This window comes from Vitis riparia, chromosome 6 (genome assembly GCF_004353265.1).
Source record: "Vitis riparia cultivar Riparia Gloire de Montpellier isolate 1030 chromosome 6, EGFV_Vit.rip_1.0, whole genome shotgun sequence".
Lineage (NCBI taxonomy): Eukaryota > Viridiplantae > Streptophyta > Magnoliopsida > Vitales > Vitaceae > Vitis > Vitis riparia.
The window spans coordinates 8702047-8774135 of record NC_048436.1 but is presented as its reverse complement, the minus strand read 5'-3'; the positions used below and the strand labels follow the sequence as shown (position 1 = coordinate 8774135).

Sequence of the window (72089 nt, the reverse complement as noted above, 5' to 3'; positions counted from 1 at the left end):
GGCTTAAAATATACTTGATGGTAACTTAAAAGAGTTGTAATTATTAATTTCATTGAGGAAATGGATAGTGTAAATTTCTAATTCTAATGATTGCCGTATTCAATTATAAAGATCCCACTTACATAAATATCCTCCAAATATAATTCTAATTTAATGCTCAATCCTTTTTAACATCAAGGTAACATTTACAAGTTGGTTTTGGGGTTCAAGTTTCAACACCATCCAATTTTGCAAACCAACAATAACTGATTTGGAGAGAAGGGTAAAAAGGTAGATTTACAAAAGACAATTTTCAGAATACCTGCAGACGAGTGTCATATTTACATCCAACATTGGAACAAATGCACTGCAGCAGAGGATTGATGAGATGCTGGTGATAATTTTGATATCTAATCCAAAATTAAAACGAAAACTAAAACCCAATGCGAACGCCATTCCTCTACTTCTAGATTCAACACAACACCACAGGAGCATAGCCTGCTACCCACCATGCGCCCATAACTTCCAGTTTTTGCCGATAACAAAGTAGTTCATTTACAAATGACGATAACAACACTTCCTTCCTATACCATTAACTTAAACAAGAACCCAAGACTTGATAAAGACTTTGAAATCATAATACCAGCCAAATTGGGCCCAAAATAAGATGAACTTAAAACTTCAGGGCTGGCTTTTCAGGCAAAATTAAAAAAATAAAAAATAAAATAAAAATTAACAGCTTCCTAGAACAGAGAGAAAAGTTAAATACCAACAAGGGCGCTCCCCATTGACTGATCTCGATGACTTCTCAAAGTCCAACTGCAAATTTCAAAGGTATTCACTTGCCTACAAATGAACTATAATTTCAACCTCGGGATGCATAGGGGGTTCAACCAAGCATAAGGACCAGCTTCTTACCTTGTAGGCCAAGAGAGATTGCCTGGCATATTAGTAGCTATGCATGCAGATCACCGAAGCTACAACCTCATCCTAGCATCAAATTCTTGCCTTATGAGAGCCAACCCTCCTACCAAATGATGGAGGTATCTTTGCTACATGCTACTTCACAAACACTACTATACAGACATGAGGATCAAAGTCTTGAGTAGTGGGTGTTGGAAAAAGGGTAATAAATCACTTGGAAATCTCATTGAGTTGGAAACTGATATTGATGGGGCCAAACACTCAATTGGAGATATAAAGTAGACATTCCATTTGGAAAGTTTGTTAAATGCTGCTCCTGTAAAAATTGTTTGAACAGACCCAGGTTTAAGGAATTTTTGCAAACTCAAGACAATAAACACCTATTAAAACCGTGTGCATATTTTGAGGAACAACTCTGCTCCACTCTTCAAAAAAGTTTTATTACTTTGTATACAAATAAAAGTATAAAAGACAGACACAGCTGCCATGCCTTTTGCTCTACATCAAAAAAATACCCTGCAGTAACAATTATGGTTAGAAATGTCCAATAACATGAGTTGACAGCATAAACAAATGTGGCAGCAAGCGACTTTACAATTCTATATCTCAAAAGAGCAGTGAAAGAATCAAGAAGCAACCATATTCAGTATTAGAGATGATAATATATGAAGAAAGCCATGGTAGATTATTAACACACATATTAAGCAAATCAAATATAAATCAGTAAGAAAACCATAGTCCACATAGAATCAATCTATCATAAACAGAGAGTGTACCCAGCAAATAAATGCATTAGTCAGAGCAAGGAACAGGAATATAAGAAAAACATTGTTGATTAAACCACTTAAAATTCTGGCAAGATATAGTGTTCTCTGCCTGAAAACTCTTGCTGCTCCCCATCGCATTTGAAGAAACAAAAGATCGGAACCAAAATACTACATTGTTTTGAAAACTTGCGAAGGGGGAAAAGTACTTAAATGAAAAAAAAATACAGGTTTAAGATTCTGGTCTTTATAGTAGGGGAAACAGTAACTTTTCGTCACATAAAAGACGTCATTTGCAAGAGTGCCTGGAACTTGAGAAGAATCACCAGAGTCCAAAACTAAAAGATTGATGCATCTATGGAGGAATCTGCACAATGAATAGGTAAAAAATATAAAAATCTAATTTCCAAAACAAAAAATTTCGAGTAGAAAAGCAAATATAACAAGTAAAAGTGGAAATGTCATACCTTGGGTAATTTAGGAGTAAGAAGTTTAAAAAGCATAATTAACTCGTTTTATCATGCTATAATGCAAGCAAGGGAATGGTTTTGAAGAGAATGACATGAGTGTGGAAATTTAAAAAAGGCCCACAAATGATAGAACTGCACTTTAATATGAACTCAAACACTAATCAAATTTGACCTGATTGAACCAAACATCAAGCATAAAATACTAGAACTTCATCCAACATAAAAAGGAACAAGTAGTGCAGCCATGCATAAGATAAATCAAATATGCTCACCAACTAGACAACCATAATCAGCCATAGAGGTTTCATCAGGAAGGCCACTAGATTTATACACCAAAGACAAGATATAATCACTAAAATACTTGTGCAAATGTCTGACCCATGGAAAAATGTCTACTTCACATACAAATGAGCACATAAATCCAAGAGATAAATTTGAACCATACCACCTTTGCACACTTTTTTATCTGCAAGATGACAAAATGACATCAATTTGAGCACGTTGATACTGAGTTTTCTTTAATTATAAAATGATCGTTCTAACACATACTGGCAGCAATATCTAAAACATTGAAAGTCATTTAGTGAAGCCATTTTCATTTGAAAAAAGAAATCACATAAAATTCTAGATTGTAAAATTAGAAATTTTGTTTCAATTCCATATCTTCAGTACAAATTTGGCAGCAATTCCTAAAATAATAATAATCCAAAGAACTTATAATATTACCATCAAAACTTCTACTCTCAAAGCCCTAGTAAGGGGGTAAAATAAGACACATTTAAAAACCTCCCCAAATCTAACTTTTCCTATGGTACAGCCTTGAAGATCCATCTTTTTGTTAAAAGGAACTACAAATAAAAACAACTAAAATCTCCACCAAACTAGTGACACGAAAAGGAGTGAAAGGGCATCCTTCACTAATAAGCAACAACTGCCCTATATCCATAAATTGTTGCCAATTCATCTTTGCAATACTTTAAGCTAGCTCTGATTCATAAATTGTCAATCTAATAGAAGTTTTGTCCAAATTGTCTATGAAACTTCATGTAACACCCTCATACACAAAAAGTAAGCAAGAGTGCTTGAAACTATAGGATAGTCATTCAAACAACCATGATAGAGGGGGACGCGTAAATACAATAACCCGAAGCTTCTATAATTTTCATAAAGAATAAGGATCGCTTTCTCCCAATGAATAAATCAGTCAGAATATGTTGTAATAATGTCAAAAAATTCTTGAATCAAATCACTTAAAATTCAAAAAGCAGATTATATAATTGTTTTTCATGATCAAATCATTAGATCCAACTTACTCAATTTTGCTAAGGAAGAAGAGTTTTCTGGTAACAGGTAATCCTATCAAAAAGCCTCTGGCTGACCAACAAGAATGGTTTATGCTTATATGAATTAATGGGCCAAAAAACTATAATTTATATGCTGAGAAAACAAGAAATGCATCAGTAACCAAGGAATTCTGCCTTCATGCTATTAATTAGCCAAAATGAATGACAATATTGCTAGAATATGCAAAATGGTAATAGGAACGAGGCATACTATCAGCATTTGAGTTTGGTAAGATCAGAAACATGCTGACAACCATGACTTATTAGCGCTTAGAAAGGTAAATTAACTACCAAGTGTTTATGGGTAGTTTTCAAAGAGGATGCGTCATTCATGCTCAAAGGCCTTTTTCTACAAGGCCCAGTTCAACACCTAAAGAAAAATAAGCAGATTTGTAACGTATAAACAGTTTCTTCACTCAACGGTGTATTAAACAAATCTAAGAAATTTAATTAGTTTAATCAAAATCAATTAGCTCAAGTAAAAATTAATGATGTCAAAGCATATAAATTATATCTAATATGCCTGACACTCACCTAGTGACCCATATACGGTGCCCCACCCTGCTGAGGCCTGCCTCCACTGGCCTGCCCCATTTGTGGGTTTTGGTACCCGCCCTGCATTCCCGGCTGACTTCCGTAGCTGCCAGCACCCTGATTTCCATACCCACCCTGCATTCCCTGCATTCCATGTGCCGCAGGCGGCATAGCCTGGTTCACTGGTGCACCACCAAGACCTCCAAGCAGATTGGTGAGCCCCAGTCCTGCCCCTTGTGAAGCAAGCAATGCAGTCAATGCTTGCCCAAGAGCCGGGTTCAAAGCTGGTGCAACACCTGGGTTCAAAGTCATTGATGGCCCTGATGGTGCCATCAGGTGCCCTGGGCCAGCGGCGTTGGCTGAGTATTTTGATTTGTCCTTCCTTGAAGGGTAATGTGGTTGGTGTTGGTGGTGGTGATGGTGGAAAGGCTTATTTGGCTTCGGCCCATCAATTGCCTTCTGGCAATGCAGTGTGTGACCCTCAAAAATTTTGTGTGGCTCCTCCAATGCCCTCCTCGAGCTCTCAATCGACTTGTAAACGAACAAAGCGAAACCCTTGGGCTTCCCAGTCGACTTATCTAAGCCTAATGGACCCTCCTCGATTTCCCCAAACTTCGCAAAGAACTCTAGTAGCTTCTGCGGATCGATCTCCGAAGAAACATTGCTCACAAAAATCTTTCTTTGAGTATACTCAGACACCGGAGGTACCACCGGTGGCGGCGCTGGAACGGGGCCGGCAGAGGCTAGCTGGCACGAGGTCATCCGATTTCCAATCTTCTTCTGCGGCTGCTTCAGCGCCTTGCGAGCGCCGCTCCGGTGCTTGAACAGAATAAAGGCGTATCCCTTGGATTTTCCGGAGATCTTGTCCGATACGGCCTTGCAGTCTTCAATCTCACCATACTTGCCAAACACAGAGGTTAGGGTTTCTGCGGTCGTGTCCCATCCCAGGCCGTGGACGAAGATTTTTCGGTGAGCCGGGTCGGCGTCGGCGAGTCTTCGGACGCTATCAACGAAGTCCGGGTACTTTTCCACTGCCTCCCGAAGCAAAGCCAGCAGCTGCTCTTTCGAGAAGGGCTCCAGAAGCTTCTCAATCTCCTCATCCTCCACATCCCCTTCATCCTCCTCAACCCCATCGCCGTTCGCATCCGCTGGCACCTCATCCGCAACGGCTTCATTCGACGCGTCCACATCTCCTTCCTGGTCACCTTCTTCTTCCTCTTCCTCTTCCCCTTCCCCCTCCTCCTCCTCTTCTTCTTCTCCTTGGGCTTCGTGTTTGGGTTCGTCTTCAGCCATGTGTTGTGGCTGATCTTCGTCTTCCTGGATGGGTTCAAATTTGGTCTGATCATCTTCTTCCTGCGTGGGCTGTGGCTGCTCCTCTTGCTCAGGGGCTTTGGAGGATTCGGGCTCGGAAGAACGGAGCTTTCGCTTCTTAGCCATGGAGAAATTAGGGTTAGGGTTTCTTTTGGAGCTAGGGTTTGAGAAGCGGCTAAATCGCTTCGATGATAGTGCGTGACGAAAGAGGCAGTAGATACGAATGCACTTCAGGGTCATTATATTTTAGGAGATCTCGGACAACCATCACACGTGACTTTAATCAACGGCCAGCATTTTCCATCACCGCGGTCGAACTTATAATACCATAAATATATAATTTATATTTTTATTAAAATTTAAAATAATTTTTAAAATTTTAAAATATATATAAAATTAAAATTCAATAATATTCATTCCTTCATCTTTTACACAAATGTGCTGACATTTTAAATTTTATTAAAAAAATATAAATATATAATATTTAAATATAAAAATATATATTTTTAAATTATAAATATATATTATTTTTTGAAATAACATATATAATTTATTTGTTTTTATATAGTTTTAACACCAAAGGAAGTGTGGCCAATCTCTCTTGCAATTGTAAGTGTAATTTTCGCACGTAAAAATGACTTAATCCCACGTAGAAAACACAAGGAGATGAGAAAGGCTTTAAAATATCCATTGGAAGACAAGCTTATCTACAATACAATGTGGACCACCTTTTGCCCAAAAAAAAGGTGGGGAGGGGGTGGGCTTTGAACCGGACACTTCTTCAAGAACAAACAATTCATCCGGGCTGATTCAACTCACGACCGAGTCAAAAGAGATAATTGGACTGAAAAGGTGGTCAGTTGACGAACGGATTCATTTTTCAAAACATTGAAATTTTGTTCAAAGAATCAAACTAGTTCTAATTTTAAAAAAACATGTTTTATAAATTATTTATAAATAAAAATATATATATATTAAGAGTTATGCACTTAGCTTTTGTGTTCCAAAAATATCTTTTTACTAAATATGAATTTTTTTTTAAACTATTTAAAAATTTTGGATATTAAAAAAAATTCTATCTCAAATTTAAAATTTTTAAATATAAAATAACTATATATATTTTTTAGGGGATATTATATTTTTTTATAAAAAAAAATGATTTTACAAATAAAAAAACAAAAAATATGTCCAAACAAATGTCAAGTTTTTTTCCTTTTTTTTTTCACATAAAATTCATATTCAAGGTCCTACCCTTGATGCTCCATGGGTCTCTCTCTCATTAGTTTACTTTTTGAATTGGAATTCTTTCAATCTTCTTTGCACATGAGTGATTTCTTTGCTCAATTTTGAATGTTTGATTTAGTGGTCATTTGCAAATGAAGTGTCTCTATCTCAATATTGAGCAAAATTTCTCACTAGTTTTATTTGATTTGTGTATGCTATCAAAAATAAAGGAGAAACATGAGGTGGAAAATGAAATAAAATAAAAGAATATTTAGGTATTTTAAAAATATATTCAAAAATATTAAAAATAGTTTTAAAACATTTTAAGTTCTCAAACAAACTTTTATTTTATAAAACATAAGAATGATTTTCAAAAACCGTTTTTTAGAAGTGTTTTCAATACAGTTATGAAACATGAAGGATAGTTTTAAAAAACTGTTTTCAAGGGATATTTAGTTAAAAGGGTTAAACTAAGAAATTTCAAGTAATCTACCTTGCTCATTCTTTAGAGAAATGACTCATTTTGTACATTTGTATCCTTCTCTATTCCCTCTAAAAACATCATTTCTTCTCTCCCCCTCTCCTTAAGCTTTTATTGCTTTTTTTTTTTTTATATATATATATATTTTAAATATCATTTTTTTTTTCAATTTCATCAACTCCTACAATGTCAAATATGAGACCGAATCATAAGTCATCGTTGGCTAAATCTTCGATCCAAGCGATTTGGTAGAACTACCATGCAAACTCTACTAGGTGGGATTTGAATGATTTTTTTTTAATCTAGTTTCTTAGGTTTCCATTAATGTTGTTGACTTTTTTTTTTTTTTTTCCTAGAGAAGTCTAAACCATAGAACAAAGATCAATAAATAAAGAAAGATCATATCCTTACCTATTTCAAAAATTACAAACTGAAGTTCTCTTTTTTTTTTCTCTCTCTAAGATTCTTTACATTCTTTAGCTTTCTCTTTGTTTTCAGTTGAAGGTTTTTTTTAGTTGCATCTCAACTCATACAATGCAAAGATGAGACTGAATCAAAAGTCATCGTTTGCTAAATTTTTTATCCAAGCAAAATCTTCAATTTGAGCGATTAAGTACAACCATCATGTAAATTATACTAGGTGAGATTTGAATATTTTTCTAGTCTAAGTCCTTCGGTTTTAGTTAGTGTTGTTAGATTTTTTTTTTTTAATTTCTTAATTTTTGACAATTTTTTTAACAAAAGTGTCCATAGTTAAGTTTTCTAATAAAAAAATGTAACCTTAATAAAGTTCTTTATAGTTAAAATGAGAACTTAACGCCAATTAAATTCTTATTAAATAAAACTTAGTCATAGTATAGTTTAAGTAACTATTATGATTGAGAGCTTAACCTCTTAAGTTCTTTGTAAATAAAACTTAACCATAATAATTTACGTCAAATTTCATTCATAAGGATCTTAGCACCCATTAAATTATTAGTCAATGATTACTACCCAAAAAGTGCTATTTTACACCTTTAAGTCATTATGTTTTAAGCACTTTTGTATAGTAATTCTTCATCTTGATTCCAATTGGCATGTTAAGGACCTAGCAATGACTTCTAATCATATTTGTGGCTAGTTTTAGTGTTTTGACATCTCTTTGGATCATTAAGACAAGCCAACCAAAGAAGAAAAGCAAAGAAAAGCAAAGAGAAGCAAAGAGAAGCAAGGAGGAAATCAGAGGACAGCAGTTGCAGTCTTCTTTGGCACTTTTGGAGCACTTCCCGAAGTCCATTTTCTACATGCTATATACCATTTCAAAGCTCAAGAAGTCAAGAATCCAACGCTTCAAATTGTGTACGATTTGGAGCTGAAACGAGGAAGATATGGCCTTCGGAAGACAACTGCTCCAGGTGTGCGAAATTCGCACACCCCCTCAGCCGTGCGAAAGGTGTGCGAAAGGTGTGCGAGTTTCGCACACCCCCTTCAGGTGTGCGAAAATTTCGCACACCCCATGCGTGGTGCGAATTCTCCTCTGTTTTTGCCGACTCCACTTTAGATATTTTCTTAAGTATTTTTTGATGTAATTTCCTTTCTTCTCCTTGTAACAAGCCAATCACAAGCTTTGCTTTTGTAAAAACTATATAAGGGGTGGAAATCACCTCTTGAAGGAGTATCACGCGTGTTATGCTTAACACTTAGAAATATACAGAGCTCTCTCGTTTTCTATTTTCTCTTTACTATTTTCTTTTTCTTGGAAGCCAAACAACCTCTGAGGATGTTTTCTCAGAGGATGAGAGGCTAAACTCTTGGTTTCTTGGAGTGAAGGAAGCTAGGTGAAAAGTCCAGATGAAAAGGTGGAAAACGCTCGTGCTTTAAATACAGGTAGTTGAAGTTCATAAATGGCTTTTAAATCCAAAGTTCTGCTTTAAATCCCTTAGAATCACTTTGAATGGCCAATACATGGTAAGCTTCAGATCTCTGTGGATGCTTATTGCTAGATCCATATTAGTCCATTAGTTATCATGTACGAGCCATTGGAAAGTGGTTCAAGGTGAAGACCCATAGTGTCTAAAGCCATTAATGGACCTTGACTACCATTTCTATTAACCTTTTATGGATTAAATCTTCATTGTTAAACCTATACCGGTTCGGGAAATAACTATAGGTTAAATCCCCAATGCGAGGAGAAAAATCCGGAATTTTCCACTTTGCATTCTAAACTTGATCCTAGCAATCCTTAGCTCCGAGAAACTTTCTTTCTTCCATTTTTAATTAGTTTATGTTAATTTAGTTTCAAACACTTTCAAAACAAATTTTATTTTCTTTTAAACTTTAAGTTTTTGATAAAGGAAATCATTAAATTCAATTTCTAATCTCGAGTATATCACTGGTAGAATGAAAACCCATCCCAGAGTTCGACCCTAGAGCCACTATACTATAGTAGCTTTGCTACACTAGTATGAGGTCATAGGTTTTATAAATGTTTTTGATTAAATGACCCGATTGGATCATCTTGCGCGAATCAGTCAACATGTTTAGTTATACTTAACCATCACAAATTTCGTTCATAAAAAACTTAATACCTATTACATCTAGTTTTAAAATTTTTTACATGTATGCTTACTTCATATGACTTTTTTTTCACCAATAAATTCACCTAGATTTAATCCAAAATTCCAACATTTTCTATACAAAAGAAAATTTTCACAACTAAAACTATTATGATTTTCAATAAATGGGTTATGTTGCTTAACTTTGATTGACCTTGTCATATGCTAAAGTAAAAGATAAAGTTATTGAAATGAGAAAGAATGATGAGGTTGTGGTGGTGCGAGAGATTAACGAAGTCATGGTGGGAGACAGACCAAGGAAGTTATGGTAGTGAGAAAGATATTAACAAAGTCAAAATGGTGAAAGGAAAACCAAATTGGAGAAGAAGCAAAGGGCTTCTTGAAATAGATGTAGGTGAGAAAGATAGACTTATCATAGGAAGAGAACGAGCAACATGAACTTAGAGGGAGAGAGCTTTGCCTGAAAAATGAGAGAAAAATATATAAAAAAACGAAATAGAAATAAGATTTTTAGAGGAAAATAAAAGGGACAAAAATGACTAAAAAAATGTCATGTCTCCAAAGAATGAATAAGAGAGTTATTCTTCTAATTTCAAAGCTATTTTGGCCTTCTTTCCAAATATCCATTTTTGTTTCTTTTTATTCTACTATCAAGCCTTTTCCATTTTTTTTTTTTTAGTATTTTGGATTATTTTCCACTTTGTTAGAATTGATAGCAAGAGATACTAGATTAGATAAGAAATCTTTCTTTGATCATAATCTCCAAACAATTGTTAATTGAACGAAGCTTTTGCTCAACCCAAGTTATTCCATATCTATTGTGTTTGATGTTTTTATTCATGATTATCCTAAAAAAAAGCAAGTTATTATTATTATTTAAACAAAAATGGAAAATATTTGAAGTAAAGAATCACCAAATATCCTTCTAAAAAGCACATAGGAAACCAAGATTATAGAATAATTAGATAGGCATTCCAAATTGATGCAAACTTCATTGTAAGATTTGTAGGATAGTAATTGGATACTAAAATAAGAATCAAGGAAAATTTTGTATTTTTAGTAGGGATGGCCAAAATATCCATTAGGTCGAACACCCATGGGATTCACCCCTAATTGGGGTGTTTGGTACACGAGAATGGGGAGCGAAAATAAACATTCTATGTCTTTTCTTCATCATTCCCATGTTTGAATAAATTTTATGAAAGTAGGAAATGAATCAACAATGATTCCAATAGAAATTAAATCTCACTTATATGTGGAATTTGAATTCATCACAAATAAGTATTTTACCATTGGATTTTATTCACAACAATGATTCCAGTATTAATTCATTCATTCTAGAAGATAATATAAATAATCTAAAATTATCATTTTACCATTGGATTTTATTCAAATATTATAATAAATATTTGATAGCTTTGAGAATTTAAATATTATAATAAATATATTTTTCTCTTTTATTTGGTAAAATATAATTTTACAATTGCTCAAGCATGACAAATTATTCAAATTTTTTATAAAATGAATAATTAAATATTTGTATATTAGGGTTGTAAGATTTTTTTATATATTACGATTGTACGGTTTTTTATGATTAATTTTTTATTTATTGAGTATATATATATAGTCTTATTATTTCTCAAAATTTATTTAAAATAGACCCCCTTTAGGGAGCAAGGACATTTAGTTTTTTTTAAGGGATTTTTTGATGGCATGGGGGGGGGGGGGTGGGGGGCGTCTTTTTCTACTGGAGGGAAGCCGGATTAGACGTGCAAGCATGAATGGCTTGCCAAGGAAGATAGGAACAGGGGATGAGATAGAAAATGAGAAAAAGGAAAAAAGCCAAAAGAAGAGGGGACCTTCTGCTGGGGAAGGGGATTAGAGAGAAATGAAGGAAAAACTACATTGAGGAGGGATATTCTGGCAGAGAGAGGGGCGGAAACTGGAGCTGGAGGGGAGTCCCGACTATTGGTTTTTTTTTGGATTTCGATCTGTCAATCGGTGAGTTTTTTTTTTTATCACGCTCATTACAAGGTATTTAGAGATTATTGAATGCTTTGCTTCTTCTGTTGTCATTTGTTGTTATTCGGAGATTATGGAATGCTTTCATTTTTTTTTTTTGTTGCTTGTTCTTGTTTGTAACCGATTTACAGCCTCTCCATGCACCCAAACCCGTCGCGATACTCACCGTCTCTCATATATCTCCATGTCGTATCCATTTTGCGCTACCCATACCCATTCTTTGCTAACATTTATGAGAGTTGTGTACCCATGGTCAGTTTCTATGCCTTCATGCATGTCGTCACCTTCCTCTCCCTACACCACATATTCGTCATGCATACCATTTTCTTGCCAACCTATACCACCCAACCTTACCCATCTCATGCACATGAATACCACCTTTCATTACACACCCCACATGACGTTCACTCGCACCCGCTACCTTCATCAAACCCATTTTTTTCTTCCCATCACCGATACCCACGTCGGTGACATTGTTCTTGGTGATGATGGCGCTAGCGGCGGCGACGGTGGTTCGGCGTCGTCTCCTTTAGACCATTCATAGCAGCTGCGAGGCGAAAGGAAGCGGAGGCGACCCCCACCAGTGACGTTGAACTGGTGCTCTTCACTGGCAGCAAAGAGGAGGAGGGTAGGTGGCAGTGCTACATGGGAAGTGCCTGTGATTGCTAATGGGCTTGGGGGTTTAGTTGATTTAGCTAGTGGTTTTGGGTTTGTGATGAAGCCCAAGCCCAAACGTGAAGATAAAACAGGGGAAGGAAAGAAAAGCCTCATTTTAAAGCTGGCCCATTTGGTTGAAACTTTCTAACTCCCAATGTTCAAAGCCCTTTTAATTCCTTTTATTATTATTATTATTATTATTATTAATTCAACTTTTAAAATATTATTATTATTATTATTATTATTAATTCAACTTTCAAAACCTTATTATTATTATTATTTCAAAAATCTTATTGTTATTATTATTATTATTATGATGATTATTATTATTATTATTATTATTATTAATTCAACTCTCAAAATCTTGTTATCATTATTATTATTATTATTATTTCAAAACCTCATTGTTATTATTATTATTATTATTATTATTATTATTATTATTATCATTATTATTATCACCCTAGGCCCTTCTAATTCCAAAGCCCAATTCGTTTCTAATGTCTCAAGCCCATTTCCAAAAGTCTTCTTACCCTAAGCCCTTCTAATTCCAAAGCCTAATTCGTTTCTAATGTCCCAAGCCCATTTCCAAGGCCCTTCTCACCTTAAGCCCTTCTAATTCCAAAGCCCTTTTAATCCTTTTTGTTTATCCATATTATTATGATCATTTATTGTTATTATTATTATTATTATTATTATTATTATTATTATTATTATCATCATTATTATTAGTATTATTATTAAAAATCTATACTCCCTCTCAGTTCAATTTCCTAATATTATTATTATCATTATTATTATTGTTATTATTAAAAATTTGTATCCTCGCAATTTAATTTTCTAAAGTTCATTTCTTATTATTATTAAAAATCTATATTCTAGCAATTCAATTTCCTGAAGTTCATTTATTATTATTATTATTATTATTATTATTATTAAAAATCTATATCATCGCAATTTAATTTCCTAAAGTTCATTTCTTATTATTATTATTATTATTATTAAAAATCTATACGCTAACCGTTCAATTTCCTGTGGTTCATTTCTTATTATTATTATCATTATTATTATTATTATTATTATTATTATTATATTATTATTATTATTATTATTATTATTATTATTATTATTATTATTATTATTATTATTATTATTATCGTTATTATTATTATTATTATTATTATTATTATTATTATTATTATTATTATCATTATTATTATTATTATTATTATTATTATTATTATTAATAAAAATTTATACTCTCGCAGTTTAATTTCCTAAAGTTCATTTCTCATCTTCCTTGGCAAATTTCATTTTAATATCCGAAGCTCTAATCTTTTAAATTTAATTCCAAATACTCCAATTTTCAAATAAACTCCAATAATCCAGTTTTCACTCGAATAGTTTTAATCCCATTTCAGTTCCTAAATAATCTTCTGGTCTTCTTGATTTTACATAAGCAATAATGATTCCTTCATAATTCTAAAACATGGGATTTGTGAGATTAGTTCGTGGACAATAAATCGGGCTTTGGTGGGGGGGGGGGGGGGGGGTAGGGGGCTATGTTTGATCCCTATTGACTGCCAACTGTTGTGCTTAATATATTTTGCTTGATCTTCATTTTGCACTCCGATATGCATGAGCTATAATTTGTATTCGTTAATTGTGTACTAATCTCGTTTCTTGATAGCGCATTGTGACTCGTGGCCCAGGTATGCATACATTTTCGTTTTGATCATTCTCTATGCATGTTCCGATTTTCATATGTGCATGATTTGACTTAGGCATCCATTGACTTTCTTATTGATTGCCACAACGGCTTCATTCTAACAGTAGAGACCCGACTTTAGGGACTTAGAGGGGTGCTACGGTCCGTACCGTACCTTCCCGATAAGTAACCTGACCCCCAAACCCGATCAGGTTTTTCACATACCACCTTTTCCAAAACAAGGAGTCACACTTAGGGTTTTCTTTCTTATTTTGTTTACCCTTTAAAATATAAAACAAAAATAAGTGGCGACTCCAAGTCATTTTTAATCAACAAATCAATTTTTCAAATAAAAATCGAGCTCGCCATCGAGTAGGAAACGCATGAGCCGAAATGCGGGATCCACACATGTGTAAAGGTATTATTGTCAATTTATTTGTTTTTTTATTCTCATTCCTATTATTATCAAATATTAAAATGAAAACAAATAATCATTCCAATATAGAATTCCTAAGTTCATCCGAATACTAGAAATGAAATCACTGAATTCATTTCCATTCAACAAAAATAGGAATAAAAGCAAAATATTTAGTCTCATTTTTTATTCTCTTGTAACAAACACACCCAAAGTGTTAGGGATTTTGGAAAGCAAAATTTTGCTAATAATTAAAATAACATTCAACTTTTGACAAAGTGGAAGATGTTGGATGAGTGGCTAGAAAGCTCAACACACTAAATATATTGTTTTTCAAAACTTCATTTTATTGTTATGGTGCATTATTATTCACATGCACACAAATCAATCTACAATAACAATGATTTTATCAATTTAATTATTCTATTATCCTTATTTGTTATATATATATTTGGAGAAAGCACCAAAGGCTTCATAAGAAAGTAAAAACGTTTTATTTGTTAATTACATGGGTGTTTGGTAAAACTTAATACTTATTACTTAATGACCTAAGTTGATTTTAAGTTAAATTATACTTAAGTTGTTGATTTAAAATTTATTATTTAATTCTTACTTTAAGTATTAAGGTTGTTTGATAAAATTAATTTAAAATTTATTTTAAAGAATCAAATTGACATATTTATCCTTATAAATTATAATTAGAGCAAAAGAGAAATAGTGAAAATAATTAGGGCAAATGAAAATAAAAAGGTAATCTATAAAGATTATATTATATTTTGTTTGGATCAACTACTAAGAAATCAAAAGTAAGAAAATGTTACTTCTTACGGGACTCTATATTTACTTATATAAGAAGTTTTTTCATATTATGATCTCGTATTTTCACATGTGTTCTCACTCGATGGCGAGACTCGTTTTTTTTGTTTGTGAAAAAAACGAATTTTATAAATAACGGAATTGCCACTTATTTTCGTTTTAATTTTTTTTAAATGAAAAACAAAATAAGAAAGAAAAACCCAAAAAAATGACTTTCTTCTTTAGAAAGGCTTGTCTTTGAAAATCCAAGTCTAAGTCCGATGTTCAGGATACTTATCGAGAAGGTACAGTGAAGAATTGTAACACCCCTCTAAGCCCTAAAAGCTAGGTTTCTACTAAGTTAAAATAATTGCAAGGACTAATTAGTTAATTCATAGATACTATGAATTAAATAAGCACATCAATTTAATAAAGAAAGACATACCTAATTTGCATTCCAAACTCTTCTAGAAAACACAAAAATTAAATAACAAGTAATAACATCACATTGTATTTTAAGCAATCACATATTCTATAATGTTAGCCCAAGGATTCTCCTAATCAGGTTTTAATAATAACAAACCATGGTTAAGCTACTAATTGGTTTGAATTATAAAGAATTTTAGGTATTAATTATAAAATTCATCAAAGGACTTAATGGATGCAAGATCAAGGCTTTTGGAAGACCTTTAATCATAGGAAAGAAATGTAAGATGAATGCATGGGTGCACTTAGGTTTTACATATCATTTCATGCATCTTTCAAAAAACTCGGTTTATTCTTTAAAGTTACAATTTCATCAAAACCCGAGTTTTATCAAATGAACCTTAGGCAAATAACTTCAAAATTGGCATATTGTAGACCCTCAATTTTGTCCCTTTAGCACATGTCTTTAAATTCGTTTTCAGTGCTCCACAGTAGTTCTTTGGTGGCCCATTGCTACTCATACTACTTACCTTTTCTGTCACCTTGGAGACTTTGGTTGAGGAATTATTTGATCCCTTATTGTGACCCTTGGCAGCCCTAACTTAGACTTAGGCTTTTCTTGTTTTTTTTAGGATAGCTTTTAGATACACTTGGCCCATTAGGCACCACCCTAGGCCCACTTAGTCTCATCATAGGCCCGTTTAGGCACACTTGGCCCATTTGGACATTTTTAGTGTGACTTGTATGACTTGCATGGTTACATGGCTTTTGGGCTCAACTTTTGTTTATTGGTTTATTTTTTTATTTTTATTTTATTTTATTTTTAGTTTTAGTTTTATGATTATCATTCACTTTTTATTGGTTATCTTCCTCTTTATACTATTTTCCTTAACTTATTTATTTATTTATTATTTATTTTTTACCGTTTCTTAATTTATTTAGTTGCTTATCTATTCATTCAATTATTTAACTTCAAGAATTTTATGTTTTTGCAAGGAAACTTACCATTGGAGTTTAAAGAAGGTAGGACCCTCCTTGGAAGGTTTTGGAGGGGAATTTGAAATTGGGAAGATTGCTTTTGATTGGAAGATTTAAAAAAAGAAGAGAAGAAGAAAGGAAAGAGGAGAATTTTCCTTTTTGGAAACAAATTTAGGTCTTGAGGGGTGATATATATAAGTGAGAAACGGAAAAGAAAAGGGGGGTGGCCACAAATTCTCTCAAAGTGGGGGGACTGCCACTTTGGGGGAGACGACAAGCACACAGCCGTATTCCTCACCATCAAGAGGACCAGCATGCAACACAGATTCCATAGAAGACACGCACCAGCAGCAGGTCACTATGGGGGAATCTTCAAGGCTGCATCTCCAATGGTACGAGCGCCTATGCTGGTCAAAACTTTCTCTCCATTGACGCCCATGGTAATGTGGTAGCAGTTAAGCAAGATGGAATTGGTGGCCCTCAGATTGCGAAGCTATTACAAAGACATGGTGGCAGGCTTGAACGCAATGGAAAATATTGTGGTTCATGCTATGGAGCAGAAGTGACGGATGATGATTGTGGTAATTCATGTGATGAAGTTCTTGAAGCATATAGAAAAAAAGGGGGGGGGGGGGGGGGGGGTCCGATGAACGCTGCTGGAGAAGGAGACCGCAAGGAGAGCTCTCGTTTCTGGGGGATTCTGAACGTTCTAATTAGAGGGATCTCCGGAGATGAATCTGGAATAGCACATCATTGGCCTCATCACGCATGGGAGAGGGTTCATCAGAATTGTTTGATTTCCACATCTCTAGACTATCATCAATAAGCATGACCACCAAGCATGGATTTGTCCACAGCGGCTTGATTATACATTGATAAATTGCTTAATCTCAAAGGAGAGTCGAGATCGGATCCAAATCTGGCTGCCATAAAGAAAGAAAATTGTCGGAGCTCTGGGTTTTAATTCAGATTATAGGATTATTGCTAGCGGTAAAGATTGAAGCCACGTGTATAGGATTGGAGTTTGGGATTAGATTACATGGAAATAGATTTATTTCTCCACAACCTAATTGGTGGGTCTCTTGGTGATGCTGACAAGCTTCAGCGGCTGCAAGGAACTAACTGTTTGATGGTGGCAATCCGGTTTCCCAGCGGACAGAATTGAGGATGGGAAAAGGAAGGCTATGACTGATCTTGAATCTAGACAGAGAGTGTTCGAGAGAGAGAGAACATAGTGGTGCGGTGATGGCGAGTGGTGGAAGCTATGGCAATTCGAGCCAAAAGATCAACTACGTTTTCAAAGTGGTTATGATCGGAGACACCGAAGTGGGCAAGTCGTAAACTCGGTTCGCTAGAACGAGTTCAGTTTGGATTCCAAAGCTATAACCGGGGTTGAGTTCCAGACTCGAACCCTTGTCGTCCGACGCAAGAGTGTCAAGGCTCAGATCTGGGACACTACTGGCCAAGAACGACACAGAGTCGTTACAAGTGCGTATTATAGGAGTGCTGTTGGCGCAATGCTGGTTTACGACATAACTAAACGCCAAAGTTTTGACCACATACCCCGATGGCTGGAAGAGTCACGTGGTCACGCTGATAAGACCATTCTTATCATTCTGATTGGCAATAAAACTGATCTCAAGGAACAGCAAACAAGAACCAGCCGCCATCCAAAAACAACTTGCACTTTTGGACTTCAAAACAGCCCCATGCATGATTGAAAAAGATACTTAATAGGAATCGTTACATCACTTCACGGGCTGCATCCTTGGATCTGCACATGCACTATGGGAGAGAGGGCGTGACCATCCAAAATGAGGAAAATAGATTTTTATTAATCTCCATGGGGCGCACTATGAGTTTGATGAAAAGAAAAATGGCAGCAAGTTGCACTTTTAGATGGTGAGATTTTTTGAAGGAAAAGTGGCAACAGGTTGCATTTTAAGGGGTTCATGCCTCAATTTCCATAAAGATCTTCATGGTATCTTCAAGAGAACCATGAACGCCATTGATCCCCAAAGCGAGTAGGCTGCATCTTCCAAAGGTAAGTGAGTTTCCTTGTTCTTGAGTTTTTTTATTTCTTTTTTTATCCATTAGTTTATTAGTTTTTTTTTTAGATTGAAAATTAGAGCTTTGTTTGCTAATTTTTTACTCTATTAAGTTTTCGAGTCTCTCAAGTTTTAGTCGATTAATTTATTTGGTTTTATGTCATCATCATCTTGTTTTATTTAATTTTAGTTCATGGGTTCATCCTAATTAATTCGTGTGATGCTTTAAAATTTTAATGGATTAATTTATTTGATTCTATGTCATTATCATCATGTTATTTTATTCTTTTTTTTTTCATCTTAGTTGATTCATGTAATGCTTTAGGTTTTTAGGTGATTAATTCATTTGGTTCTATATCATTATCACTATGTTTATTAATTTCAGTTATTTTATTTATTTTATTTTATTTATTATTATTATTATTATTATTATTTGATTCATCATATTTGGTTTATGAGTCTTTAGAATTTTAATTATTTAATTTATCTGACCCCTTGACATTATATCCATGTTTTAAGTGTGTTAAGCTCTAGTTCCTGATTGATCCTTACTCATTTCAAGTGTTTTGGAATTGTAAGTTCTTATGGTACTATATTTAACATTACCTTAATCATAGGTTTGTGTGTTTGACTAATCTAATTTAATTACTGATTATATCCTCAATTTATGTGTTTGACTAATTTTTGTTAGTTCTTGATTGATATCTGGTTGACTTTATTTGATCTAAGGCCGTTTAGTTATTTTCTTTGACATTTGTTCGTTTATATTTGATTCATGGAGGCCATCGAAAAATTGTGAAGATTGGCCTCCATTCTCACCTTCAATTTTCTTGGTTGTCAAAAATTCTACTTTGTGATTTTGTTCTCTTTTGTTTTGCTTGGTATTTTGATTCATACACTTTATTGCTTTCAAATTAATTTCTTTTATTTTTAAAATATAACACTATTCTCAAAATCTCATTTTCCTTAAAAATCCATTTCAAAAATTCATTTAAAGTTTCTTAGAGTCAAAAGATCCCCTTAACAATCCATTTCAAAAATTCATTTAGAGTTCTTAGAATCAAAATCTCATTTTTTAAAATAATGTGCAACCATGTTTTGATCGGTTCACATCTTTCAAATAAAATTACAGTTTTGAATAAAACACGAATCAAAGCTTGTGGTCCCAAATAAATGGGATAGTTCTAAGCTAAATTTGTGTATATTGATTGGGGAATTGGTGAAACCCCTACATAAGAAAATTTTTTCAAAATTTATTTTTGTTGCCACATTTGACACTTTTTGAAATCACGTCTATCTATTTTTTAGGAATTATATACAAGATGTATGTGATAATTGATGATTCTGTATACTTTGATCACTTTTGCTATGCTAATTAGATAACGAGCATGCTAGGATTTCTATATTTTATTATTTATTATCTAACCCCTTACAACTTGAGGAAGTACGTTACAAATTATCTATGCTATCCAAGTATGTCCTCTATCACCTACTTTCTGAATTCTGTGAATATGCTTGTCATTATGAAATAATGCTTATGTCTAATAATGCTTGAGTGTTCTGATATACATGTTTCATTGTTTGATTATTTCTAATAAAACACATGTTGGATGATATATTGTTTAAATTAATCATCAATGTTTTTATGATAGCGCTTGAGAAACGGTCCAGGTATGCATCCTAATCTTCCTTTATTATGATTTGATCTTGTTTGGCATGCTATCTTTTTGGAACCACCTAGCCTACTCAGGTATCCATAATTAACCGATTAATTGTCACATTCTCCTTAACTTAGTTAGTAGAGACCTTTATAGGGCTTAGAGGGGTGCTACCTTTTAAAGGTACCTTCCCAATAGGTAACTTGATCCCCGGACTTAGACTCGAGTTTTTCAAAGACATGCTTTTTCCAAAAATTATGGAGTCACATTTTAGGGTTTTTCTTTCTTGTTTTATTTTCCCTTTAAAATAAAAATAAAATAGTGGTGGCTCCAACCTTTTTCCAAAAATTAATTTTTCACAAATTAATAAAAAGCAAGTCTCGCTGATCGAGTGGGAGCGCACGTGAAAAATGCGGGTCCACACATATCAATTTAGCTAAAGACCTTGCCTAAGTGTTAGAAGAGAAAAAGACTAGCTCAACCGGCCAGGGTACCGGTCGACCAATTCCTTCTTCTCGGTCGAAGACTAGTCAAGGAGTGCAAAAAATACTCTCTCTCTTCTAGTAGCCTTTCCTTCCCGGTCGAGGTTCAGTCGAAGTCTAGTCGAAGCAATGGTAACCTGCCAAAACATTAAATGCTCCAATGGCTAGTGAACTGATCGACCCCCAGCTCGACCGATTGAGGCTGTTTTTTTATTTTCTTGACTCCCGAGGTTAGAAACCTATAAATAGAGAGTTCCACTTCATTTATGAGTAAGAGAACACCTGCATTTATTTGTCTACCCACTTGTTCTTGCCTTAAAAGCTCTCATTTCTTTTCTTGATGCATTAAATCCCATTTGCATATATTTTAGTGCACCTTTGTGATTCATCCTAGCCTTGAGTTGTATTTGAGCCTTTGTTGAGCTAGGTTGAGAGATTAACATCTGTAAATTGAGTGCTAAAGCCTTCAAGTGAGTTGAAACTTGAAGAGATTGTGTAAGAGCCCATTGGAGTCGGAATCCAAGTGTAAAGGTGTTTGGAAGCTTGGTTGAAGCTTCAAGTTAGTAGAACCCTCACTCGGTTAGGAGCTTGAGGAGAGTGGACGTAGGCAAGAAAGTGTCTAACCACAATAAATCTGAGTTTGATTTCTCTAACTTTATCTCTTTATCTTTGCTTCTCTTGTGCTAAATTTGTCGTGTTTAAAAAGATTTTTTTAAAATCCAATTCACCCCTCTCTCTTGGGTGTTTTTCTCATTTAAGATTAGCCTTTATTTTCTTATATAACAAGTTGAATTTAAAGTCATATAATCTTAACACAACTAGCAAACTCTAATAGACAATGTTCAATCACAAACTTTAATTTAAATAAATTGTGAAGAAAAGGTTTGCATACCTATTTTAGTGTCTTAAAGCGTTTTCATAGAAATAAGATTAATTCACGAATAATAGTAATGAATTCAAAAAGGAATCAAAACTAAACTTTATATTATCAATGTCAAATTTGTTTGCAAGTGGGCTTCATTACAAATAAAAAAAAAATCAACAAATGATCAAAACAGGGGATTCTACAAAATAAATCTAAAAAAAATATTTAAAAATTAAGTTTTATCTTGAAAATTTTTAGGGAATATCTCCTATATGTCTAGTTTATCATTCAACCGATCAAATTAATCAACTAGCTTTCATTTAACACCAGATTTCATAATGATATTAGTATATTCAAAACAGTGCATCTTTTTAGGGTATTCAACAATTGATCTTTTTAATTAACTTAAAGATGTCTAAAAAATTCTTACAACTAGCCTAATATGTCTATTTTGATTGAAAAATAATCACAAGGAAATATTACATTCATAAAATATTTAAAAATAAGAAAACATCTTTTAGCTCTAGAAAAGCATTGGTGCAGTAGATTCAAGAAAAAAAAAATTATATCTCTCATTTTAGAAATCATTTCTTAATATTTTATGTGTCAAAAATTAAATTTAGGAATCTAGATTAAGAGAAAAATATTCAATGAATTTAAAGAAATTTCTTAGTAATTTAATTTTTCAAAACAATACTAGGTGTTGAAAATAAAGTGAAAGTTGAACCTTTCGAAAGATCGATTTGCATCTTATAATTGGGAAATTATTTTTGACTAAAATAAAATTCTAAAATTAAGTTCAAAGAGTCTAGAATATCATGGAATAATTAAGAAAAATTTAAAGAGTATCTAAATGATCATATTATAATTTACAATTTCAAATATGCAGTGAGTTGTCAAAGGTGTCAATAGAAAACTTTATTTTTGAAAATTTTTGTATATAGGGGTTTATTAAATCCCTTTTTAATTTACATGAATTCATTCATAAAGAATCCATTAGTTAGAACTATGAATTTTAATTTACGTGTATTTAAAACCAAAATTCATTTTTAAAACCTTTGAAAGTTGCATACTGAATACAAATGGGCGGCATTATTATTTTTAGAAATTGAAATTTCATACTTAAAAGAGACTAAGATAAGTTTTAAATATAAAAGGAATTCATTATTAAAGAGGCTAAGATTGATTTTTTTTTATGAATAAGGTATAAAACCAATTTTCAAAAATAAAAAATAAAAAATTGTAAGTGTACTGTGTGAATTATTTGGAAGAAAATTGAGATAAATCAAAATTTCATGAATCAAAATCAAGAGAGTGTATTCAAAGCCAATTGTCATGTGGTTATCCAATGGCTTACTTGGATGAAAAGAAATTTTGAAGAAAAAATTAACTCAATCTCAATCATGATTCATCAAGCAATCCATATTTAATCACTGAATTTCCTAAATATCAAATTCTAACAACATTCATGTGTAACCCAATTTGTCCACACCCAACCTAAACTTAATACATAAAAAAAAAAAAAAAAAAAAAAAATTATAAAGTGAGTAAAGACCTAAATAAAAAAAGAAAAAGAAAATGTAAAGTATAAGTTAATGATAAAAAATAATTTACTTACATCAAACTAAAGTACAAACCAAACATAAAATATTCATTTCACCATTACATGAACAAAACACCAATTCTCTCAAAAACCTTCATATTAATTCAAATTCATGTAGGCTCTAACAATAAGATCATTGAAATTTTCTATTTGATATAAACATGTCCATTAACTCCGTTAGTACCTTTTCATGGCCGGTTTGTATAATCCTCAAATCTACTAATCATTTTTCTATTTTTCTTTTATTTATTTAACACATGCATATCATTAGGATTTCTTCCCTTGTTTTACTCTTTTATTCAACATATCACACTTCATTACTTTTAGCATACATTTTCATTAAAAATAAAAAAATCAATCTCTCTATTCTTTTTTTCTACCACATTCCAACATGCATTTCCAAAAAATTCAATCTCTCTACATCTCATTTTTATTAAATTCAATAAAAAAAAATTCAATCAATATATTCCATTTTTATTAAGTTTCAAAATGCTTTTTCAGATTCAAACATATATATACATATGGAAATCTCCAAAAATAATAACTTATGATTTCTCATAAAGGATCAGAGGTAGAAAAAAAATACAGAAATCATAAAAAAAAATTCATTTGAAAATTCTCAACACAACCAAAACCAATATAAATCTGCAACAAATGAATGAAATACAATTATACACTTTAAAATGACTTGATCAAAATAAACGAGTATAGCAAAAATAGATGATCATATGAGATTTCTAAGGCAACAAATCACAAACTAAACAAACAGAATATAATCAAAATTTCTCCAATGATTAGATCCAGAATATATATATATATATATCTATATATATATGTATAGGAATATCCAAAAATAACAATTTTAAGATTTCTCATAAACGATCAGAGGTAGAAAGTATAGAAATCATAAAGATTCATTAAAAAATTCTTAACACAATGAAAACCAATACCAATCCGCAACAAATGAACGAAATACCATTATATGCTCTTAAGTGATTCGATCAAAATGAACAAGGACAATAAAAAAAACAAAGAATAATATTAAAACCTAAGAAAGAATGAGCAATTTGCGAAATCAGATGATCAAAAGTTCAATGGCAATACTACTTCCAATGGAACTCTCAATCTTCACGTCTCTTTTTCCAGTTTTTCTCTCAACCAGGAACAGAAAAAGAAAAATCATTGCTTCTCTGTTTTCTCTCTCACTTTCTCTCAACTCCATAAGGATCTCGAAACAAAGGATAATATTAGAACCTAAGAAAAAATGAGCAATTCGCGAAATCAGATGATCAAAAGTTCAATGGCAGTATTACTTCCAATGGAACTCTCGATCTTCACGTCTCTTTTTCCAGTTTTTCTCTCAACCAGGAACAGAAAAAGAAAAATCATTGCTTGCTCGATTGTATGTATATATATATATATATATTCCTCTTTGTTTTCTCTCTCACTTTCTCTCAACTCCATAAGGATCTCGAATGGCCCCCAAAAATGCTAACGCTCTAATAGAAAATGAGCCTCTGATTTTATATATCTTCTTTCTGAAGACTCTCAAACCTTTCCCCTCATGTGATCTGGCCCCTTAACCAAACATGAACTTCCTTAATTTCCAAAACTATTTCCCCATTTTCTCGACCAAATAGGCCTTTAGTTGAAAACTGATTTTCCCACCTCTTTTACTTCCAAAAAAAAGTTAAAATACTAGTTTAAATATTAAGAGCATAAAAACCAAAATCATAATTATAATAATCATACACTCAAAACCAATAAATTAAAAAAATGAAAGAAATAAATAAAGCGAGTATAGTGTTCATGGCCATGCATGGCCTATGACGTTGAGGAACAACTTAATGGTACATGGAAAATGAGTAAAAAGAAGAGATTTCCACGTCCAACACATCATCGACATTTGAAGAGTCTAGCCCTACTCATCAAAACTTGAGTTTGGACCACAATCGGAGAAGAGTATAGAAAATTCATCTTTAATCACCTGAATAAAACGAGAATAGGTAAGTGAAACTGAGTTGCGCTTTAGGAAGAATGGTAGGTTGCAATGATCTGTTGGGTTTTGTGTTTGGTTCAAGGAGAGAAAATGTGGCATGTTGTTCTAAGGGTATTAAAGCAGAGGACTAACCCAAAAACACACAAGCAAAGAATAGAAAACTTATCAATGATCGGCTGAGGCATGACAATGCATTGTTCTTGAAATAAATCCACCCTCCTCGAAGACGAACTTGATGCACTAGGGTACCGGTGGTTTACCTCCAGGATTCAATAGCCAACTCGCCTTAGGTGTACTCTGTAGGTGAGACATGTACAACTCGGGTTCTGAAAAATTCCTCAAGATAGATGTATAAATGTAGTAAGAACAGTGATGAATAGAATGTTGCAAAGTGTTGGAAGGCTTAGAAGAACTCTCTAAATTGGTGTGTTGAGAGTTTAAGGGTGACTTGCTTTTATAGGTCACTGACATAGTCCTAACAAGACTCTAATAGTAATCGGAATAGGATTCTACTTGTAAGCAGAATGGGACTATACTTGTAAACGGAACGGGACTCTACTTGTAAGCAGAACTAGACTATACTTGTAAGTAGAATAAGACTCTACTAACATAGTCCTAATGGGACTCTTCCCAAATAGTTGGCCAAAAATAAAAGGCTAACTCAAACAGAATAAAATTAAATTAAACAAAATAATTATTTTGAATTTTGTAAAAAATAGCCGAGTTTACGCACGTACGCAGGGGGGAAAGGGGTACCCCCGCGTAAGATGCATATGAGGATGCAACACACATTAAGGAATTCTGACCCAACCAACCTAAAGCTCGCTTAAATGGGCTTGGGCCCCATGGGCGCGCGAGGCTCTCCTACACCTTTCTACAAGCCCATTAAGCATAGAAAAATGGGCTAGTTAATAAACTCACTAAAGGTGTTTCTCATTTTCCTATGTGGGATAAGCTAAAACACTTAAAGCATTTTTTCACATTCTACACTTTTCCTTAAATCCCCCATAGAGTGTAGACGTGAAGGAAGAAAATTTGGAGGAAAAATAGAATCCAATGCATTAGTACTGGTTCCCAAAGGCTATGAACCAGTTTTAGGACAAATAAGTATTGAATCGCAAAACACGGTGAAAATAAATTTATATGAACTGGTGTTTCTTGATGTAACCCAATGGACCTTTATCCACATTGGTTTTCTCAATTACACTAAGTGCTGTACAAAAAAGGTTGGCACAAATGGGTCATGCCCTCTACCTGGATATTCATGAGAGCTCTAAAGAACCTACCTAAGTTCTCAAAAGAAGCAGCCCCACCCCCACTCTCATATAGGTGAATCCATTAAGTATGTTTTGAATTAAACATACCATCCATAAGGAATATGATATTCATTAAGAGTAAACACTCAACCTTAGTCAATGCAGAATATGCTCTATCTACACCATAAGCATAGACTCTCATACAATTAAAGTTGATAGAGTCCCTCAAATCAACAAGTGATTTGTTATTAGCTATATGAACCTACTTCATGGAATTTCCATTTTAATAAGTTAGGTTACCACCACTCTTGACTTCTGTAATAGACATAAGCCCCATTCTCCTTGATGTTTCTTCCACTAGTTTCTTATTTAGTGGTTTGTTTAAAAGATCGGCCAAATTCAACTCCGACCTCACAAATTCCAGGGGTACAACCCCTATTTCAAGCAATTGTATAACAATATTGTACCTTAGGCGTATATGTTTGTTCTTCCCATTAAATATTTTACTCTTAGCCTTAGCAATTGCAGCTTGACTATTACAATGCATAGACATAGGCGAGGTTGGTCTCATCCATAAAGTGATATCTGCTAAGAGGTTTCTAAGCCACTTAGCCTCAAAACTTGTTTTTTCTAAGGCAATAAAATCAACCTCCATAGTAGACCGAGTAATGCAAGTTTGTTTGACAGACATCGAAGAAATCGCACTTCCACCAATGGTGAAAACATATCTATTAGTGGATTTCATCTCATCTGAATCCAAAATCCAATTTGCATGACTAAATCCTTCAAGGACACTTGGAAATCCACTATAGCACAAACCATAGTTAATGGTGCCTCTTAAATATTTAAGGACTCTACTAACAATAGTCCAATGGTCCTGATTATGACTTTGGGTGTACCGACTCAATCTACCTACTGCATAAGCAATGTTAGGTATGGTACAGTTCATTAAGTACATTAAGCTCCTTATGATCTTAGTATACTCGATTTGGGCAACACTGTGTTGTCTATTTATCTTTGGTCATGAGTTGGGATCATAAGGAGTTGACACTAGTTTACAATCAAGGTGTTCAAACTTCCTTAGGATCTTCTCAACATAGTGCTCTTGAGAATGTTTAAGCCCATTAGGTGTTCTAGTTATTTTAATTCTTAAAATCACCTCTGCCTCTCATAGGTCTTTCATATCAAACTTAGAACCTAGGAATTTCTTGGTCTCACACACAATCTCTAGGCTAGTTCCAAAAATCAACATGTCATCAACATAAAGACAGATGACTACATATGTGTTATCCTCCTACTTGCTGTAGATACACTTATCAACATCATTAATGGAATATCCATTAGTAACTAACATATGATCAAACTTGATGTGCCACTATTTGGGAGCTTGTTTTAACCTATATAGTGATTTAACTGGCCTATACATATTTTTCTCCTTCTTGGAACTACACAACCCTTAGGTTGTTCCATATAAATTTCATCTTCTAAATCCCCATTCAAGAATGCAGTCTTGACATCCATTTGGTGTATCACCAAATTATGAATGGAAGCTAGAGTGATCAATACTCTAATTGATTTTATTCTAGTCACAAGGGCAAATGTGTCAAAGTAATCTAAGCAAATAACAGAAAACTTATCAGTGATAGGTTGAGACATGACAATGCATTATCCTTAAAATAGATTCACCCTCCTCGAAGACGAACTTTGTGCACTAAGGTACCAGTGGTCTACCTCTAAGATTCAATAGTTAGCTCGCCTTAGGTGTACTCTATAAGCGAGACGTGTATAGCTTGGATCTGAAAAATTCCTCTAGATAGATGTATGAATACAACAATAACAATGATGAACAGAATCTTACAGAGTGCTGGAAAACTTAAAAGAATTCTAGAAATTGGTGTGTTGAGAGTTTAGGGGTGACTTGCTTTTGTAGACCACTAACATAGTCCCAACAGGACTTTAATAGTAATCAAAACAGGACTCTACTTATAAGCAAAATAGGACTCTACTTGTAAGTGGAATGAGACTCTACTTGTAAGCAGAATAAGACTACTTATAAGTGGAATGGGACTCTACTAGCACAGTCCCAATGGGACTCTTCCCAAAGAGTTGACCAAAAATAAAAGACTAAGTCAAACGGAATAAAATTAAATTAAACAAAATAATTATTTTGAATTTTGTAAAAAATAGTCGAGTTTGCGCACCTACGCAAAGGAGAACCCTCCAAACAGGATGCATGTGTAGATGCAACGCGCATTAAGGAATCCTGTCCCAACCAACCCGAAGCCCAGTCAAATGGGCTTGGGCCCCATGGGTGTGCGAGACTTTCCTACACCTCTCCACAAGCCCATTAGGCTAAGGAAAGTGGGTTAGTTAACCACTAAAGGTGTTTTTCATTTTCCTATGTGGGACAAGCTAAAACACTTAAAGCACTTTTTCACATTCTACATGTTTTCTCAAGCCATGGTAGAGGTTCCATGTTTAGCGTGGTGTCATGAGCATCATGGAAATGGGTTTTAACGAAGCTATAGATGGTGTATAGTTGAAAAGGACGACATGTTAGTTGCTATTAGCAGTGCGGAGAAAGGCGTTTGGAACTGAGGTAGTAGCTTTTAGCATGAACACAACTCCGACAAGGCACATGAAGGAGAGAAAGAAAATGAAACTGTTAGGGCAGTTGATTTTCAATTTTGAAAAGAAAAAAATGAAGCTTTGATGGTGATGTAGAGCTCAATATGGAGAAGTTGTTAATGACAACTAAGAAAAATGGGAGTGAAAATGAGGAAGAAGAGATAAGGTCTTGGGTAGCCCAAAGCATGGGATGTGGCAAAAGAAGGACAGTTGATGAGCAGTTCTATGAAAGGATGAAAATATCGGTAATAACAGATATATCAGTACTTCGATTATATGAATATATAGAATATATCAACGAATATTTTGACACAAAATATCGGTGACGTAAAAATTAATAAAAATTCTGAAAATATTAAAAAAAAATTCTAAAAAATTATATAAAAAGTAAAAATAGATATTTTAAAGTGTAGACCCCTTGTGTTGGCCACCTGAAGAATTTGAATGTTTTTTATTTTTTGGAAGTGGGGACCGGTTTCGGAAGGAGCCACATGCATGGGACGCATGACCAAGAACACACCACCACCTCACCATGGTGGTGGTTGAGATGCAGCTGAAAACAGGAAAAATGAAAGAAAAAAGTGGGACTTGGAGTTGAAAAAAAAAAAAAGGCGGGAAAGAGTTGAAAAACGACAAGCTGGTGCAGAGAGGAAAATGGGGTTTTTCAGCAAGAGCAAGAGGGAGCTTGGAAGAAAAACTATGAACGTTTCTTTGAGAAAAAAAAAAAACAGATGGCTAGGTGAGCAAATTTTGAGAGCAAAAAATGGAAAAGAAAGAAAAGATGGGAGGGAAGGAAGCAGTTTTTAGAGCTGAAATAGATCAAGAAGTGAAGCAGACTTATCTCAGTGTAGGGGAAGACATTGAGGAAAACTATGTCATGTCATATGAGTTTTGGGTTGCAGAAGCTTGTCGGAGACAGTGGAATGGAAAGGAAAGGAATAGACAACTATGAACCAAGACCAATTCCATCTCCTAAACCATTGGACATATTTGGATTTATAAAGCCAGAATTTAATACAACCCTTGGAGGGTTAAGCAAGAGTTGGACAGCAAATGACCATGAACGGGAGGAAAGACGAGTAAGAAAATGGAGGAAAATGATTGGAATTGGAGGGGGTGATTGGAAGCATTACATCAAGGGGAAACCTAATATGGTTAAAAGATGTATAAAAAAAAATGGAATTCTTGATTGTTTAAGGGACCCGACAAGTTGGCATCAAAAATCTCCACCAACAGTGAGGTCATCTTTTGGTCAAAGGGTACATGGTTTGGTAAAACCATTTAAGTGAATCCACCACGTGTCATTTTTTTTTATTCTTCATGTTTTGATATAAAAAATTAACTTCCATATTTTCAATTTTCAAACTTAATTTTCCAAAACTCCATTTCCTAAATTTAATTTTCACAACTTCCATTCCCAAATAATTTTCCAAAGTTCCAATTTTTAAATTTAATTTTCCAAAATTTCATTTTTCGAATAATTTTCCAAAACTACCATTTTTCAAATTTTCCAAAATCCCAAAATTCCAAATTTAATTCTCAAAATGTCATCTTCAAATAAATTTTCAAAAAATTCTAAAATTCCAAATTTAATTTTTAAAATGTCATCTTCAAATAAATTTTCCAAATATTCTAATTTTCAAATTTGATTTTTCAAAATGCTATCTTCAAATAAATTTTCCAAAAATTCTAATTTTCAAATTTAATTTTTCAAAATGCCATATTTAAATAAATTCTTCAAAATTCCGATTTCCAAATTTAATTTTCAATTTCCAATTTTCAAATTTATTTATTTAATCATTATATTTTCGTTATTATTCTATTTATTTATTTATTTTTAAAATTCCATCTTTAAATAATTCTTCAAAATTCCGATTTCCAAATTTAACTTCCAATTTCCAATTTTCAAATTTATTTATTTAATCATTATATTTTCGTTATTATTTATTTATTTATTTATTTATTTATTTTTTAAAATTCCAACTTTAAATCATTCTTCAAAATTCCGATTTCCAAATTTAATTTCCATTTTCCAAATTTATTTATTTAATCATTATATTCTCGTTATTATTATTATTCTATTTATTTGTTTATTTATTTATTTTTAAAATTTCCCCTTTAAATGATCCTTCAAAATTCCGTTTTCCAAATTTAATTTCCAATTTCCAATTTTCAAATTTATTTATTAATCATTATATTTTCGTTATTATTATTATTCTATTTATTTATTTTTAAAATTTTCATATTCAAATAATTCTTCAAAATTCCAATTTCCAAATTTAATTCCAATTTCCAATTTTTAAATTTATTTATTTGATCATTATATTTTTGTTATTATTATTATTCTTATTATTATTTTATTTATTTATTTATTTTTAAAATTCCATCTTCAAATAATCTCCAAGATTCCAATTTTATCTTTAAATAATTTTCAAAATCCTAATTTCTTTCCAAATTTAATTTCCAACATTCTAATTCTTATTAATTTTCAAATTTCCAATTGTCAAATAATTTTCAAAATTCCAATTTCTTTCAAATTTGATTTCCAAAATTCCAAATTCTTAAATTTAATTTTCAAAACCCCAATTTTCAAATAATTTTCAAGCTTTCAATTTTCGAATAAATTTCAAAACTTTAGTTTTCTTTCAAATAATTGTGATTTCACTCCAATTTTCAAATATTTCTTTAATTCTACCACTGTTCATCTTTCCTTAAGGTTCAGGGTCACCAAAAACCCCATTTTTAATAAACTTGTTGCCTTTTTCTTTCAGGCAAACACCTTCATAAATTTTTCTTTGATTTTAAAATAATTTTTCTATTCCTCTTGATTTTTAAATAAGCAAGAATTAATTTTTTCATAATTCCAAAATAATGGAATTTGTGAGACTAATATATGCAAGATAAATTGGGCTTTGGTGGGGATGCTACATATGAGATTTCTCTTTTGATTGTCAATCATTATGTTTAATGAATATTATTTGATTTTTGTCTTACTCTTTGATTTGCATGTGATGATTTTATACTGAGCTAATATTGTTTCCATGATAGCACATAATGGTTTGCTACTAAGGTACGCACTCACTCAGACTTTGATCATTCTCCATGCATGTTTCGACTCCCAGTGTATGATCATTTCTTAGTATCCACATTTAATTAATCAATTGCCACATGTGCTTCATTTCATCAGTAGAGACCCGTTTTTAGGGACTTAGAGGAGTGTTATGGTCTTTACCGTACCTTCCTAATAAGTAATCTGACTCCTGAGCCCGATTTGGTTTTTCGCAGACTATCTTTTCCAAATAAGGAGTTACACATTGAGTTTTCTTTCTTATTTTGTTTTTCCTTAAAAAAAAAAAAAACTAAAATAAGTTGTGACTCCAAGTCTTTTTTCTAAAAATTATTTTTTTACCAAATAAAAAAAAAACAAGTTGCACCATATAGTGAGAACGCATCGAGCCAAAATGTAGGCACCACATAAAGTTATTTATATATATATATATATATATATATATATATATATATATATATAATTTGTCATATTTGATAATAATATCCTTTACATCGATAAAAAAAATATAAATTTTATAAATGTACATTTATTATTAAGTTGCATTATAGATTATTTTACAATATTATTATGATAATATGTCTAATTTTAAAATATATTTAATATTAAAATTATGATCCATTTTAATTTAAATGTATTCAATGATATCAAATAAATAATAATATATGTATAATTTTTTTAATATTTATATTTATTATATTTAATAAATATATAGATTATATAAGAAAGACCTATTAAGAAAATTATGTTTTTATATTTTTGGTAATAAATTAAATCAAATATAAAAATAAAATGATTATAATTTATTTATTTAATAAAAAAATCAAAAAATCAATTAAATATTGGTAAAATATCCGGAAATATGGTGAAATATGGTTGGAACACAAAAAAAAAGAAAAAAGAAAAATTGGTAAAATATCCGAAAATATCGGTTGATGGATATATTTTCCCGAATTTTATATCGGTATCCATGGATATTGGATATATTGCGAATATATAAGAGATATATCTAGATATTTTAATCCTTGGTTCTATGTAGGTTGGAGATGATGTTATGGGTTGTTTTTGTACTAGAACTTATGTCATAGATATATAGAACTGGAGAGTAGGATTATAGGTTGGTATTAACAAAGAGTGCTATATGGGATGCGTGAGAGGTTACTTGGATGGCTGATAAAAAGACTCTATGCGGTGTGGGTATGAAGTGTGAGATTTTGGCTTGATTTTGGGAGTTTTGGGCCAAAATGGCCTTGTACCCAAACATAATATCAAAGTTGGGCTTTCCTATGCTTGCTCCCTACATAAAATCCAAAGCTCTTCCTCTCTTCCCCTACTCATTAATAAGGCATGCCCCCCATCAACTTTGGAGTATTGGTGTTATCAAACCTAGCAGATTTTATTTTTATGTCCCTTAAGTCAGTAGAATCTCTAGAAAAAAAAAAAGAATAAAAACACTGTAAAGTGTTTGTGTTAATTTTAATAAGCTAACATCTCACCCTCCTTCAGGCCAAACTAATGTTCAAAATAGCCTGTCTTTCCACATAAGTAGAGCCAACAATTTTTTTTATATATTTTTTTTTAACTTTCTCCTTTCTTCATCCTGCGGTTGCCATTTTTTTATGTAATTTTTTTTTTTAACTTTCCTCCTTTGCTTCATCCCGTATTGGCTATATCCAGAGGTCGTCTTCAAGCCTTAGCCCCACCAGTGGGCCACTGTAAGAGACATTTATAGAGCTACAATTGAGGTTGGTTTTGAGTTAATGCGTGAGAAATGTTTTTGGGTTACAGGTTGTGCTTCGTTGCATGAGAAGAATTTGTGAGAAATTTTTTAGGTTTGTTCCGTGCGTGAGAAGTTTTTTTGAGGTTTTTTTTTGGGTTACAGTTTTTTTGAGAAATATCATTTACTGCAGAATGTTGTTGCCTTCAACTTTGCTTTTGGCAATACTATTCTATGATCCATTGTTTTTGGGTTCCTTCTAGATGTATTTTCCTTAAAGCATGCCTGACTTTAGTGGCATCCTGAGCTCTTCCATTTTTTGTTTGAATTGTTTTTGTTTTTATTATTGCCTTGTGGTGGAGCAATGTAATGGCTGAAGATGTCCTATACAAGCTCCTTGCTTTCAGGCCTTTCCATTTGAAAATAAATCACCGGTGTTCTGAAGTTGCTGATTTCTATCATCTTTTCATCGAAAGTGATACATTAAGAGAATAGAACCATGGAATCTTTCTAGGTTTTGATATTAATACTTTCCTGCACTCCAGTTGATGCTTTTTTTAAGCAGTTTCTTAATTTTTAAGATATCCTTTTGGAAATCCTATAAGAGTTTGGTGTTTTATTTATTTATTATTATTATTATCATTATTATGTTTTTATTATGATTCCAGGATATGGGAAACTTTTGGCTTTTAAACTTTTGCTCATGCTTAATTCCATCCAGTTTCAACAATAAGAGGCGGTTTTGTATTTGCTTCCACTATCAATCTGAGCCCTTCAACCTGTCAAGCAATAGCTGCAGTTTAGCTACCAGTCTGACTGTTTTTCTTCTTTTTGCCTTCCTTAACCACACTATTGAGGTTTTCAATCTTGGGCCAAAATGCCTATGTTGAAAAGTTGTTTGTCAAGATGGCCTCTATAACATCCTTGATTAGTGTGCCTTTTCTAGCAGGATGATGTTTTGAAGTCTTCTTTTCTTAAATTTAGTTTAGTGAGGTTAACTGTTGGCTTGACGGTTTGATATTTGATTTCCCTAAAACATTTTTGCCCATATTTACTAAAGTGTTGTGGATAATGTTTTTTTCTAAGATGAAAGTTTAGTTTCTTGTGATTCACCTTTTGATCACACTTTCCTTGACAGTCTGCTAGAATATTTTCTAAAGTATGACCTTATTCTAAGTCTATTTTTCCAGTTTGTGTAACTTCTGTTTGGTACCCCCTACCGAAGTGAAGACCCTAGATTGCTTAAGAATGGATTGTGAATAGAGTGGATTCTAGGAATCTACTCGATTGAGATTGTTTTGGGCTTCAAAAACTACACAGGAGTATGGAACCATTACTGATAATGGTTGAGAGTCTGTTTTTGTATCCTTTTCATTGCATTAAGAAAAGTTGTTGACCTGATCATAGACAGTAGATGTCTATACTTACAGAGAAATTATATGGAATACTAGAACTTCTTTGAGTTGCAGATAGAGCATATGATGGTGAACTTATAATTTCACTTGTGGAATCCTTCTTAAGCACTATCTTTTCCCCTTTTGGTGTAACCACTTCCTACATATGCTAGAACCTTCTCATTAAGAGAGCCTTGCTTAGCATAAAGATTTGAGTCTCATAATCCATTTTACAGAAAAGTGTAATGCATATGAAAAACAACTTACACTCTGAAAGCCAAAGTCACAAAATTCATCAGGCAAAAAGCTTTAAATAAAAGGTTCTAAACATACTCTCAAATCTGAATTCCCTCTCCCAAGCACAAAATATATTCAACACCATGGGTCACCATTGTACCCACCAGATACCAACATGTAGCATTTTCATCATTAATACTTTCCTCTCATGTTGACAAGGAGTACGTTGTTCAATATTTTGTTTTCCTTGTTTCCCCTTCTTTTTTTCCCTTTAGATATAAATGATTTACATGATAAAAAATAATTCCTATAATATTTTTAATTGATTTTTAAATAAATATTTAATTCCTATACGAGATTTGTTTCCTTGGAATTGAGTATGTGGTTAATTAATGTATGATGTAAGAGAGTACCAGTTACACATAAGTTCTCTCATTGTGGAGGCATGTGAGATTATATATGTTTTTTATTTTCCTCTATATTAATGTTTAGTGAATATTTTTTGTGACTTTAATTAAACTATTAAAAATTACATTTTGTAGTAGACTTTTTGTAATTAATTTCATTAACTAATTTTGTAAAAAAATCTATATATGACAACTACGGCTTAAGAGTATACTATTATTTCGATAAAGATAATTTGTCATAATACAAATAAATTAATATCTTAAAAAACAAAAAATTAAATATTTTAAATTAATAAATTATACAATTTTATATATTATTTATATGTTATATAAGTTTATTATTTTAAGATTATTAATTTATTAATAAATAAAACATTCATTTATAACATCTTCTATTTATTAATTTATGTTTGTTGAACTAATACTAGATTTTTAAGTTTAAATATAAATAATTTGTTATTAAAGTATATATTTTTAATTTCAATAATAAATTGTAATTTAATAGTTTTAAATTAAATTTGAAAGTAAAGAAAAAAATTATAATTGAAATCTCAGTTATCAACTGCGGCTTAAAAGTATACTATTATTTCGATAAAAATAAATTTATCATAATACAAATAAATTAATATCTTAAAAAAACAACAAATTAAATATCTTAAATTAATAAATTATACAATTTTATATATTATTTATATGTTATATAAATTTATTATTTTAATATTATTAATTTATTAAAAAATAAAATATTCATTTATAATATCTTCTATTTATCAATTTATGTTTGTTGAAATAACACTAGATTTTTAAGTTTAACTATAAATAATTTATTATTTAAGTATATTTTTTAAATTTCAATCATAAATTGTAATTTAATAGTTTTTAATTAAATTTGAAAGTAAAAATATATAATTAAAATATCAATTATCAACTGCGGTTTAAAAGTATACTATTATTTCTATAAAAATAAATTTATCATAATACAAATAAATTAATATCTTAAAAAACAACAAATTAAATATCTTAAATTAATAAATTATACAATTTTATATATTATTTATATGTTATATAGATTTATTATTTTAATATTATTAATTTATTAAAAAAATAAAATATTCATTTATAATATCTTCTATTTATCAATTTATTTTTGTTGAAGTAATACTAGATTTTTAAGTTTAAATATAAATAATTTATTATTTAAGTATATTTTTTAAATTTCAATCATAAATTGTAATTTAATATTTTTTAATTAAATTTGAAAGTAAAAAAAATTATAATTGAAATCTCAGTTATCAACTACGGCTTAAAAGTATACTATTATTTCGATAAAGATAAATTTATCATAATACAAATAAATTAATATCTTAAAAAAAATTAAATATCTTAAATTAATAAATTATACAATTTTATATATTATTTATATGTTATATAAGTTTATTATTTTAAGATTATTAATTTATTAAAAAATAAAATATTCATTTATAATATCTTTTATTTATCAATTTATGTTTGTTGAAGTAATACTAGATTTTTAAATTTAAATATAATAATTTATTATTTAAGTATATATTTTTAATTTCAATAATAAATTGTAATTTAATAGTTTTTAATTAAATTTAAAAGTAAAAAAAAATTATAATTGAAATCTCAGTTATCAACTACGGCTTAAAAGTATACTATTATTTCGATAAAGATAAATTTATCATAATACAAATAAATTAATATCTTAAAAAAAATTAAATATCTTAAATTAATAAATTATACAATTTTATATATTATTTATATGTTATATAAGTTTATTATTTTAAGATTATTAATTTATTAAAAAATAAAATATTCATTTATAATATCTTTTATTTATCAATTTATATTTGTTGAAGTAATACTTGATTTTTAAATTTAAATATAAATAATTTATTATTTAAGTATATTTTTTAAATTTCAATCATAAATTATAATTTAATAATTTTAAATTAAATTTTAAATTTAAAAAAAAAAATTAGCTAAAGCCGCAGTTGGCAACTACGACTTTAGTTAAAAAATGAAGCCGTAGTTGACAACTGCGGCTTTAAGTAAAATGACGAAAAAAAAATAATTTAATGACATGACATATACGTGGCACCAAATAGGCCGATTTGAATATAAGTTTTAAAAGGTGGTTAGATGTTACAATTTTTTTAAAAAATGGGACATTTTGACCCAAAATTCTGATTTTGGTGCCCTAATAACACCCACAAAAGTGGTAATGGAGGACTTGTGCAAGACATCTTGCAACTGCAGCTAGGGTGCTAGGGTTCTGGTTTTGATATGACAATGAGAGGCTTGCAAATGTATGGCTGGTATGGGTTGATATTACAAAGGAACGGTGCATGAAATAGGTTTTGGGTTGATGGGCTCTGAGAATATTTGATGAATGGCTGTTGTAGTTAAAATTGATGGGTGTGGTGGTGTTTGATATATTGTAGGTTAAATAGATATTTTAAAGAAAGAATATGAAAGTATGTATAATATATTTTTTATTAAGTATAAAATTAAAATGTTTTAAATAATGGGCTCAATAAACACAATGAATTTAAGTCCTCATTTTAATTTGTAACTCATGAGATATTAAATATCATATTAGTATTTTCAAAATATGCATTTAATGACAATAGTGAAAATTTTATTTTAATTTTTTTGTTATATTTGTTATGTTATTATTATTATTATTATTATTATTATTATTATTATTATTAGTCATAATCATTAAAAAAAAATGAATAAATATGTTGGCATGTTTATTATTTAAAGAAAAAAATTATTTTACTTTGTATTTTGAAACAAGAATCCGATTTTTTGTTTCAATTTATGATTAATGATAAATTTGAATAATAAAAAAAAATAAAAAATAAAAAACCTTGCACTACAAATTCGGAGGTTTATGTGATCACATCAAAGTTTCGTAATTTATCCTCCAAGAAGCTCCCAATGATGAATCGGAGATTACAACTCGATGAATTATAATAATTTAGTTAGATAGTAGTAACCTATATGTGTCATGGGCAAAATGAGAAATCTACACATACTTAATAAAACTTTTAAGTATCAATATTGTCCTTTAATCAACTTTAACTCTTTCATAAAGCAAAAGGTAGGAAGTTATCTTCAACGAGGTAAATGATTGTCAAAATATTCGAAGGAAGATGTAAAGGAAAGAAAAATAAAAAATAGATTTAAAATAAATAAAATATTTTTATAAGTCATTTTAAACTTAATTTACTTGATTAATTTTTTAAATAAAAATTAAATAATTTGAAAATAATAAGTTTTTAATTAATTTTAATTTATTTCATATTTTCTATAAAAATACCAAATATAAAAATAAAATAAAATAAAATTCGGCGACCAAGCATTCCCTAAAACCTCCCATGACAAGAGAAGAAAGAGGCCCCAAATGATAAAAGCCCAATTTGGTCTTATAGAATATGAAGTCCAGACCCAACCGTACCGTGTAGCCCAACCCAGGGCAACTTAGCCCAATCTAATCCTAAGAGGTAAATGAGACGAACATACGCAGGAAATTATTTGTTTTAGAGCTATCAAAACCCTAGAAAGCCTCCAATGGCGAAGAAGAGAAAGTCCCAAGAACAGCTGCAACCAAAACAAGAGGAGGAAGAAGAATCTGAAGAGGAAGATTCTTCCGAAGAAGAAGAAGAAGAAGAAGAAGAAGAAGAAGAAGAAGAAGAAGATGATGATGATGATGATGATGGTGAAGAAGAAGATTCATCTGAAGAAGAGAAATCTTCCGAAGAAGAAGAGGACTCGTCAGAAGATGCTGACGAAGCTGACAATGAAGACGATTCGGAGGCCTCTAAGCGCGAAACGATCCGCAAACTCCTCCAACCCTTCGGAAAAGACCAGATCATCGCCTTACTCAAAGAGGCTGCGGATTCCAACCCTGCCACCTTGTCCAAGATCCTCCACGCGGTGGAATCCGATCCCGTCCACCGCAAAATTTTCGTCCACGGCCTTGGCTGGGACGCCACCAACGAAACCCTAACCTCCGCCTTTAAACAGTATGGCCAGTTTGAAGAATGCAATGTGGTTACAGATAAGATCACCGGCCGGTCCAAGGGTTATGGATTTGTGCTATTCAAGACTCGTTCCGGCGCCAGGAAGGCGCTGAAGCAGCCGCAGAAGAAGATTGGGAACCGAATGGCCGCCTGCCACCTGGCTGCGGCTGGCCCGAGCGGGAGCAACCCCGTTGCAGGGGGGGATGTGAATGAGCGGAGACTGTATGTGGGCAATGTGGGGCCGCAGATCAGTGCGGAGAAGCTCAGGGCGTTTTTTGCCAAATTTGGGGAGATTGAGGATGGGCCTTTGGGGTTTGATAAGGCCACTGGGAAGTTTCGAGGATTTGCCATAATTGTGTTTAAGACTGCAGAGGGGATGAAGAAGGCATTGGAGGAACCAGTTAAGACGTTTGAGAGTTGTAAATTGCAGTGTTCCAGGAAAGTTGCTAAAACGACCCCCGTCCAACAACAGGCGGTTGCAGGTTCCACTGGGGCCACATTGCCTCCTAGTAATTATCAACTGCAGGCATACCAAATGGGATTGAATCAGGGGTTGATTGGGCAAAATGTGAACCCTCAAGGGGTTCTGGTGGGTCAGAATCAGGCTGTTGGCATTCTGAACCCAGTGTTTGGTGCAGCTGCGGCACTTAATCAACCGGGTTTGTCCCAGGGATTTGCAGGTGGGTTGTCGCAGCCTGTGAACAGGGCTCCTCCTGTGGGGTTGAGCGCAGGGTATGGTCCACAGCTTGGTATGAATAGTATAAATCCGGGTGTGCTTGGTGCTTATGGTTCTCCGGCTGCTTTCCAAGGGTTGGGTGCGTACCAGAGCTCCCAATTGGGTCAGTCTCCTGCATCAGCTGCTGCTGCAGGAGCTGGGAGGCCTCACCCTGGTGTTGGATCAGTAGGGACCTTGCCGTCATACTTTGGGCGCTAGGTATGGCATATGATTGAATGCTTAATGTTTATGTACTCTTGTTGATGATATTGGATGTGTGGCATGAAATGCTTGTGGTTGAGGAAACTAGTTGAATGCACTCAAATACATGTATCTTAGGTAATTTATTAGGCTCTATGTCTTCCTATCCAGATTTGCAATTATAGTTGTTGCTGAAACCTAGGATATAGGTAAGTTTCATTTGCTCTTTACTTGCTTTGTAATGCAGGCTTTTTTCTATTTTTGTTTTTATTTTTTGGCCTAAAGAAATATCTGAATTGATTGTGCTTGCTGCACTCTCATGATTAAATTTCATATAAACAGAAGAAAGGAAAATATCATGTGAGCGAGTTAAACCTTACTTTTATCATCATCTCATTGTGGTTGAGTGAAATTATTTCTGACATTATCTTATCACAACCAAAATTGAAATGGCCACGGACTTATTATTGGGACCCATCATATCAATACATTTAATACACAGACTCTATATTTATGGTTTTTGCTCTAGTTTATATGAATAATTAGATATCTTGTTCAAAATCAAAACGATGTACATAATTCAAGCATAGTTTTAAAAGGCTCAAGGTGCAAAGTAGTCCTGGAGCCTAAGGCGCAAGGCGCATCTAAGGCGTGGGCTTTAGTGAAGTGAGGCGTACCCTAATTTACATATATATTTTTATATAATATAATCAAATTTAACAATCATTTATTTGTCCTAAACACATAAATCATCAAATATCATCCAAAACTTCAATTTAATAAACAAAAAACATAAAAATAAAGAACTCCAAGCATAAAAACAAATCCAAATCCATATTGCTAATAGCCTAATACATATCCAAATCCAAAGTTTCCAAACCTAAAGGTCCAAAACATGAAATTTGTCCACAATTCAAGAAAAAAGAAAAGTACCGAGGTCCGGAAGGTACGTGACTATTTTCCCTTATTTTTCTCCTATTTTCCCCCTATTTTTCTTCTTCTTCTTCTTCTTCTTCTTCTTCACTTCTCCAGCATGGAAGAGGCTAGGGCACAAATGGGAGTGGTCTCGGGTTGAGAAAGACCGGAAAAGGGGGCTGGAAGGGAGGAACAGGCCAAAACGGCGTTGTTTTGGCCTGTTTTTTTTTTAAAAGGAACAGGCTCCAAAACGACGTCGTTTTGGACCCCACCAAATAAAAAAAAAATTTAAGGCTCTCTGCAACTCGATGGTAGGAGGAAGAAGAAGAAGGAGTGCGTACCTGGTCGGACCGTCAGAGGCGACTCGGGCGACTCTGGCGACCACCTCACGCCTTGCCGGAGGCGAGCGCCTTGCGCGCCTAAGTGGCGCCTTTGTGAAGGGGCGTTGCCTCCCTTCAGGCGAGGCGCCGGAGGGTGGCGTCGCGCTGCCCCGAGCCTAGGCATGCCTTAGGCTCGCCTTTCACAACTATGAATTCAAGTCATGAAGATATTTGGTTTGCCAAAGCAAGTAAGGCTTAATAGTCCATTCAAGTGTGTGGCTATGAACCTAAACCACTTAACCAGTGCAAGAAAATATATGGTTTGCGAAAGCCAAAGGTGCAATTGAAAGCAATTATGCCTTAATTGTCAACACAACCTATGGGGCTATGAAGCTAAAATTTAACTAGATCCTCAAATGTTTGCCTATGTTATGCCTAATATACAAGATTGATTAATGATATTGTATACTCTTTCTATTGTTCTCCCCTTACAGCTCCAAAATCTTTGTTCTAAAGGCAATCTTTCCTATAGTTAATTTGGCTTCAAATATCTCCTATTTCAAAAGCACATTGCAAGCCTTTCTAGGAGTTCTTGGAAATATGTTATGTGAATCATATTTAAGTTTCAAAGAAAGGTTTCAGTGGAGTCTATTACTTTGTTGTCTCTCTCTCGCTCTGTCTTTTCTTTTTCTCTTTTTTGTGCTGTAGGTTTTCTATAATAATGTGGTGACATTAGAAGTTTAGCTTGAGGAGAAAGTGGGACTTTTAGTGGAGCCTGATTGGGGGCAGCAGTAGGAAAAGGGACATAAGAAGCCCTCCGGATTGTTTTCAGGCATCTTGCTTCTTCGGTTCAAAGCTTGATGAAGAGCTCCTTGGATTGGTATTCAATTCCCTAATTTCCTTCATTTCCAGGGTAGCAGAGGGCTCCATAAATTCTCTCTCAAGTTTGTAGCTTGTTTGGTTTAAAGGGCAAACTATCTGGAGAAGTTTCAAAAGAAAAGTCTCTGGGGCCAAGAGTCCCTTTCCTTTGAAGAAGCGCCTAGGCAGCGAATGAAATGTTGATGTTTATATTTCAAGAATCCGATTGTGAGAGAACATCCTACGAGTTCAAGAGTTTCCTGGCTGTGTAATGGATATCCAACACGTGGCCCACCAAAAATTGCAACAATTCTTCCACTTGGACTCAAATCATAGAATGTTAAACAATCTAGAACCTCATGCATGCAATACATAAGCAATCCACATTTACAAATATAATACCCACTAATTTATGCATAAAAATTAGTCAAGAATAACTGTTGTTTCTATTTTGCATAAAACTATACGTTTCAAAATTTTCTCATTAAACAAATAAACTCCAAATTAAACAAGATTGCTGTGTTGGATTTGTTAAAAAAAATAATTTGGAACTCAAAAAAAATAAAAAAATAAAACTAATTACCAATCAAATTTCATGGATTAAAATCGGTATAAAATCACTTATTTCTCCTTTGTGCTTAACGATAATTTTCTCCTTAGACATAGAATTCAATTCAATAAGATTTAATATGTTGAATTTATTAATGACTATAATAATTTTTAAAACTAATTTGAAACTTTAAAATAAATTCAATTCCTACAAAAATAATAATAATAATAATAATGCATCAAAACTGATATAAAAAGTCATAATTTATTATGCCTTCTTCACATAACTATACTTTTCTAGAAAGTTTTTCCAAGCAAATAGATTCTAAATCATGTGAGACAAAGTCAAGTGAGACTTAAAGTTTTAGGCAATGTTTAAAAACCAGATTGGTCTAGTTGGTCCAATCGATTGGACCATCGAGTGGTAGCTTTTTTGATTCGGTTGGGTGGGAACAGACCGTTGTGAGGTTGAATCGGCACCAAACCGTCTCATTCTGCAATTAGACCGTCAAATCAGACAAACTGTCCAGTGTCTCACTTGCTTCCCAACTCACCAAGCTTTTTACTTGTATTGGTATGTGCAAGCTATCTATATAACTCATTTAGTTTGTTGGATGTGGGATTAGTAATAATAGAAAAGAAATTCTACATGGTGAGGATTTAATTGAAGAGGGAACCGCTATGCTACACAATTTCATTGGCAAGTATATATATATATATATATTAATGCTTTTTGCAAATTTTTATAGTATAAAATATTTAAACAAATATAAATGTTTATATTCAGGTTTATTTTTATATTAATCATTAACAATAAATATGAATTAATTAATAACGGTTTTAAAACAATTTTTGAAAATTATTTTCTGCTATACCTCAAATTTTTTTAATTTGTTTTTAATGGTTTTAAAAATGATTTTTATATTTAATACGTTATTTTTAATTATTTTATATTATTATATTATTATTTTTTAAAACAATCATAAAAAACCTACTGAAAACAATTGAAAATAATTAAAAAAATAGCTTTTTGAGAACATTTTTTTTTGTTTTTAAGAATTAAAAACAAAAAACAAAAAACAATTTATTGGAAAACGAAAAATCATTCTAAAAAAAAATTGCCAACAAGGTCTTAGAGTTTGTTTTATAACTGTTTTCAAAAATAGTTTTGAAAAACAATTTTTGAAAACTGTTTTATAATATTTTATAAAACAAAAATCTATTTGTGAATTTGAAATATTCTTAATGTATTTTTAATATCTAGCGTTTTATTTTTAATCATTTTAAATATTTGTATAATAATTTTTTAAAACAATTCTTATAAACCAAGTGAAAATAAATAAAAACAATTCAAAGATATTATTTTAAAGCATTTTTTTGTTTTTAAAAACAGAAAAAATAAAACAACTTTTTGGTTATCAATGTTTTCTTTTTTATTATGAAAAGCAGAAACCGTTCTCAAAAATAATTTTCATCATTTTCAAACAAATCCTTAGTCTTCCCCTCCTTAACTTCTTGGTTGTGGATGTAATGTGTTTGCTCTTGTATCAATCGTACCAATTGTGGAACAACATCGTGAGGATCAACCGTAGAAAAGGTCCACATACTTCCGTAAGTCTAAGTATTTTTTTTTTTTTTGAGTATTTTTTTTATCTAATAGGAATTTACGTAAAGATGTTAAATTCCTACCCTAATCACTTCAATGACAAGTGGATAACTATATTGATTAATTTATTCAACTCATCATCACGATTTTTCAAAATGAAAAATTTTTAAATATATTAAAATTTAAAATATCCTAACTTTCAAAGAAAATTAATAAAAACATTAACATTAAAAAAAGTTCAACTAAAAAACCAAGAGTAGAAAAGAATATCTCAACCTTTACAAATTATTATGAAAAAAATTTAAGATAATGATTTAAAAATAAAGTAAAATTAAGATAAAGAAAACAAAAGAATACAATTATCTATGAGTAATGAGTTTTAACTTAGTGCTATAATTTTATAAAATGTAATTTTTAAAAAATTTTAATTGTATTTTTTAATAAGAGAATTTTTAGTATTTAAAAAGAATTGAAATACTTTTTACAATTGTTAAGAAGTTTTTAGCTTTAACCCTATTCAAATGAGTCATTTAAAAAATAAATCAATAAAGAATTAGATATAAAAAAATATCTACAAGGAAAAAAGATAAACAAATGATGAATTTTAAGAGGCAAATGAATATTTTATTTTTATAATTTTAGTTGAAAATATTGTTTCCATTTTAATTATGTTTTAATTTATTTTTTATTTTATTGTCAAAGGAAAATGAGTTTTTTTACTTTATTTTAATGTGAAAATGATAAAAAAAAATAAAATAAATTCTAGAACGTAGAATTTCGAGTCGTTATTAACAACTCCATGTTTAAGGGATTTTTTTTTTTTCACTTTGATGATTTAGTGTTTCACCTAACATCTAGAGTTACCATCAATTATGTGTAAATGTGAATATTACTTTCAATTGTGGTAAATTCTAAATTTGGGCCTTTCTTATTTTTTGATATTAGGGTTTAATATAAATTGTATTAAGTATGAGTTAACAACATAAACAAAAATGAAAATAGAAGAAATAAAATAGCAAAAAAAAATTAGTTTTTCCTAAAATTTATCATTATATTTGTAATATCTCACTTAGATATAAGAGAAAATTCATAATAATATAAATTTCTTTTAACTTTATAAATTAATTTTAAAGTCAATGTAATGGTTTGTTTAGTGTTTACAGGGTGTTTGTTTGTCTGTTTCACCTCATAGGACATTGTATTTGCATGGGGAGTGCGTATTAAATTTAATTTGATGATTTGGCAATGAAAAAGAAATTGAAAAATGTTTTACTCTACAAATTAAATCTTTTATTTGCAGTATGACATATTTTACATACTATATAGATAATATATTCATTAATGAAAATGTCAATTTGCATAAATATTATACAAATGATTGTTAAAAGAAATTAAAACTAGATTATATTAGAATTTCTTTAAAATCTATGAACAACAAATTTTTATTATTATTGTATATATTTTCAAATAAGAAATTATCATTATTAAATTCTTAAACAACAAAATGAATTTTTTTTAATGATAATTATCTAGGGCTATAGAAGCAATCTAATAATTATTATTGGTGATGTACAAAATAATTATTATGCTATTAATAATCTAATAAAATACAATTAATGTTATAAAACAAGAAACAAATTAATGAAATATAAAAAAGAATTGAGAGGAAAGAATGAGATAAAGAACTTAAGAAGGTTTTCTTTTTTGGGATGGATCCTTATTCAAGGTATGAGATGTTTTTTATAAGCTTCACCAAATGACCTTCAATTACTCATGTTTATGATGAATAAACGGAAGTTCATAAACAAACTTTAATATTTCATAATGTTTCATAAATGACATTTTAACGTTGTCATTCACCACTTATTTTGAACACTCCTCATTGGATGACCACCTATTAAAAGAAAATGTCTTATTAAAACTTTGCTAGTAAAAAAACCCCATGAGAAAAACCTACCAGAGGAAAAAGAATACAATTTTCTTCTAATTCTTTAGGCTACTCTTGGTTTATTAGGACTACGTTAAAAACCTTGCCAGTAAAACTTAAAGAGACAAAACTTGGACAAAGAGAAAAAGAGTACAGTATACTAACATCCTTTTATAAACATGCTCCATCTCATATCGACATCCTTGAGTTGACGCATTCCAATCTTGTGTATTAACTTTTTGAATGTTGAGGTTGGTAATGACTTCATGAATAAATATGTTAGATTATCATTTAAACATATTTGTTGAACATCAATTTCATAATTTGAAGTTTATATGTATAAAAGAATTTTGGTAAAATGTATTTAGTTCTATCTTCTTTAATATAACTCCATTTTATTTGTGCAATGCATGCAACATTATCTTCAATTAATATTGTTGGGTTGTCTTTGATGAAGGAAAGTCTACACGATTTCTGAATATGTTGGGTTATAGGTCTTTGCCATATACATTCATGACTTGCTTCATAAGTTGCAAGTATTTCAAAATGATTAGACAATGTGACCACAATTGGTTTTTTGTAACAGATCTCTATGAAGTAGCAGTACCATTACAATTAAACACGTACCCTATTTGTGACCTAGCTTTATCTAGATCTGAAAAATATCCTGCATCTGCATATCTAAGCAATTGTAGTTTTGATTCTCTTGAGTAAAATAAACTAATATAAGTAGTTTCACAAAGAAAACGCAATATATGTGTGATACTATTCCAAGGTCTTCGGGTTGGAGTGGAACTATATCTTGTTAATAAATTGATAAAACAAGAAATGTCTAGGCATGTACAATTGACAAGATACATAAGTGCACTAATAGCACTAAGATATGGTACTTCAAGACCAAGTAATTCTTCACATTTTATGCAATGATGGAATGGATCATTTTTCACATCAAGTGATCCGACAACCATTGGAGAACTTAAATGATACATTTTATCCATATAAAAATACTTTAAAAATTTTCTTAATGTATGTTGATTGATGTACTAAAAATCTATTTAGAAAATGCTCGATTTGTAGGTCGAGACAAAATTTTGTTTTCTTAAGATCTTTTATCTTAAATTTCTTTTTCAAATAATTTGTTCTTCTTATAAGCTCTTTAAGAGTCCTAACAAGAGTTAAGTCATCAACATACACTGTAATAATTTCAAACCCAGTTTTTTAATTCTTAATAAAAATACATGGACATATAGAGTTATTTACATACTCTTTTTTAGCAAGTATTTGCTAAGGTGATTATACCACATGCGTCCAAATTACTTTAATCTATACAAGGTTTTTTGTAACTTGATTGAGTACATGCTACGAGACTTTGTACTATTTGTTTCAGGTAATATAATTCCTTAAGGGATTTTCATGTATATATCATTATTTATGGATCCATATAAGTATGTTGTAATAACATCCATGAGATGTATATTCAGTCTTTCTAAGACTGCTAGATTAATTAAAAAGCGACATGTGACTGCATCCATGACAGGATAATATGTTTCTTCGTAGTCAATATCAGGTTTTTGTGAGAAATCTTGTGCAACTAATCGTGTTTTATGTCTTATGATCTCATTATTCTCATTGCATTTTCATGCAAATACACATTTATACCCAACAGGCTTTACATCTTCAGGTGTTCAAACTACAAGTCTGAAAACAGAAGAGGAATCTAGCCTTCGAAATTGATTTTTTTTTTTCATTACTCATAAATACTATTTTGACCACTAAAAAAAAAACACAAAAAGTAAAATAAGCTTATTATGTGAAATTCTCTCAATTTTTTTTTTTGTTGGAGTTGGGTGGGTGCCTAAGTTGGGTTGACCTAACCTAATCCAACCAAATAAGAGATTAAGGGGAGTAGTTTCTAAGAGTCGGAATTGCCTGAAACTGACCAAAAACCACCCTAATAAAAAAGAAAAAAGAAAAAAGAAAGAGTGATTCTTCTCTCTTTCTTTCTCACTTTTACTTTTCTCTGGGAAAAGAAAGACCGAAAGAACTCAAAAAGAAAAGTTCTCTAAAAAAAATGTTAAAGGGTTTTGTGTTGTGAGATGAATGGTTCTTGATTTTAGTATGGTTTCATTCATGACTTCGGGCGAAGAATTGAACAGTAAAATAACTATTTTTTTATCTTAGGTATTTTAAAAATGTAATATGAAGTTTTCCTGCATTGGTATCACAACATGTTTAGTTTATTTCCCATTCTGTTTTATTTGTTCCCAAAAAGAACACCAAGTCAATAAAAATGTTTCCATGGTTCCTGAAAAGAACAATGTTCCTGTAAATAAAATAAGATTGAAAAAAAAAAGTGGAGAATATTTAGAAAAAATGCAACGAAAAGTGCATAATATAAAAATAATAATAATATACATATATATACACACACTAAGGCCTATTTCCTAAAATTAATTAAAAAAAAACAAAATTTAGTAAGTTGCACCAAAAAATAGAAAACAACTAAGCATTTAAACGAACCAAAAAGTTGAGTCCAATTAGTGAGGAATATGGATGATAATCAACAAACAAAAAATCATACTTTAACTTAAAGGGAAAAAAATGTAGAACGCATGCTTCAATAATTAAGGTCCAAAATAAAAAAGCCAAAAAATATTTCGTGCAAAAGTACATTCCACTCTCACCAACTTAAACAATAAAGAATCAAACAAAAGAATAAGGCCTTGTTTGGATAATGCGAGTATAAGAAAATGAATCAAACCTTCGAATTTGAATTTTTTTTTAATCACTCATAAACACTATTTTGACCACTCAGAAAACACCAGAAAGCAAAATTAGTTTATCTTGTCAAATTCTATCAAATTGTTTTTATTGGAGTTGGGTGGGTGCCCAAGTCGGGCTTACTCAACATGATCCAACCAAATAAGAGATTATGAGGAGTAGTTTTTAGGAGTTGGAACTGCCAAAAATTGCACAGAAACCACCCTCAATATATATATATATATATATAGTGATTCTTTTTTTTTTTTTATATATATCTGATTTTTACTTTTCTATGGAAAAAAAAAGACTGGGAGAACTTGAGAAGAAAAGTTCTTTGAAAAAGAAGGTAAAAGGCTTTTGTGTTATGAAACAAAGTGGTTCTTGATTTTAGTGTGGTTCTATTCATAACTTGGGATGAATAATTGAATGGTGAAACAACTATTTTTTTTTTATCTTGGGCATTTTAAAAAGGTAATCCAATGTTTTCCTAGAATGGTATCAAAGCACATTTAGTTTGTTTCCTGCTTTGTTTTATTTATTTCAATATAAAACACCAAGTCGATAAAAATGTTTCCTAGGTTCCTAAAAAGAACTGTGTTCCCATAAATAAAATAAGATCGAAAATAAAAAAATAAAAAAATGGAGAATATCCAAAAAAAAATGCAACAAAAAGTGGATGATATCCAATGCAATGCAATGGAAGGTGGATAATATAAATATATATATATATATATAACAAGGGAAAATAAGTTGCACCAAAATAAAAAACAATTTAGTAGTCAAACAAATGAAAAAGTTTGAGTCTAAGTAGTGAAGAGTATTGATGATAATCAACAAACAACAAATCATACTTTAACCTAATAAGGAAAAATATGAAGAACATACGCTTCAATAATATAAGTCCAAAATCAAAAACCAAAAAATATTTGGCACAAAAGTACATTTCATTTTCATCGGCTTAAACAACAAATAATCAAACACAAGAACAAGACCTCATTTGGTTAATGTGAGTATAAGAATAGGAATCAAGCCTTCAAATCTGAATTTTTTCATTACTCATAAACATTATTTTTGCCATTTAGAAAGCACCAGAAAACAAAATTAGTTCATCGTGTGAATTTTTTTTTTTTTTTTTGGACTTGGATGGGTGCCCAAGTCGGGTTGACCCAACCTAATTAAGCCAAATAAGAGATTAGGAGAAGTAGTTTCTAAGAGTTGGATCTACCACAAACTGACCAAAAACCACCCCAATAAAAAAGAGTGATTCATCTCTCTTTCTCACTTTTACTTTTCTCTAAGAAAAGAATGACCAAGAGAACTTGCAAAGAAAAGTTATTTAAAAAAAATGTAAAAGGGTTTTGTGCTGTGAAATGAAATGGTTCTTGATTTTAGTGCAGTTCGATTCACAACTTCGTAGGAAGAATTGAATAGTGAAACAACTATTTTTTGTATCTTGGGCATTTTAAAAAGGTAATCTGAAGTTTTCCTACATTGGAATAAGAGCATGTTTAGTTTGTTTCCCGTTCTGTGCTATTTGTATCTAAAAAGAACACCCAATCGATAAAACTGTTTCCAGGGTTCCTGAAAAGATTAGTGTTCTCGTAAATAAAAAAGATCGAAAAAAATAAAAAAAATAAAAAGTTGAGAATATCTAGAAAAATATAATGAAAAGTGGATAATATCCGGTATAATGCAATGGAAAGAGGATGATATAAAATAAAATAAAATAAACAATATAATAAGATACACACAAATGCATACTTCGTAAAATTAATTTTAAAAAATAATATAGAATTTAGTAAGCTGCACCCAAAATAGAAAACAACTAAGCATTTAAACAAACTAAAAAGTTGAGTCTAAGTAGTAAGGAATATTAATGATAATCAACAAATAGCAAATTGTACTTTAACATAAAGGGGAAAAGATGAAGAACACATGCTTCAATAATTAAGGTCCAAAATCAAAAGCTAAAAAAATATTTGGCACAAAAGTACATTCCACTCTCACCAGCTTAAACAACAAAGAATCAAACAGAAGAACAAGTCCTCATTTTGTTAATGCGAGTATCAGAAAAAGAATCAAGTCTTTGAATTTGAATTTTTTCATCACTCAAACACTATTTTGTTAGAGCTAGCTGGGTGCCCAAGTCGGGCTAACCCAACATGATTCAACCAAATAATATATCAAAGAGAGTAGTTTATGGGAGTTGGAACTACACAAAAACCACCCTAATAAAAAATAAAAATAAAAAATAAGCGATACCTTTCTCTTTCTCACTTTTACTTTTCTTTGGGAAAAGAAAGACCGAGAGAACTTCGGATGAAAAGTTTAGTTCTCTAAAAAAGAAGATAAAAGACTTTTGTGCTGTGAAACAAAGTGATTTTTTTTTTTATTTTAGTGTGGTTCCATTTATGACTTGGGGCGAAAAATTGAATAGTGAAACAACTATTTTTTTGGATCTTGAGCATTTTAAAAAGGTAATCCAAAGTTTTCCTGCAATGGTATTAGAGCATGTTTAGTTTGTTTCTTGTTCTGTTTTATTTGTTTCCACAAATAACACCAAATTTATAAAAATATTTCCATGGTTCCTTAAAAGAACAATGTTCCCATAAATAAAATAAGACCGAAAAAAAAATAGAGAATATTAAAAAAAAATCAATGAAAAGTGGATAATATCCAATAAAATGCGGTGGAATGTGGATAATAATATATATATATATATATATATAGACACACACACACATACAAAGGCATACCTCTTGAAATTAATTTTCAAAAAAAAAAAAAAATTCATCAAACAAATCAAAAAGTTTGAGTCCTTGAGGAATATTGATGATAATCAACAAACAACAAATCATAATTTAACCTAAAAGGGGAAAAGATGAAGAACACACACTTTAATAATTAAAGTTCAAAATCAAAAGGCAACAGAAAATTTGGCACAAAAGTACATTCCACTTTCACCGGCTTAAACAACAAAGAATCAAACAAAAAAACAAGGCCTCGTTTGGTTAATGCAAGTATAAGAAGAGGAATCAAGTCTTTGAATCTAAATTTTTTTCATCACTCATAAACACTATTTTGTTCACTCAAAAAACATTTAAAAGCAAAATTAGCTCATCATGTGAAATTCTCTCAAATTTTTTTTTGTTGGAGTCAAGTTGACCCAACCTGATTCAACCAAATAAAAGATAGGGGAGAGCAATTTTTAGGAGTTGGAACTGCCATAAACTAACCAAAAACCACCCCAATAAATAGAATAGTGATTCTTCTTTCACACACACACATTTACTTTTCTTTAGGAAAAGAAATACTAAGATAACTCATAAAGAAAAACACTCTTAAAAAGAAGGTGAAAGAGTTTTGTGCTGTAAAACGAAGTGGTTCTTGATTTTAGTATAGTTCCATTCATGACTTCGGGCAAAGAATTGAACGATGAAACAACTCTGTTTTTGGATCTTCGACATGTTAGAAAGATAATCTGAAGTTTTCCTGCATTGGTATTAGAGCATGTTTAGTTTGTTTCCTATTATGTTTTATTTGTTCCCAAAAAGAACACTAAGTTAATAAAAATGTTTTCATGGTTCCTGAAAAGAACAGTGTTCCAATAAATAAAATAAAGTAGAGAATATCTATAAAATGCAATGGAGAGAGGATAATATATATATATATAGACACACACACTCAAAGACATACTAAAATTAATTTTTCGGGAAAAAAAAAACAAATTTAGTAAGCTACACCCAAAATAGAAAACAACTAAGCATTTAAACAAAACCAAAAAGTTGAGTCCAAGTAGTGAGGAATATTGATGATAATCAACAAACAACAAATCGTACTTTAACCTTAAGGGGAAATGATGAAGAACACACACTTTAATAATTAAGGTCCAAAATCAAAAGCTAAAAAATAATTGGCGCAAAAGTACATTCCACTCTTACTAGCTTAAACAACAAAAAAATCAAACAAAAGAACAAGGTCTCGTTTGGTTAATGCGAGTATAAGAAGAGAATTAAGCCTTTGAATCTGATTTTTTTTTATCACTCATAAAAAATATTTTGGTCACTCAAAAAGCACCATAAGGCAGAATTAGCTCATCGTATCAAGTTTTATCCAATCTTTTTTGTTGGAATTGGGTGGGTGCCCAAGTCAGGCTAACCCAACATGATTCAACCAAATAAGATATTGGGGGATTAGTTTCTGGGAATTGAAACTATCAAAAAAGGCACAAAAACCACCCCAATAAAAAATAAAGAAAGAAAAAAAGTGATTCTTTTCTCGCTCTCAATCTTTCACTTTTACTTTTATCTAGGAAAAGAAAGATCAAGAGAACTCAGGAAGAAAAGTTATGTTCACTAAAAAAAGAAAGCAAAAGGCTTTTGTCCTATGAAACAAAGTGGCTCTTGATTTTAATGTGGTTCCATTCATGACTTGAAGCGAAGAATTGAATGGTAAAACAACTATTTTTTATTTGTTATTTTATCTTGGGCATTTTAGATGTTTTCCTACAATGGTATCAGTGCATTGGTTTGTTTCTTGTTCTATTTTATTTGTTTCCACAAAGAACACCAAGTCGATAAAAATGTTTCCATGGTTCCTATAAAGAATAGTGTTCCCAATAAAATAAGATTGAAAATAAAAAATAAAAGAAGTGGAGAGTAAAAAAATTGTAATGTAATGAAAAACAGATAATATCCAATAAAATGCATTGAAAAGTGGATAATATAACAAAAAAAATGAACATACACATATATATACAAAGGCATACTTCCTGAAATTAATTTTTCAAAAAAAAAAAAAAACAAAATTCAGTATGGTGCACCCAAAATAGAAAACAATTGATCATTCAAACAAACCAAAAAGTTTGAGTCCAAGTAGTGAGGAATATTAATGATAATCAATAAACAACAAATCGTACTTTAACCCAAAGGGAAAAAAATGAAGAACACATGCTTCAATAATTAAAGTCCAAAATCAAAAGCCAAAAAATATTTGATGCAAAAGTACATTCCACTCTTACTAACTTAAACAAAAAGGAATCAAATAGAAGAACAAGGCCTACTTTGGTTAATGCGAGTATAAGAAGATGAATCAAACCTTCGAATCCAAATTTTTTTCATTACTCATAAACGCTATTTTGGCCACTCAAAAAACACCAGAAAGTCAAATTAGGTCATCATGTGAAATTCTTTCCATTTTTTTTTTTTTTTTTTTGTGTTGGAGTTGGGGGTGCTTAAGTTGGGTTAACCCAACATGATCTAACCAAATAAGAGAATGTGGGAGAGTAGCTTCTAGGAGTTGGAACTGCTATAAATTGTCCAAAAACCACCCCAATAAAAACAAATGATTCCTCTCTCACTGTGTCTCACTTTTACAAACAACTCGGAAAGAAAAGTTCTTTGAAAAGTAAGGTGAAAGGGTTTTATGTTGTGAAACGGAACGATTCTCTCGCTTTTAGTGTGGTTCCATTCATGACTTGTGGTGAATAATTGAATGGTAAATAACCTTTTTTTTTGTTGATCTTGAACACTTTAAAAGGTAATTTGAAATTTTCTTGCATTGGTATCAGAGCATGTTTAGTTTGTTTGTTTCCCGTTCTGTTTTATTTGTTTCCAAAAAGAACGTCAAGTCAATAAAAATGTTTCCATGGTTCCTAAAAAGAACAGTCTTCTCGTAAATAAAATAAGATAAAAAAAAAATGAAGAATATCTAAAGAAAAAAAATACAATTAAAAGTGGATAATATTTAGTAAAATGCAATGGAAAGTGGATAGTATTAAAAAATAAAAATAAAAAACATGAGGGGATATATATATACACACAAAGGCTTACTTCCTAAAATTAATTTTTCAAAAAATAAAAATAAAAATTTAGTAAATCGCACCCAAAATAGGAAACAACTGAGTGTTCAAATAAACCAAAAAATTGAGTCCAAGTCGTGAGGAATATCAATGATAATCAACAAACAACAAATCACACTTTAACCCAAAGAGGAAAAGATGAAGAACACACTTTAATAATTATAGTCCAAAATCAAAATACAAAAAATATTTGGCACAAAAGTACATTCCACTCTCATCAGCTTAAACAACAAAGAATCAAACAAAAGAACAAGGCCTTGTTTGGTTAATGCGAGTATAAGAAAATGAATCAAGCTTTCGAATCTGAATTTTTTCATTGCTCATAAACGCTATTTTGACCACTTAATAACACCAAAAAGCAAAATTATCTCATCGTGTGAAATTCAATCCATTTTTTTTCTTTTTTTTTTTGTTGGAGTTTGGTAGGTGCCCAAGTTGGGCTAACCCAACATGATCCAACCAAATAAGAGATCATGGGGAAGTAGTTTCTAGGAGTTGGAAATGCCAAAAACTGTCCAAAAGCCACCCCAATAAAAAAAGAAAAAAGAATGATCTTCTTTCTCTTTCAAGAACTCGGGAAGAAAAGTTCTCTAAAAATAGAGGCAAAAGGCTTGTGCTATGAAACAAAGTGGTTCTGGATTTTAGTGTGGTTCCATTCACGACGACTTGGAGCGAAGAATTGAATTGTGAAACAACTATTTTTTTTTTGATCTTGGGTATTTTAAAAAAGTAATTCCAAGTTTTCTTGCATTGGTATAAAAACACTTTAGTTTGTTTCCTGTTTTGTTTTATTTGTTTCTAGAAAGAACACTAAGTTGATCAAAATGTTTCCCTGATTCCTGAAAAGAAGAGTGTTCCCATAAATTAAAGAAGATCGAAATAAAAAAATACAAAAAGTGGAGAATATCTAGAAAAATGTAGTGAAAAGTGGATAATATCCAATAAAATGCAGTGGAAAGTGGATAATGTAAAAAAAAAATGATAGGCAATTTGTCCATTCAAACTAACATCATTCAACAAAAAAGACATGGTATTTAAGAAGCTTGGTGGACAATTTGTTTGATTTTAAACCTAAGGGGCTAATGTACAAAACATGTGATACGTTGAGGGGATAAAGTGTATTAAACTCGATATATAATTATTTTTTCATACTAATCTTAAACTCTAATCCGTAGAAATATACTTCAGAGAGAAGCAACTATCCACATTTTGTGGGCAATTTGTTCGATTTTAAACTTAAGGGGATAATATGCAAAACACCCGATAAGTTGAAGGGATAAAGTGTATTAAACCTAATATATATATTTATTTTTTCATACTAATCTTGAACTCTAATCCTTAGAAATATACTTGAGTGAGAAGCATCTATCCACATTATTGACGACTTTTTCTTAAATTTATTTTTAAAGTATAAAAATAATTTTTTTATAGCTTTTTTTTATTGTAAAACAATTTTATTTTCGTAACAATTTTGAAGTGAGTTTTTGTATTTTTTTTAAATATTTTTTTTATGAGATTTGTGAAAAAAGAAAAGAGAATTTCTAAATTAAATGTTCTAGAATAGATAAATATACTTAGGGACAAAATTGCCTTTTTTTCCCGGGGATAGGATAGTAGAAGGTAGTATTAGTTAAAATAATTTCACAAGGTGAAACCATTCCAACACACCGTATGCTCTTTTAACTGTATAGGTAAATGCCACTCGAATAAAGATTTATTTTAATAATTTTAGTGAATTCTAAAAAAATATTAATATAATTTATTAACTTGATAAATAAGATTAGAAGATAAAAACTAATTAAATATATTTTATCTAATATGTACAAAAATTTAAATCGTTCTATATTATTTATTTTATGTAAATATAAATATTGAATAAAAATATTTGCATTATTACAATGTTTCTATTTATTTTATATTATATATATATAACCATATGTTCACATTATTTTTATTCATATTAAAATTTTATAACTCAATATTTTTTCGTATTTCTCATACCTATTATACATATTAAACCAAGAAGGGTCTTTATGGCTTTAAAAAGTGTCATCGATGTAGTATACAACCACCTTTATGCACATGCAACATCAGGGATAGACTCTAATATTATTTTTTATACTCGAAATCCGAAGGCCAAGGACACTATGACTATCCGACTTTTAGAGCCTAACACATAAATGTCATTAACTAACAAATTCAAAACTAAAAAAAAAAAAAAAAAGCTCAAACACTTGGATAAAAAAAAATCTAGAATTTATAATTGAAATTGAGTCTTAGGTTAAGAATCTTAAATAATCAAATTTTAAGCAGAAACACCCTTCCTATCTCAATCTCTTTTCACCAACGTCACTTGTATCTCAAAAAAGGAATAATATAGAAGGATGAACTTGACAAGTCAATAAGGAAAAATAGTTCAATGAGAAGGATCAAGTATAGTACAAATTAAATTGTAGGAGGTATCATTTTATATTTATATATATATATAAAAGTGAATTAACAAATAAGCTCTTTTAATTTAATAATTTAATTCACTTTCTTTGAAAAAAAATTAACAATTTCAAGTTAAAGATAAAGCAACATAATACTCTCAATTTCGATAAAAACAATATAATATACTTTGCATAATTCAATTCATATTCAAAAGAATTTCACAAGTAAACATTTTACTTTGGTTAATTCGCAATAACTTTATACCCAAAGCGATACTTTGACAATAACACTATGCCAAAATAATAAGACTTGTGCTAGGTGACTAGCATCAAATTGTCACCTCACCTCAAATTGTTACTAGTGGATGGAACGGTTTTGATCAATGGTATATAAAAGACCAATAAAGCTAGGGTTGCACTACATTTATCACTTGTTGACTAGGGCCACTAATGATTAAAGTTTTCAAAATCATTTTAATTAATTGAAAGGATAAAATTCACATGCATATCAATCAAATCATTCATATTCCCACTTTATTTTATAAACTAAGGAATATATTTCAGAAAAATATCACTTGATTTACTTTGGGGAATTCAAATATTTTTATACCTTAAAAAAATAGATGATAACGAGAATTATAAAATTACTTATTACATATTAACCCTTACCTTGAAGAAGTCATTCACTTAAATTCTTGAAATAATTAATTCATTCCTTTAAATTGTATACCAAAGCAAATACTAAGGTTCTATTAGGTAACTGCTTTCGAGAACAATTTTCTATTTTAGAAAAAAAAAATACAATAAAAAATTGTTTTCTATTTTATGTTAAAAACAAAAAGTTTTTAGAGAACATCTTTTTGTTGTTTTTTTATTGTTTTTAAGGTCTATTTAAAAAATAATTATGCAAACATGTAGAATGATTAAAAATAAAATATTAGACAAAAATTATTTTTAAAAAACATTAAAACTGGGTTAAAATATTTTAAATTTTAAAATAAACCTTTGTTTAAATGAAAGTTTTCAAAAATTGTTCTTAAAAAATGTTTTTCAAAATTATTTTTTAAAATAAATAGACTCTAAGGGGGCATTTGGGAGTGAATCTACAAAATGTTTCTAATATTTCTAACAATAAATGATAAAAATTTTCAAGTATTAAAAATATTAAAAACGCTTTCTAAAATTACTATCAAACGGGTTCTAAAACTTTCTTTTTTCTCATCCTTGTTTTTTTTTTTAATGATATGAGAAATCGTAACATAAAAAAAATATTAGTTATACTTTTTAATTTAAAATAAAAAAATCCCTATCTCTTTAAAATTTTAAAATATATAAACATCCCAAAAGTTAGGTGTTTTTAAAATTTCAAAATATATAAATATCCCTAAAATCTCTTTTTAAAATTTCAAAATACATAAATATCCCTAAATTCTAGGTAAAAATGTTACATATATCATAATTTTCATACTTTAATACCATTATAACATTTTTTTTTAATGTAATTCTTACATTTTTCATATTCAAACGTATGATTTGGGAATTGAGAATATTTTTTTATTCTCTAAAATAAACAATACATAAACATGTTTGACAACCAAAATCTATTTTCTATCTTCAAATCTTAAGAATAAAAAACAAGGTGTTTTCATAGAACATTTTTGATTGTTTTTTATTGTTTTCATTTTTCTTAGGATTGTTTTAAGAAATAATTATACAAATATGTAAAATAATTAAAAATAAAATACTAGATATAAAAATTATTTTTAAAATATAGTTAAAAATATCAAAAATAAGTTCAAAACATTTTAAGTTTTCATAACAAACATTTGTTTTACAAAAATGAGATAACTATTTTAAAAAATAATTCTTAAAAACTATTTTTCAAAATTGTTTTCAAAAACGTTACCGATGAACCTTAGTGACTTGTTTTGCTTCTACTTCTTTCTCTTCTTAAATATAAAAATTAAACAAAATTCAATTCTCATATAAGGTAACTATTTTTTAACATTCTCTACAACCTCTTTAATTTATAACTTCTTATTTAATTCATATTCTCTAAATCCATCAACAAAGGCAATAAAAAATATTATATGATTTTATGGATACAAATATACTATGTATTCTACCATATTAGTTTTAATCTACCATATTTATATGCTTCTCATTTTAGTTATTTATTTAAAATCTTTTTAAAACTATTTAAAAACTAATTTTTTTAATAAATATGTTATTTAATAAATATATTAAAATTAACTTTCTTAGATTTTATAGACAAGGAAAAGGAAAGAAATTGAAAAAATAATTGTGATAGGAGTTATTTATGTTATCTTATGTATTATTTTAATTTATTTTGAACTATTTAAAAATTATTTAAAGGAAATAATATATTGTCAAAAATTTCTTTTTTAATAAATATATATAGAATCCCCATAATTTAATTTAAATTATTTCATCCAATATGGAAAAAAAATAATTCACCAAAGTTAAAACTCATTTATAAAAGTTAAGTGTATTTAAAATAATAAATCCAAACCTGTATAATTGATTATAAAAGATTGTTTCCCCATCAACTCTACGACAAAAATTGATTTTTAATAAATTAATTATTTTTAAATAATTATATGGTTTTATTTTAATATTTTTTCTTATTTAAAAATAAAACTCAAAGCTAAAGTCATTATCTTAAACAAATAACTATAAAACAATAAAAATTCCTTTTAGTTAAATATTAGAGTTAAAAATAAAATTATAACTTTACAAACGTAATTTTAATATTATAAAAGTTTTATTAAATATATATCTTTTATACAAATCAAAATAAAATTTTGAAACTGCTTTCACCTAATTTTAAATTAAGATTTCTTGAACAAAATTATCTTTTTAATTTTTAAAAATTATCCAATCACCCTATGTTAAAAATATGTTTTTTGTGAAAATTTATTTTATATTTTTTTTTTCGTTTTAAAATTTTTCAACATGAATGTAAGTTATAATTAGTTCAAAAGGAGTTAACCTTTGGTAATTTGAATATTTATATTTTCTAAATATATATATATTTTTTCAAAAATGGAAGATTAATTTTGAAGATTTAGAAATAATTAATAAAAGATTCGAAGGGTAAAATTATAGAAAAAATAAAAAATAAAAAAGAAAATGGAAAAAAGGAAAAAGTAAAGATGGGCAAAATGTGAAGTGGGGGGAAAGAGCGATGATGTGGGGAGAACACGAGGCAAATGAGGGATGACATAACAGTATTTTGTTCGATGTGAGTACCCCTCTGTCTCTCTCTCTCCCCCTCCCCCTTACTCCACTCTCCACCGAAACGACACTCTCTCTCTGCAGCGAGTAGTTTGTATTTAACAAAGGTGCGAGCGTGGCCTTTTTTTAATCTAATTTCACAATCTCTCTCCCTTAAAAGAGTCTCTCTGTAATACAGAAGTGGAAGAGTTGACACATAAGAGTGAAGAGACGAGGGACCCTTCTCTCAGGTTAGGGTTTTTCCCTTTTAGGCTTTCTTCCTGTTGCTCACTGGTTTTAACCCTTTCTCTGCTCCTTCAAACGTGTGTTTTTCTGTCGTGGGTTTTGTAGTGTTGTTGGGTTTCAGTCTCGACAATGCTGCTGATTTTCTTGTTTATTTGTTGGTTTTTTGAGGGTTTCTCTGTTCTGGGTTTGTGGGTTTTCTCCTCTGTTTTCTTGGTTCGATCTGCTCTCATTTTGTGTGTTTCTACTTGCAGTGTTCGAGGAATCTAACAGTTTGCTGTTCTCAAGGCCTGGCCCTTCAATTTTTAGGTAAGATGTGGTGTGGATTTTGGTTGCTTGCATGGCCTTGTTTGTGAAATGGGTTTGATGTTTTTGCTTGATTCATGCTTTGGCTTCAAGGATTGTGATCACCGGTTTATAGTTGCTGTTCGACTCTTTCTGCATTTGTTTTGAAATCGTAGCCTCCGTTGACATATCTAGTTCTTTTAGGCCTTAGGGTTTTTACTTTTCTTTAGTTTTTGTTTGTTTTAACTCTCTCTCTCTCTCTTTAATGTGCCCTAGGTATTGTTTGCTATTTTGAGAGGTTGTGGTTTTAACATCTCCTTTTCTTGTGACTTTTTTCCCATTTCAAAACCCTCTTTAAAGGAGTTCTTCCACATTCATATGTTTTTTCCTTTTCACCTTAATGTTTCTTTGATTCATCTTTTGTGTTTAATGTTTTCGTGATTCCTTGTATTGTGGTGAACTTATGGTCTTTTTTTTTTTTTTTTTGTCTCTCCCAATGGTTGTGTTTTTATTATGTTGGTCCCTGTTATGGTGATCTTAAAACAATATACTGCATTTTATTATATATATTGTACATCAACTATATTGACCTGTTGCTCCATAATTTAAACCCCCGGCACCCCTCACCCCCAAGCTTTCTTGGATTACAATCTCTGGGTGTTGTGTTTTTCTTTAATATATTTGTTATGTGAGCTTGGTTGGTGTTTGATGCTTGTTTTCTGTGGAATTTATCCTTGTGGTTATTTATGTAGGCTTTGCCTTTGTTCATCTTTCTTCACAGCATTTCACACCACTGATGAGTTCGAGTTTAACACCAAAATGGTTGTGAAATTTCCTTTATCAATGAATTCTTAGAATCCTATGTGACAGTGACTGCTCATTATAGCATATTATATTTTTTTAATGCTCCTTTAAGCATACTTTTCTACCCTAAATAGTATTAGTAAACCCCAATAAGAAGCAAAACTTAAAAATATTTTAATGTACTCTCTGCTTCATGTTTAAATGCTATCATGTTGTACCTTGAGAAAGTTAGAATGATTCTGTTTATATTATTTTCTCAACCTTCTGATAGGTTGTGTTTATCTGGTGCATGTTTTTATTAGTGTCTTGATATGGATTCCGGGGAAGATGGAAATGGGGCACAAGATGCTTTGCCACCTCCCCCACCTGTTCCGCCAAATGTTGTTCCAATAAAAGCTGATTCAGTTGCTTCTGAGCCAGTTAAGAAAAAGGTCGCACGTGTTCCAATAGCTCGCCGTGGCTTTGCATCCAAGGGGCAAAAAATAGCACTAACTACTAACCACTTCAAAGTTAATGTTACTGGTGCTGATGGTCACTTCTTCCATTACAGTGTATGTTCCATATCTCTATGCTGTTACTCCACTCTATTATGGTTTTGTGGGCGGTGATGTGTGCAATTATTCACTCTTTTCCCTTTTTCTGTTGACTGGTTTTGCTTCGAAACAGGTTTCCCTTTCATATGAAGATGGCCGTCCTGTTGATGGTAAGGGAATTGGAAGAAAGGTTATCGATAGAGTTCATGAGACATATGATAGTGAGTTAGGTGGAAAGGACTTTGCTTATGATGGGGAGAAGAGTTTGTTCACAGTTGGTCCTCTTCCACGAAACAAACTTGAGTTCACTGTTGTGCTTGAGGATGTTTCATCAAATAGGTAAGCATGGATGTTTTCTGGTTATTTGTCCAAATATGATTTTTCTGTGCCATTTTGGCTTTATATCTTATTTAGGGGTGGGGAGTGGTTTATCTCAGGAATAATGGCAATGGAAGTCCTGATCGTGGTAGTCCGAATGAGAGTGATCGAAAAAGGATGCGGCGTCCTTACCAGTCAAAGACTTTTAAAGTAGAGATTAGCTTTGCTGCTAAAATACCAATGCAGGCAATTGCCAATGCACTACGTGGTCAAGAATCAGAAAACTCTCAAGAAGCACTTAGAGTTTTGGATATCATTTTAAGGCAGCATGCATCAAAACAGTACGTTAAACATGCTCAGAATTTTTACCACTTGATTTTATTAATATCTAATCATTTACGGTCTATTACAGGGGTTGCCTCCTTGTTCGTCAATCCTTTTTTCACAATGATCCAAAAAATTTCATTGATTTGGGAGGGGGCGTTCTTGGCTGCAGAGGATTCCATTCAAGTTTTCGAACCACCCAAGGAGGCTTATCACTGAATATTGGCAAGTTATTGATTTTATTTTGTTTGTCCTGTATGTTTGCTTTAATGTTTTGTTGTTTACAAAGTTTATTCTGTTATCTTCATGTTCAGATGTATCTACTACCATGATAGTGCAACCTGGGCCAGTGGTTGATTTTTTAATTGCCAATCAAAATGCGAGGGATCCTTTTTCCCTGGACTGGGCCAAGGTAATCAATGTTATGCGCCTTATTATTATTATTATTATATGTAAATTTTGTTGCTTGTTTTTAATATATTTTTTATTTTACCAACAGGCCAAGAAAATGCTAAAAAATCTGAGGGTGAAGACAAGCCCCTCAAACACCGAGTACAAAATAACTGGACTGAGTGAGAAGCCTTGCAAGGAGCAGTTGTATGGTTCTTATCATGTCACTATATGTATCTTTTTGCTTGCTTTGAAAAATAGGCTGACATGTCTTTAACAGCTTTAATATATCTCACTCTTGGTCGTGACGCTCCAACCAAAACCACACCAACCCCCAATGCACCTCTCTCTCTCTCTCCATCTCTGATGGGTTGAGCAGTTGTTCAATTATATATATTTAAGTAAATCAGCAGTAACTTCTTTCACATGCTATAGGTTTACGCTTAAGCAAAGAAATGGGAAGGATGAGAATGGCGAGGCCCAAACGATTGAAGTGACTGTTTTTGATTATTTTGTTAATCATCGCCGCATAGAACTACGTTATTCTGCTGATTTACCTTGCATTAATGTTGGGAAGCCAAAACGACCGACTTACTTCCCTATAGAGGTGAAACAGCATTTTGTGGTTCTGTTGAGTTAAAAATATGCATCAAGTTATTTTCTGTATGTTTGGAACTTACGTTGCCTTCTATTGCATCTTTTTTTGTCTTTTTTGCATTTTCTACAACTTTATTATGAAAGCTTTGTACCTTGGTGTCGTTACAACGTTATACTAAAGCGTTGTCCACTCTTCAAAGAGCTTCACTGGTGGAAAAATCAAGGCAAAAACCACAAGAAAGGATAGGAGTTTTGACTAATGTAGGTTGTCTTCCTGCAACTTTTGGCTTGTGGTATTCTTTGTGATAAATACTCAACTCTCTGTTCTTTCATATGTTTTTTTCTTGCAGGCTTTGAGAAGCAACAATTATGATGCCGAGCCTATGCTACGTTCCTGTGGCATTTCAATAAGCAGAGACTTGACCCAAATTGAAGGCCGTGTTCTGGCAGCTCCAAGGGTATTTATGTTCAACTTGATGTCAGTTTGTTTAATGTTAATTGATTACTGATGTTCTTTATTCATCTAAAATTAATTTTGATTTAGACTAAATTTATTTTGGATTTACTGCAGTTGAAAGTTGGTAATGGGGAGGATTTCTTTCCACGAAATGGGCGGTGGAATTTTAACAATAAGGTCAGTGCTCTCTGTTATTTTCTACCACAAACTGGTTGTTTCTTCAGTGGTTCTTATAATGTTTTCTTGTTAGAAACTGGTGGAGCCCACAAAGATAGAACGTTGGGCTGTGGTCAACTTCTCGGCTCGCTGTGATATTCGAAACCTCGTCCGAGAACTGATCAAATGTGGAGGAATGAAAGGAATTGTAGGTTCTGTTCTTACAAGTTTCCTCCATTACGAAAATAAGTGATGACTAATTAGGTCCTCTTGTGTTTTTGTAGCACATTGATCCTCCATTTGATGTATTTGAAGAGAATCCACAATCTCGACGAGCCCCACCCATTGTTAGGGTGGAGAAAATGTTTGAGGAGATACAGTCTAAACTCCCTGGAGCTCCTCAGTTCCTTCTCTGTCTACTTCCAGAGAGGAAAAACTCTGATCTATATGGTTGAGTGATTAGATATATTCTTTTATTTACAATGTTTACTTCTTTACCAGGTATTATAATAAATGACTTCATTTAATCTCACAGGTCCTTGGAAACGAAAGAATCTTTCTGAATATGGAATTGTGACTCAATGCATTGCTCCTACAAGGGTTAATGATCAATATCTTACGAATGTTCTCCTAAAGATTAATGCAAAAGTGAGAACTTGCATTTTCCCTTTCTTGTTTGTCTCAGGTTCCGGAAGGAAGGTTTTTTTATTTTCTTTGTTGTCTTCCTTTTTTGTCTTCCTTTTCTCCCTTTCCTCTTCCCACTGTTCCAGCCTTTTTTTTTGTTGATAAGGGCCCTGGGATGTTTGTTTTGGTTGTGTTGGTTATTTCAGCATGTAGGATGTGGTTTGAAATAAAGTATTGCAGTTGCTTGGTTCTGTTCTGTACTAATACCTCATGCAGCTTGAGCTTGTTTGGTTGTTCTGTACTGCTTCCCTACATAATGTTCCTTTTTTACTTGTTTGTTTATTTATAAATTAACCCTTTTACTTATCAAAAAAAAAAAATCCTTTTACTTGATGCAGCTTGGTGGATTAAATTCTATGCTAGCCGTAGAACATTCCCCTTCTATTCCAATTGTTTCGAAGGGACCCACCATAATCCTTGGGATGGATGTTTCTCATGGTTCTCCTGGACAATCTGATGTACCATCTATTGCTGCGGTAACGTGCATTTTCCTTCTGTGTATTTGATTAATAGGGTCAAAGTATGACCATATTTTGTGAAATGATCCTCACTTTTTCAAAACAATAAGAATGACCGTTTTTGGACATAAATACCCTTCGTCAAACTTTTTATAACCATTTCACATCAAAGCAATTTTTAATAAAATAACATAAGGGGTATTTTGGTCCATTTGATGTTATATGTACTATTTCAAACATATGGAGGTTACTTTCTAAAAGTGGGAGTATTTTAGCCCTATGTCACAAATATTTTATTTTATTTTTTTCGCTTATTTGTTTGTCTGCCATGATTACATTTTTATTTTCATTATTTAGAAGCTCTTCTGATTTTTAGTCTTATTATTGATTTTGTAGGTTGTCAGCTCCAGGCAGTGGCCACTGATTTCGCGCTATAGAGCATCAGTTCGTACTCAATCTCCAAAGGTTGAGATGATTGATTCTCTGTATAAGCGATTATCTGAAACTGAAGATGAAGGCATAATTAGGTGGATTTTTAGCTGTTATAATATGTGAATGTATTTTGTTTTTCTGTGTCTCTAGAGCTTTTAGACATCCTAACAATTCTAGTTGATTTATCAATTTAGATGGATGGGTTACTAAAATTTTGTTATTTATGCAAATTGACTTCTTGTCCTCATTTCTTAGACTTAATATATACACTAATGAAATGGTCGTCTTTCTTTCAATTTCAGAGAGCTTTTGCTAGACTTTTATGTGAGTTCAGGCAAAAGAAAACCCGATCAGATTATCATATTCAGGTATTTTTTTCTTGTTTTGTTTACTTTTTCATTGTTAAAGCATCTCTATTATAGTGGATCTTCAAAATGGAATTTTTTATCCCTCATCAAAATTGATTACAGTCAGAAGGAATAATAGAGACAGTCAGAAGGACTGATAGAGACAATAAATAAGTGAGAGAATTAATGAAGAAAATTTTGTGCAATTTATACTGTAAATTGGAATATATTTATTTATTATATCTATTTTCCCAAATTCCTAACCTTTTGCAGCTGACACTTGCATCTGTAAAGACACCTGGACATTATTTGTTTCAACAGCTGCATATTTGATATTTGCATATTTGATATTATTCTGTAAATTTAAAATGTATAGTGAGGACATCCGTTTTCCCCAAAACTGCACCTCATGTAGCAGACAGTGTTTTGGTAAATATACCCATACCAGTGATTGTGTTTTGCCATCTGATACATAACAAAAGATACTGTTGTCTTACCATTCCTGAAGGCATGCTGTGAAGTAATGAGGATATAAGCAAAAGGAAATGCATATACTGCATTGTTTGGAAGTAAATGAAAGAATGATGTGATGTGGCTCACTAACATGTATTCTGAGGGATTTGTTAAAGGTTGGAAGGGGGGCCCCTAGTGCAGGGCGTTTTGGATTGGCATGGGAGGTGGCTTATGATTGGTTTGGTATAAATGAAGTTGTTGGTGGATGATTGATAGATGCATGCATAACCTTTAACTATGTTCTATTTATCCTGTTAATGTTGCCTATGCTGAATGTTCTTACTATATTTGACACATTCTTATTAGACTAAACTTTACCTGTGTTTTACTTATAGTATGTTTATAGTTGTGATGCCTTCCAATATTCACAACATTTCATATTCCAAGTATTGAAGGCTTTTTATGCTTTTCTTGATTGCTAATAAGTAATGTTCTGGACCTAGGGATGGAGTCAGCGAGTCTCAGTTCAATCAAGTTCTGAACATCGAACTGGATCAAATTATTGAGGTCTTTTTTTATTTTTATTTTTTTTATCTAATTGGCTTCCTTCAATTTTATGCTTGAAGAACTGAATTTTGTGCTTTATTTGGAGTATAAGACTTCTTATTTTGAATTCTGTTTTCTAACCTGCAGGCCTGCAAGTTCCTTGATGAGAAGTGGTCTCCCAAATTTGTGGTGATTGTTGCGCAGAAAAACCATCATACCAAGTTTTTCCAACATGGATCTCCTGATAACGTCCCACCTGGTAAGCCTCCCTCACCAGAAAATCAGTTTCAGCATAGTGAATGTTGTAACTTTTGATTTATTTATTTATAAGTTTTTGTTTGTTTCCGCAGGCACAGTCATAGACAACAAAGTTTGTCATCCACGGAACAATGACTTTTATCTCTGTGCACATGCTGGAATGATTGTGAGTTTTGACATAAGAGTATTATTAACATATAGATGCAGAACTACACTTTCCCTCACCAATTGGATAATCATATGCATGACTTATAAAGGATTCCCTATTATTTGGATTGTCTGTATAGTTCGGTTGTTGGTTCAGTGGGCATTCTTAATTTTGTTGGTGTTAGCTATGTAAAAAAGGATCACTTGAATTGTGCCCTTAAATCATGTAGTGCTAAATTATAACCTTTTGAGACTTTTCTTAAACCTAGTTTCACTTATAACTTCTCGAAGACAGCGGTTTATCCATGTTTCAATCAATTTCTTTATGAAATATATCTATGGTTAGAGATAAATTTTAGCCCAAATCTAGCTTTTCCTAGTTACGGAATTTGTATTTGAATTGAAACAGCTTAATCCTTTTTCACCTATCAAGAAAACTCAGTAGTATGAATTCCCTTACTTGTATTTCTATAGATGTGAGATTCTGATGAAGTTTTTCACGTCTTCTGAACAGGGTACTACCAGGCCGACGCATTACCACGTTCTATTGGATGAAGTTGGTTTCTCTTCCGATGATCTTCAGGAGCTTGTGCATTCTTTATCCTATGTGTAAGTAGACCCAGCGTGACTGCCTGGATGGTTATAGCTCTAATGACAATCCTTCTAAATTATTTGTTCTTGTTGCAGGTACCAAAGGAGCACCACTGCCATTTCCGTAGGTAATACAGATTTGTCTACTTGTATATATTTATGTGCAGTTAAAAAACACAAGAAATTGATGTAGACTTTGTGAAAACCACCCCCCAACGCTGGTTGCCTAGTGCCTGATAACAGTCGATTCTTCACCTCATTTATTTTCATTTCCAAAGTAATAAATAAAGTTTATTAATATTGTGAAACTTTGCAGTTGCCCCCATATGCTATGCCCACTTAGCAGCTACTCAGATGTCTCAGTTCATGAAGTTTGAAGACACGTCAGAGACATCCTCAAGCCAAGGCGGAATGACGTCAGCAGGGCCTGTTCCTGTGCCTCAACTCCCCAAATTGCAGGAGAGTGTCTGCAATTCGATGTTCTTTTGCTGAGAGACATGTGGGGGAAGCTGAACCCTGTTAAATACTTTTGTTCCAAAAACAAATTGGGTTTTGTATAGTTTTGTCTTTTAGGGTGATCTTTCCTCTGGAGGAAGCTGAACGATGTTAAAATCCTTTCTTGCTTTAGGGTTTAGTAAGTAGTAAGTAGTAAGGTGTAGGGTATCTATCTATGATACTAATTTTAGGGTTTTGCTTCTAGACAGTGCCACCTCTTTATAGTATGGCCTTGGGTTGGCCACGGTGGCTTGAACTTCGAAGTGTTTATGGATTTTTGTTTATCTGATGAATACACCCGTTATGTGTACTTTTGGAAGAAGTCCTACGTAGCAAAGAGAAAGAAAGATAGTGTAAATTCAAATATAAGAATTTTTTAACCATCTCAAGGGGAGCAATTAAAAAGCAAACTTGATTATTAGGGTGTGTTTGGTACATGAAATGAAAATAATAATACATTGTCTTATTAATGTGTGGGAAGTGGAATGACTGTTCCATTCCCCTTGCTTATTCCAGCCTTGGAGAACAGTTGTCTTATTAGGGTGTGTTTGTGAATTCAAAAGTCTCTAGGTCATTTTTTGTTTGTTTGTTTGTATTTTTCTATAATAGCATGTTATACTCAAAGCTTTTACATTCATTTATTTTGTTATGAGATTTTACCATCTTTTTTACAATGATTTTATTTTTTATAATAATACTTTAGGATTTATAATATTTTTCCAACAAGTTGAGTACTTTTCTCATTGCCATTACTTCTTACATTCTTTTTGTAATTTGACTATGTAGACAAGTTAATGAACCTATGGAATCAAATTTGAAATGACGGTTTTATATTGGGCAAATTTTGTGGCTTTTTTTTAGAATTCTAAAATTGACTTTCATTCTTTTACATATAAATTTTGATTTTTGTTTTCAATTTTTAATGTCATTATGCAAAATTTTTGGAATGTGGATGATGATGATGATAAAATATTTTACTTTTAAGTTGATAATTTTGTTCATTTTTTATTGTGATAGATGTTTCTTATTTCTAAGGAGTCTTATCCATTCTCAATTAACTTCAATGGTTTCAAATTTGATAAACCTCGAGGTATGTAAGTATTTAGAGTTACTAACTTTTAAGGTGTGTAAGTATTTAAAGTTACTAAGTTTTAAGGATTGATTATCAAAGACTAACTTGGTTTAATTGGACAAACACATTGAAAGTAGAGTGGAAGAACAATTCAATGAGATGAGCATTCGAACACCCAAAGGAAGCATTGAAGTGTCTTTTAAGACATCCGAAAGGTCAACATGGAATGTTCAAACGTCCTCTTCAATATTCAAATGTTTCTATGGACGTTGAAACAATGAAAAATTTATCGTATTTTTCATTATATTCTTCGTATTTCAAGGATATATATATATATATATATATATATATATATTATAAAATTGATGTTAGAATGGTTTTCCAAGTCTAAGCCGTACATTTTTGGTATAAATACATAAGTTTATTATTTTGAACATGATGCACAAGTGATTAGCCATTCCTATAGCCAAAGTATTTCCATCTCTTAATCTTTCAAAACTATACTTGAAAGAAATTTGACAATATAAAGGTTAAGGATTGGAATTGCTAAAACCTTATAATGCTTTTTTGAGATGATAAGGAGCATGGGGGTGTACTATATTGAGGATGTGGAAGAAGAACCTCTGGACCAGGAGGATCCATTCAAGTAATTTTGTATACCCTTTTGTCATATTTAGTAAATTATTTACCACTGATAGATCATTTGTGGGTTTTATTTATTTATTTATTTTTATTTGTTTTTACAGCTAAGGATTTTTAGGTGGTTTTTTCACGCTATATCTTGGATCAATTATGCGATTAAATTGGCTTGTGCATAGAATTGATCTTTTTATAATCATTGTTATCATATCTATTGAAGTCAATCAAAAATCTTGATATTGGACTATCTCACTTACACTACCTATTCACATCCATTTAGATAGTTTCATAGGAGCATGACAAGCCCAATTGGACTGAATCTATATATGTTGATTCACTTACACCTAAGGGAGGTTAAGTGTGGCCCCAAGTAGTTGAATATCGCCTATGGTACCAAAGTGCGGGTAGGTCAAGGACCCAAACTACCTAACGTTCTTGATTTTCTTTCTAGCCAACATAGAGTTTCCCACAAAGGGGA

At 31.4% G+C, this 72089-nt stretch overlaps 3 protein-coding genes and 1 pseudogene across 4 annotated transcripts; 3 read left to right on the top strand and 1 right to left on the bottom strand.

Annotated features, from left to right (window-relative positions):
* Positions 1-1638: 1638 nt before the first annotated feature.
* LOC117915830 (UBP1-associated protein 2A-like) lies at positions 1639-5584 on the bottom strand. The gene is made up of 2 exons (XM_034831540.1): positions 4015-5584; positions 1639-2034 (listed from the first exon to the last, which is right to left on the bottom strand). Exon 1 carries the CDS (start codon positions 5563-5565, stop codon positions 4015-4017), a length of 1551 nt encoding a protein of 516 aa, XP_034687431.1. The 5' UTR covers positions 5566-5584; the 3' UTR covers positions 1639-2034.
* Positions 5585-17831: 12247 nt separating this feature from the next.
* LOC117916965 lies at positions 17832-18307 on the top strand (annotated as a pseudogene).
* Positions 18308-39499: 21192 nt separating this feature from the next.
* On the top strand, positions 39500-41243 carry LOC117916737 (UBP1-associated protein 2A-like). Its single transcript, XM_034832896.1, has one exon. The coding sequence runs from the start codon at positions 39548-39550 to the stop codon at positions 40931-40933; it is 1386 nt and encodes a 461-aa protein (XP_034688787.1). The 5' UTR covers positions 39500-39547; the 3' UTR covers positions 40934-41243.
* A 20168-nt stretch (positions 41244-61411) lies between these two features.
* LOC117916330 (protein argonaute 4-like) lies at positions 61412-70226 on the top strand. 2 transcript variants are annotated; one of them, XM_034832286.1, is made up of 25 exons: positions 61412-61510; positions 61582-61633; positions 61880-61934; positions 63017-63265; positions 63381-63586; positions 63685-63906; positions 63978-64114; positions 64204-64301; positions 64389-64486; positions 64715-64886; positions 65021-65137; positions 65227-65334; positions 65448-65510; positions 65584-65697; positions 65774-65939; positions 66025-66137; positions 66512-66649; positions 67028-67158; positions 67366-67431; positions 68367-68430; positions 68557-68668; positions 68760-68833; positions 69329-69423; positions 69502-69533; positions 69722-70226. In XM_034832286.1, the coding sequence occupies exons 4-25, from the start codon at positions 63026-63028 to the stop codon at positions 69895-69897; spliced, it is 2742 nt and encodes a 913-aa protein (XP_034688177.1). In that variant the 5' UTR covers positions 61412-61510; positions 61582-61633; positions 61880-61934; positions 63017-63025; the 3' UTR covers positions 69898-70226. The 2 variants fall into 2 exon arrangements, with proteins under 2 accessions (XP_034688177.1, XP_034688176.1); XM_034832285.1 differs by having other exon boundaries at positions 61427-61633.
* Positions 70227-72089: the final 1863 nt, after the last annotated feature.

What these genes read in the sequence shown, in the direction of transcription:
- LOC117915830 (XM_034831540.1), bottom strand. Translation starts at nt 5,565, where the DNA reads ATGACCCTGAAGTGCATTCGTATCTACTGCCTCTTTCGTCACGCACTA.
- LOC117916737 (XM_034832896.1), top strand. Translation starts at nt 39,548, where the DNA reads ATGGCGAAGAAGAGAAAGTCCCAAGAACAGCTGCAACCAAAACAAGAG.
- LOC117916330 (XM_034832286.1), top strand. Translation starts at nt 63,026, where the DNA reads ATGGATTCCGGGGAAGATGGAAATGGGGCACAAGATGCTTTGCCACCT. An exon ending in AGGCTTATCACTGAATATTG is followed by an intron (nt 64,115 to 64,203) that starts GCAAGTTATTGA and finishes CTTCATGTTCAG; the next exon opens with ATGTATCTACTACCATGATA. An exon ending in AACTGGATCAAATTATTGAG is followed by an intron (nt 68,431 to 68,556) that starts GTCTTTTTTTAT and finishes TCTAACCTGCAG; the next exon opens with GCCTGCAAGTTCCTTGATGA.